This window comes from Notamacropus eugenii, chromosome 5, assembly GCF_028372415.1.
Source record: "Notamacropus eugenii isolate mMacEug1 chromosome 5, mMacEug1.pri_v2, whole genome shotgun sequence".
NCBI classification, from domain to species: domain Eukaryota; kingdom Metazoa; phylum Chordata; class Mammalia; order Diprotodontia; family Macropodidae; genus Notamacropus; species Notamacropus eugenii.
Window position 1 is genome coordinate 7370685 of NC_092876.1, and position 72089 is coordinate 7442773.

General features: G+C 36.7%; 3 protein-coding genes and 1 pseudogene across 3 annotated transcripts; all 4 read left to right on the forward strand.

Moving 5' to 3' along the window:
* Positions 1-4482: 4482 nt before the first annotated feature.
* On the forward strand, positions 4483-5460 carry LOC140507314 (vomeronasal type-1 receptor 4-like). The gene has a single exon (XM_072615428.1). It carries the CDS (start codon positions 4483-4485, stop codon positions 5458-5460), a length of 978 nt encoding a protein of 325 aa, XP_072471529.1.
* Positions 5461-19259: 13799 nt separating this feature from the next.
* On the forward strand, positions 19260-20237 carry LOC140507315 (vomeronasal type-1 receptor 4-like). The gene has a single exon (XM_072615429.1). The coding sequence runs from the start codon at positions 19260-19262 to the stop codon at positions 20235-20237; it is 978 nt and encodes a 325-aa protein (XP_072471530.1).
* Positions 20238-23697: 3460 nt separating this feature from the next.
* On the forward strand, positions 23698-41906 carry LOC140507316 (vomeronasal type-1 receptor 4-like; annotated as a pseudogene).
* Positions 41907-54056: 12150 nt separating this feature from the next.
* On the forward strand, positions 54057-55028 carry LOC140507317 (vomeronasal type-1 receptor 4-like). Its single transcript, XM_072615431.1, has one exon. The coding sequence runs from the start codon at positions 54057-54059 to the stop codon at positions 55026-55028; it is 972 nt and encodes a 323-aa protein (XP_072471532.1).
* Positions 55029-72089: the final 17061 nt, after the last annotated feature.

Here is a 72089-nt window from a genome sequence, read left to right on the forward strand (position 1 = left end):
AATTCTTCTAGTAATCATTTTGCCTTGGGGGTGCCATTTTTGATATATGAAAATATTTAGCTTGGAAAGAATAAGTATAAGATCGTTCTAGCACTTGGCACCACACATCACCTTCATCACTCTCACATCTTGTCTGTCTTCTTACAATCACAGTCTATTAGATGATAATGTTTGCTGCAAGGGTGCATCCATGAAGTCTTATAGCATTTAGGTAGCTGGAATAAAATTTGAATTGTCTCAGGAAGATTCTGAAGATCACTTGGCATGATAAGGTACCAGACAATGAGGTCCTTAATGGAACTAGACTGCCAAACATTCAAACTATGCTTCAGAGAATGCAATTCAATTAGGCTGGCCACGTTGTTCAAACGCAAAACGTACCCTTGGCAAAAAGACTATCCTGTAGAGAACTCACATGGGGCAGATCACATGGTTGTCAGAAGAAGTGATTCAAAGACACATTCAAGGTCTCTCTCAAGAACTTTGGAATTGATTGTGTGACATGAGAGACACTGGCATAGGACCACTCAGCATGGCCTACTCACATCAGAAAAGGTGCTGTGCTCTATGAGCAAAGTAGAATTGAAGCATCTCAAAGGAAACACAGGATGCACAAATTTAGAGTATCCAACCCACATGTTCACGTGGACAATTTGTGTCTAGTCTGTGGTAGAGTATTCCGAGCTCATATTGGTCTGATCAGTCACATTCAGACACACTGAAACTTGATTTTATCAGAGTGGTGTCATTTTGGTCCTCTTGGGAAACAGAGGGGAACAATCAACCAGTTAATATGGCAATAAATTATCCTCTTACAGAATGTGGTTTGCTGTTAGTTTCTTAACAGAATCTCATCTTCTCAATGGGGGAATGAATAATGCCGAATATGAAAACTGTGTTTTAATTTTTGGAGTGTATCAGTTTCTTGGATATATCAACATCACAACTGGCCAACCTAAAATTGTACATTTCACAGTCTAAAATGTTTCAAATTTTGTTTTCTCGTAATAGAGACATCAGTTCTGACAGAACTTACATTAATTGAGCTGCTTATTGGAAAAATACATTTAAAAATGTATTATGATCAATTTTGTAGAAGATTTTTAGCAGAGAAGAGAAGATCTAAGTGATGTGAACCAGAGAAGCGAGTCAACTGGAAACTGTTTTGAGATCCACTCAAACCAAAGGACTATATCAGATTATGTTCCAGCAAACAAACAGGTATATGAGATGAGGCTTCTGAACCTTAAATGGATAATTTATTTTTTTACCCTTTGCTTAGGCCCTATGTACCTTTTATCTGTAAGGTCTATTTAACATAAAGGAATGCTCCTTTCAATTTTGTCAATGCAATTGTTTCATTTTCACTTTCCCCTCACATTGTTTCCCCTTATAAGCCCCATTGTTAAGAACCCTTGATGAAGTATTTGGAACGCCTTTGAGGAGGCTTTGATTCTTGATTAGTATAAATGGGGGAAAGAGAAAAATAATTATTTCTTTCTTGTATTTAATAATTAATTATTGAATCAGGATCAAAGTCTGTCCCCTTTTCTACTTTCTCATCCAGAAATCAATTATGATAGGAAAATATTCTCAAATACAATAAAAGAAATTTTTAGTTTAGGTTAATAGATGGATTCCTGATCATTGTGTTTATTAAGACAGTTCTGGGAAAATGTATATGCTTCTTTTTGTCAGAAAGGTGATATGGAAATTGATGTCTCTTTGACTCAGATATGGGTGATGCAAGTCATATATCTTCAAGATCTTCATTGAAATTTAATCTACACCTCATTACAATATTCATTTTTTCATTTAATTGTTAGCCAATCAGAGCTGATAGCCATTCTTAGGAATACCTGCTTTTCCAAGGACATGTAAACTCTGAACCTAGCACCAGGAGGTGTCTTTGATATCTGTAATTTCACCTGACCTATTTTTTCTTAATAAACTTGGTAGTCTTGTTAATAAAATGATTAAATTATGCAGAAACTATGTCTCTGAAACTTCTCAAATGCCAGAACCTCCTAACTCTTTCTCAAGCGAGACATTCAATCTTCTGACTCTGTTCATTTTCACTACCAATCTCCCCATACCTAGAGATATTTTACTTCTCATGTCTGCCTCCCATTCACTCCAAATAAAATTGCACCATCAGATGGGAATGTACAGGAATTACTTAATGCTTTTACTGATTCCCCCTACTTCTGGTGCTTTCCCTTTGCTAATTATCTCTCATTTATCCAATATGTAGCTTTTTGTACTACTTTTGTATTTCAACTCTCTCATCAGACTGTGAACTCCTTGAGTATAAAGACTGTCTTTTAACTTCCTTTGCATCCCCAATTCTTAGCACAGTGTCTGACATATATTAAGTGTTTATTGAATGACTACTCCCTAAATAGCCTCCAAGGACCATTCCACCTCTAAATCTATTACTTAAGTTTATCCTTGGTAAGTGGTGCAAAAGTTCCAACTATATTTCATCATGATATTATTGTTAACACATACAACGCAAGATTAGAACATGTGCATAACGTGATGTTTCTTCTCCCTAGATACATTTTGTCACCTACTTCATTTTTATCTTCATGGACAACTGAAGATCCAGTCTTTTATTTAGCTCCAATTTCATTTTTCTTTTCTGGTTAAATTTATGCTAAGAATGTCAAGATTGATTCAATACATTTTTATTATTCTGAATGCCTTTTCTGGTCACTGCATAAGCATCTCACGTTTACAGTAACTATATAATTCAGTGATTCCAATTTGTCTAAAACCTCTGTAACTGGTAACACATTTACTCTCACTGTTCCTTCCTTTCTTGTCACCATAGAAACAGAATTTACTAGTCTGATTAGGATCACTTGTAATATTCTTTATTTTATGGCTTGCCATGACTAAAGAAAAGATTTATTCTCTTTCTAGGAACCTACTCAAAGTTTTCTCCACTTGGCAAAATACAATAGAAGATGTGTTCCACTCACAAAGTCAAGGAAAACCCATAGTTACTTCGACATCAGAATGAAAAGGAACTATTTTAAGGTAATTATATGAAGAAAATAATAGAATGTGATATATGGTATACATGTAAGCTATGCATATACTCAGTGCTATCTAAAGTAGTATTTGGGAAGCACTTAAGACGGTGACTGGCAAAAGATAGGCACTGTTGTAATACTAGCTCATAATATCGTTGTTGATTCCTGTTGTTTTTGTTCCATTTCTATTTTTATTATTACTTTTCCATATCTTATTCCTTCCTATTTCTGTCTTTTAAAAAATAGAGGCAAATTGAATACTGCTGTACTTCTCACTGATATCACTTCTGATATATTCTTATACTCTTAATGGACCATAAGCTAATTGATGGATGAAATCGTCTCTTTTATTTGCATCCCAAACACCTTCAACATCAAGTGGAATATAATCTTCATTTAACAAATGTTTCTTTATTAACAACTTGGCTACTTATATTTGTATTTTCTTATAGAATTACGATATTATTTTACACTAATATACCAAAATTTACAAGTCATTATAAAATTAATGAACTATTTGCTTCCTCATTTATTCAAAATGAATCATCTGATAGTATTTGGAGGGCAGATAAAAACATTGCCTTTTTTTTAAAAAAAAGATCTTTTATTTGGTTAAATGGTTAGAGGAGTTCTGTGATCCCGAAAGTACATTCAACTTTAGGTTGCAAACATTTAAGGCAGTCTTTATTGCAACAAGAATGACATGAAAAGAATTTACCCCCAAATTCCAATTGTTCAAGTTCAGTATTTTCTCTAAGCTTAAATTGCTAGAATACTATTAATAAATATAACAATACTTATTAATAAATAATAAATTAATATATCTTAGAGTGTCTTAAAGCTAGCAAATGACTTTTCATACTATCTCATTTGATCCCTATAAACATCTTATAAATGAGCTACTGTTATGCTATTAATAAGAGAAACAACTGAAGGTTAAAAAAAAAGTAATAGTTTTGCCCAGGGTAACTTGATTTTCTGTTATACTTTCTCACTTCAATTGCTATTTTTGTTGTCATATCTTTATCATATTTTAATAAATACCTTATGAAAATATTCTTACATATCTAGCCATTTGGAATTGAACTTGTGGATCCATTTTTCCAACATCAAAGTCAAAACCTTAAAAGAAGAAAAGACTTAGGATGGTAAGATGGACTTCTGGTGTCATATCTATGTTACTTCTTAATGTTATGTTAATTTTCACATCCTGGCTACAAAGGAAAAACATAAAAAATACAAAAAGGGCTCAGTGGTCACCATGCTCCCTCCAGCTGAGTTATATCAAAATTAAATCCAACACATGAGCTATCCAAGCATTTCCCAAATGGAGCCCCATTCTCTTCGATCACATCCTTAAGAAATTTCACAGATCTGTCTTTCTCTCCTAGGATTTGTCAGTTCTGAGCACAGTTCTTCTTCCCAAGACTTGGAGGAAATCATGCTTAGTTACCTGTTGTTGGGCATTTCCTTCCTTCTTCAGATTGGAGTTGGGATTCTTGGGAATTTCTTCCTCCTGGGCCTATATACCTCCTCTTTACTCACTGGTCACAAGCTGAGGCCCATAGAGTGCATTTTTTCCCACTTAGCCTTGGCCAACTCTAAAATGCTACTCTCCAAGGGAATCCCTCAGATGATTGTCTGTTTGGGCTTCAAAAATTTCTTGGATCCCATTTTGTGTAAATTTGTTCTTTACCTTTATGCTGTGGCCCGGGGTGTTTCTCTTAATATGACCTGCCTCTTAAGTTGTTTTCAGGTCATTACCATCAGTCCCAGTAAATCCAGGTGGGCAGAACTCAGAATGCAAGCCCAAAAGTGTATTGTCCCTTCCTGCTTCCTCTGCTGGTGTTTCTACCTGTTGATAAATTTCACTTTGCTTGGGACTATGCATAACTCAAGGTACTTCACTAACAATACAAAGATATGGCATCTGGGATACTGTTCAATTTTAACTCCTGCCTCTTTTAATGCTGAACTTTTTGCAATTGTCTTTTCTATGCCTGAGGTCATGTGTATGGGATGTATGATCTGTTCCAGTGCCTACTTAATGTTTCGCCTGCACAGACACCATGAGCAAGTCAAACATATTCATAGTCCTTATGTCTCTCCCAGAACTTCTCCTGAAAAAAGAGCCACCCGTGCTGTCCTTCTACTCGTGAGCACATATGTCTCCATTTATTCCATTAATTCTAGTTTGTCATTTTACCACTTTAAAATTGATAAACATGAGCCCTGGTTTGTGGCCACCTCAGAACTCCTAGCAGCATGGTTCCCAGCCATTAGTCCTTTTGTCCTGATCTCCTCTGACTCTCAAGTCCTCCAATATTGGTATACTCTGTGGCATAGGATAAATTCTTGTCTACTTTGCCACAATGTCCTCAACCATACTCATTCTCATCATTCTGACCTAACACTATGACAAACAAGTGTCTTTCAGAAGCTGATGGGAGAGGAGCAAGAACAGTGGAATCTAAGGATTTTAGAACCTAATTCTAAAAAGGGCCCCTGGGATCATGTATTGAAACTCTTTCACATTGTCTTCTATTTTTTCATTCTTTTGGGTTTGTTTTGTAATTTCTTGGTTTCTCATAGAGTCATTAGCTTCCATCTACTTCATTCTAATTTTTAAAGAGCTATTTTCTTTAGTGAGCTTTTGAACCTCCTCTTCCATTTGGCTAATTCTGCTTTTTAAAGCATTCTTCTCCTCATTGGCTTTTGGGGTCTCTTTTGTCATTTGAGTTAGTCTATTTTTAAAGGTATTATTTTCTTCAGCATTTTGGGGGGCCTCCTTTAGCAAGATGTTGATTTGCTTTTGGTGATTTTCTAGCATTGCTCTCATTTCTCTTCCCAATTTTTCCTCCACCTCTCTTACTGGATTTTCAAAATCCTTTCTGAGCTCTTCCATGGCCCGACACCACTGCATATTTATTTTGGAAGTTTTGGATGCAGAAGCCTTGACTTTTATGTCTTCCTCTGATGGTATGCGTTGTTCTTCCTCACCCAGAAGGATGGAAGAAAATACCTGTTCACCAAGAAAGCAACCTTCTATAGTCTTATTTTTCCCTTTTTTTGAACATTTTCCCAACCTGTTACTTGACTTTTGAGTCCTTTGTCAAGAGGAGGGTATACTCTGGGGACCTGTAAGTTCTCTGTTCCTCCAAGGTGGCACAATCAAGGGAGAGGAGTTACTCCTCTCCTGGCCTGCATGCTCATCTGGGAGATACAAAAGCTTTTCTGCCCCAGATCTGTAAGTAGAATTTTCTTTCCAGAGCTTCCACCAGCTCCACCACACCAGCACTCTTCCTCACTCTAGGACCACCACTCAGGGGTTAGACTCAGATCAGCAGCTCAGTTCCCCCAGGGTCTATAGGCAGAAGGCTCTAAAAATGGATGCTGCCGCTGCTGCTATCACCTGGGGTCTGGAATATGGGAGGGCCTTGCTCCTTCTCGCCCAGGTGAAAAAGCTTTCTCACTGACCTTTGAAGTTGTCTCCGTCATCTTAGTTGAGAGATCTGAGAACCATAGCTGCTGCCAAGGATTCTGCCCCCTCGAGGCCTGCTCCAGTCCTGTTCCTGCTGGTGCTGCATGGCCAAGGCTGTGCTAGGCTCCATGGGCTGTGCTCCACTCCATGCCTCATGTGATAGACCCTTCTTTTTGGCCGTCCAGGCTTCCTTGGACTGGAAATCTCTTTCACTCTGTCATTTTGTGGCTTCTGCTGCTCTAGAATTTGTTTAGAGTCATTTTTACAGGTATTTTATGGACTCTGGGGGAACAGCTAGAGTAGGTATGTCTTTCTACTCCACCATCTTGACTCTACCCCCCAAAAATTCTTTCATCTCTTAAAATGGAGTATCCCTCTTCAGACATCACCCGTCCTACTTTTGATGAACCTAATACAAGTGATATAGTTATTTCTTAAACTCATGTCTCCTGATTTCAAATCTACTTTTCCTTTCATTGAACCAATGATGTAAAAACACAAAGAGAAACAGAATTCAATAATGACTTTGTAGTAAGATATAATATTATCTGCATTTTAGAAGTACCTCACGGATCAGTGGAAGTGTTTGAGGCTAATACATCACTGAGCCTGGGGTCAGGAAGACATGAGTTCAAATCCAGCCTCAAATACTTCCTAGCTGTGTGAGCCTGGGCAAGTCTCTTAACCTCTAATTGCTTGATAAAATGGATCTACTGGAAAAGCAAATGCAAACCACTCCAGTATCTTTGTCATAAAAGCCAGAAGCGGAGTCATGAAGGGACAGACACCCTCCTGAAATGACTGATAAAAAAAAAAACATTATGTTCTGTTATATTTTATTAATTTTATAATTTTTTTTTCAAATTACATTTTAATCCAGTACAAGTCACAACCAGGAGTGTCATGGGTCACAATGCAGTCCCCTGGTAGCGTGTTTGACACCTCTGCATTAGATCATACTCGTGCTTGTGTTGAATGAACAGCATTTGTCATGGCTTCCTCTTTATCTTTAGTTTTCTAAACTGAAAATTTTCCAATTATTTTTTCAGAAAATATGATGTAGAAATAAGGAGCTGAACATGAAAATAGTAATTCTTGGAATCTAATCCTGTCTATCATTTATGACTACCATAAAATTTTTAAGGTCCTCAAATTACCTGAGTCTCACTTTTCTCCCTTTAATAATTGTGATATTAATACCCTTTGTAATGTCTTTCCAAGGTTCTTTGGAGGCCAAAAACTCCTTATGACAAAAAAAACTTTGAAAAATTAAAAATACTAAGTTGACATTTATACCATTATTATAAAAAATTATTATTAATATTATTATTTTACTTCTCCTCTATCTTCAATTTCTCTTGGACTCACCCTTCAGTCTCTTATAATTTTAGCCTTATGCCATGGGTTAGCAAGAATCATTCTCTCCAGCGTCTGACAGAGAAGAGATAGATTCTAAATGCAAGATTATATAAAATGGAGAGATAGATAGATAGATGTATATAAAGAGATTCAGATAGATAAGTAGGTCATGATATATGCTCATATATGTATGTATTAAATATACATATACATAAAGGTATAAATACTATTATGTACTATATACATACTGTGAGCATGAAGATTAAGATATTTATCTATATTTATCTATTTTGAACAAATTGAAATTAATATTACCTCTGATTTCTTCTCTATTGATATGCAATATATTAATTCTACAATATAATTGATTTTATTCCATAATAATTTTACGGTTGGATCTATATCCACATGAATAGATTTAAGCTCAGGAATCTAACTGAGCTAATTCAAAGAAAGCTTAATATTAAAAAAATATATTATCTCTCATGCAAGTATCCTCTGTGATATATCAAAATTTCTGTTTGTTTAGCCTCACAAAATTATCATCCCCAAAAGATGTAGCATTTGTCCTTTCCTGTTTTTGTGTTTTCAAGGGAGTCTTTATCTCTTCAATAAAGACAGCAAATCTGTTCAATGTAATCCCCTAGTAAAGACTACAAGGTACAGATGGGCCCCATAATACAATTAATATTCCTCAATTGGCAGAGAGGGGCATGATTAGCCTTACATGACTACCTCAGCTGAATGCCAGCCATCTTTCTCATTATAAGCAATTATGACATTGCCATCCCATCCTCAAAACTTATAAATGGTTTTTTTCACCCCTACCAAGAGCCCTTCTTTGTCATGTGTTAAAGAATAGAGTTCCCTCTTTCTCAGAGAGTCACTAGCTTTGTTGAGGTTGCCAGAGGGACTGGGTTGGTTGTTGTCCTTCATTCTCAAAGAGGAACAAAATGACATCATTATGATAAACTGAAGTTTCAGTGTGTCGGACTGTGTCTGATCAGACCAATATGAGCTCGGAATACTCTACTACAGATTGGACACAGATAGTTCGTGTAAATATTTGGGGTGGATATACCAAATTTGTGCATCCTAGATTTCCTTTGTATTGTCTCAATTATGCTTTGCTCATACAGGACAGCACCCTTTCTGATGTGGGCATGCCATGCTGAGTAGTCCTGTGGCAGTGTCTCCCATGTCACACAATCAAATCCGATGTTCTTGAAAAAGACTTTGAGAGTGTCCTTGCATCGTTTCTTCTGACCACCATGTGATCGCCTGCCCCATGTGAGTTCTCCATAAAATAGTCTTTTTGGCAAGCATATATTTTGCATTCGAAAAACTTGGCCAGCCCATCAAAGTTGCGTTCTATGAAACATAGTTTGAATGCTTGGCAGTTCAGCTTGAGCAAGGACTTCAGTGTCTGGTACCTAACCCCAGCCAGATGATCTTCAGAATTATCCTAAGACAGTTCGAATGGAAGTGATTTGGTTTCCTGGTATGGCGCTGGTAGACTGTCCATGATTCACAGGCACACAACAATGAGGTCAGCACAATGGCTCTGTAGACCTTCAGTTTGGTACTCACTCTAATACCTATTGTCTCCCAAATTTTTCTTCAGAGTCACTCAAGAACTAAGCTAGCTCTGGCAATGTGTGTGTCAACCTCATTGTCAATGTGTACATCCCTGGAAAGTACACTACCAAAGTAAGTGAACTTGTCCACAGCATTCTAGACTTCTCCATTTATTGTAACAGATGGTTCCATGTATGAATGGTGTGGTGGTGGCTGATGGAGCACCTGTGTTTACTTGGTGTTAATTATTAGGACCAAATTAGCACAAGTAGCAGAGAATTGATTTACAGTCATCTGCAAATAGAAAATCATGCACCAATACTCCCTCCACTTTGGTCCTGGCTTGTAGGTTTTTCAAATTGAAGAACCTGTCATCAGTACAGTAGTTGACCTTGATGCCATGTTCATTCTCATTGAAAACATTTGTCAACATGGCTGAAAACATCATGCTAAAAAGCATGGGAGCAAGCACACAGCCCTGTTTCACTCCATTGGTGACTGGGAAGGCACGAGAGCATTGTCCATTATCCAGAACCCAGGCAAACAAGCCATCGTGAAATTGACGTCCAATGCTCATGAACTTCTCCAGGCAACCAAATTTTGACACAATTTTCCATAAGCCTTCACTACTAACAGTGTCAAAGGCCTTGGTCAGATCTACAAATGTTGTGTACTGACCTCTGTTTTGCTCCTGGAATTTCTCCTGGAGTTGTCGGACACTAAACACCTTATCAATTCTTCCTTAGTCCTTTCTGAAGCCACACAATCTCTCAGATATAGGATCATCTTCCAGGTGAAGGATCAACCTATTAAGGAGAACTCTAGCAAGAATTTTGCCAGCAATGGCTAAGAGAGACACCTAGGGGACTGCGGAGTCCCAGTGCTGCTTCCAGCTAGAAATGACCCTATGCTCTGGGTCACCTGTGTGCAGGGTTGTGACTACAGCTCCCAGTGTGTCCACACCTGCTGCTTCACCACTTGCCACAGGACTTTGAGGTATAATAGTATTTGTCCTGTTGTTAATTAATATTAACTATATAATTAACTAATATTATTAGTCCTGTTGTTGTTGCATTGCTATTTTTATTACTTTTCCATATCTTCTGCCTATTTCTGAATTTAAAACAATAGAGATAATATGTATACTGTTATAATTCTCATTTACATCACTTGTCATATATATTTGAAAGACTTTAAGCTAATTGCATCCCTAGCACCTTGGACATTGCCTGCTTTATAATTTGCATTTATCAAATGCTTGTTTTTTAATTACTTGATTCCTCACACTTCTTTTTTTTAAAGAATTATGTTCCTTTCCTTTAATATAGCAAAATTTGTAGAACATTACTAAATTGAGGAACTTCTTGGGTGCTTTGGAATTAATTTTAAATGAGTCAATTATTAATATTTAGGGAGCATATAAGAACTTTCCAGTTTTTAAAGATATTTTATTTTGTTAAATGAGTTTTGTGATTCCTATATTATTTTCAACTTAAAGTTCAAAAGTTCTCTCACAATCTTTATTGAAACAAAAATGCAATAAAATATCTTTTCCCCCACATCTTAGCAGTTAAATTTCATCATTTTTCTAAGCTTAAATTGCTAGGTGATTATTAATAGGGATAACAATACTCATAAATATAAGTAAATTAATATATTGCATAGCGACATAAAGCTGGCAAACAACTTGTATTACCTTATTTGATTCCCACAAACACCTTATAAAGTAGCTAATGTTATTCTGTTTACTAGGAGAGCCAACTGAGGATGAGAAAAGTTGATTATTTTGTCCAGGGTAACATGATTTTCTGTGATAATTTCTCATTTTAAGCTGCCATTTTAAATTATATCATTTTTATTTATCATTTTAATAATGCATTTTGAAAACTTTCCTATCCACCTAGCCTTCTGGAATCAAACTTGTGAACTCATTCTTCCAACATCCAGGTCAAAGGCACCAAAAAGGAAAAAGGCTCTGGATTGCTAGATAGAGATCTGGTGTTATATCTACATTATTTCTGAATATTTTGCTAATTTTCACACCCTGACTTATCAAGGGAAAATATAGGAAATACAAGTGGTATATATAGGAAATGCTGAATGGCTCACTCCTCCCTCCCCAGCTCAATTATATTAGAATTCAGCCCAACAGTTAAGTTATCCCAATTTTTCCCAAATGAAACCCAATTCCCTTCAGTAACTCCCTTTAAAAATTTAACAAATCTTTCATTTTTTCCTAAGATTTGCCAGCACTTACCATAGTTCTTCTTTTTAAGAATTGGAGAAAATAAAGTTTAGTGAACTGGTGTTGGGAATTCTTTTTCTTATTCAGATGGGAGTCGGGATTCTTGAAAATGTCTTTCTCTTGGGCCTATATAGCTTACCTTTATTCAATGGGCACAGGCTAAAGCCCATAGAATACATACTTGTCCACTTAGCCTTGGCCAGGTCAGAAGTGTTTCTCTCCAATTGAGTCCCTCTAACCATTGTCTATTTGGGCATCAAAAATTTCTTGAATACTCTTGGGTGTAAACTTATTATGTTCATAATGTGGCCCAAAATGTTTCCCTCAGCATCACCTGCCTCTTGAGTTATTTTTAGGTCATCATCATCACTCCCAGTCACTCCAGGGGATCAGAACTCAAAATCCAAGCCCAAAAGTGTATTGTCCTTTCCTGCTTCTTCTATTTGCTTCTGTGCTGATGAATTTCACTTTGATTGAAACTATTTATAATTCAAGATAAATGACTAACAATACACAATGTGGCATCTGAGAAAGCATTCAATTCCTGCCTCTTTTAATGATGTACTTTTTGCAATTGTCTATTCTATTCTTGATGTTATGTGTGTGATTTTCATGATCTGGTCCAGTGTTTACTTAGGGTTTCTCCTGCACAGACACCATCAGCAAGTCCAACATATTCACAGTCCTCATCTCTCTCCTATAACTTTCCCTAAGAAAAGAGACACTCATGCTGTCCTCCTACTATTGAGGACATATGTCTTCTTTTATTCCATTAATTTAGCTTGTTATTTTAGCTATTTATTATATATAAATATATATTATTGTGATATAGTATTTATAGTATAGACTTAATGTGTATCTTTTTATATCTATTCATAATTTCTTTGTGCCCAAGATTGAAATGAAAATAAATTTTCTCAGAACTTTTTCTTGTACATATTTTTCTTTTTTCCTTTTTCATTCTGTGCTGTTCACTTAACATTCGTGCAATTTATTTTTAAAAATTGTAAACAAATTATAGGTGTCATTTTAGAGAGAAGAAAACTGATGTATCACATAACTTTCTAATATAAATGTAATCTATGGCCCAAAGGGCCATTTTTAAGAAGAATTTCCTCATTGGTGGAGACTGATTGCTCAATGCACCATGCCTGTGTGAAGGGAGGAGCTGATGAGAACTAGAAAGAAGAGACATCCTGGGTTTTTAGCTTTTACTTTGGAGAGAAAAGTCAAGTTGTTTGAAACTCTCTTCAGACACTTCAAGGGAGAAAGTGACTGGGAGGAAACCAATATGTATAAGAATTAACACTTTAATCATATTTCTGTGCCCTTTGGCAAAGATCTAAGACTCCCTCTCCTTATCTCGGTTGTGCTAAGTTAATTTGCTTTCAAGGAGACAAGTCATTCCCTTTGTATCATTTGATACATAGTCTCCTATTTCTCTGTTTTTTTGTTTGTCTCTTGATTTGAATAAATAGGTTTATTTGTTCTTTGTTATGCATATCCATCATGGAATTGGCATCTGGTGGGATGGTAATTCAGTTTTGGATAAATAACTTGGGACAGTCCTTTCTTGTTAAGGGAAAACAATCAGAATAAAATTTGAACCTAAAAAATTACTTCCCTGAGATTAATCATCTTTAAAGGAGAAGATAGATGTAATTCTAGCCCAGTACTCCCTCTCTCTGAGGAGAGCAGAATGGCCAACCTCTGGCCTCAACCAACTGCTTCCTTTAGCAAGCAGATAAGATTCTTTAAAGGAGGATGGAGAAAACTGATTGCAGAGATATGTGTTCTTGTTTCCCTGTAAGCCATATTTTGATTCATGCGGACACAGATAATCCACGTGGTGAAATAATTTAACACAACAAACACGCACACACACCCACACTCACATGCACAAACACACACACCACATTACATAAGAGATAAGATAGTAACAAAAGGTCCACAACTTCATTACTTTTTTGACTAAATTATGTCTTCAAGAAATAAAAACTTTATCAAAGGCTGAAGAAGTTGGGCTTTTATTGAGATGTGTAAAACCTTCTGTACTAGCAATAAGGTCCATTTTTTGGTATTTATCATTGTAAGGGAAGGAAAGAGACACCATCAGAAAAAGACATAAAGGCACAAGCAAAGAGAGTCACCACTAAAGTGCTTAGGAATATTAGCTTTATGCAGGACACTATTCAGAGACTGCATTGGGAGGCTGGAAACTTAAATGAAAAAAGAGTGTGGATACAAGATCTAGGATCCTTCAGGACAACCCCAAAGCCTAAGCCAGGCCAGGGTTGCTAATAGAAGTACCCCGTAATAAGGTAATAGTTTTCCTTCCTCTGTATACGACAACCTCTTAAACAGCTGCACCTCTGATCTCCTGGAGCTCAGGAAAGTTTCTCTCCTTTTTGCGTTTAATTGGTGACTTGGCCATTGTCATTATTCATTAGTAATGGCAGTTGGAGAATTATTAATCAGTAGGAATCCTTGAAGACATTTTCATCTGGGACAAAAATTCAATCTTTTAGACAAATCCCTTTTTCCCTTGGCAGATTAATGTCATTGGTCCTGTCCATGATATGATAATCACAGCTCCAAAGGCAGATGAGCCCAGATAATCCAGTTGTTATAACTAGGACCTGTCTATGCCATCACACATGGACACACACAAACACACAGATACACAGACACACATACAAAGAGACATTTTTTGTTTGGTGCAGCCATTTCCTCCACCCTAGAAGCAGAAAACAACTAGGTGAGTAACTCTTATATCTCAGTTTTAGATGTAGTAACTTGGAAGCAGAAAATCTCTTCCAGGAGACAATAAGAGTATTGCCCAGGCCCTATCGGCCTAGGGACAGGAAAAGGACCTTGAAAAGACTGTGGAACAAGTCTTGGAATTTTTCCTTGGTATCTTAATGCGTTCCTGTTGCAAATTTTTCTACTACTCCCTGACCTCATCACCCCTCATAGGTGACATTTCAACTTTACCTGTTATTCCTGATTTGAGAGCTCTTGATGTTTATTTGGGGCATGTTGTCAGAGGCATTTTCCCTATATCTGGTCACCAGACTCAGATGGCTGTGGAGGGGAAAGTGAGTCTGGTTGCTTTGCACAGTCCTGCCTCACTTCAATTCAAATCACTTGCTTGCAGTGACATCACCTCCCTGACGTAACGGTCCTCTTAGATAACAAAGGACAAACATCAACAACAACCTCCACTCTCCTGACATAACTCCTCTGGTCTTTTTGGGTTTTACCCTCTCTGTTCCTCACTGCACTTCCCTTTAACTACTATGTCAACCTTTTTTTCCTGACAATCAAATTAAAGCTTTTGTTTTTCTCCTCCCCTCCTTACCTTCCCTCTGACTTTCTGTCTTCCTGTCGTGGCAATTTATTCAGAACCAAAAAACTGTGTACTACAATTGTCATAAATAGGGTCAGTTTTCATTCTATCCATTTCCATTTTTTCATCATTAAGTAAAACTCTGGCAGCTAGGTGGCACAGTGAAGAAAATATTGGCTGTGAAATCAAGAAGATTTGAGTTAAAATCCAACCAGAGACACTTTCTAGCTATGTAACTGTGAGCAAGTCATTTAATCTTTTTGCCTCAGTTACTTCATCTGTAAAATAACAATAAAAATAGCACCATCACCCAGGGTTGTTGTGAGATCAAAGGAAACAACAGTTGTAAAGTGTTTAAAAGATGGTAAGTACTATATTAAGGCTAGCTATAATAACTATCATTATTGAAGTTCATTAGGATTATTTTAATTGTTCATTTTCCTCTCAAAAATAGATTTATTTCTCATTTTCATTCTTTCTTCTTGTTTTGTGTGAATTTTCAGTTTTGCCAATTGATAAATTTATTACTTATTGCCTGTGTGTTCTTAGACAAGTCACTTATCCTTTGTCAGCCTCATTTTCCATTCTTATAAAATGAAAAGATTGAATCAAATGAAGAAATATTATTGAGTTTTAGTTACTGCCTCAACTGGGTCCTCACTGTAGCAAATCAATCTTTTCATACTTCTCTGTTAACTTACTATCCCACTTACTGCAGTGGTACTGCCAAAACTCATCATTGCACCTCAACCCTTCTATCCCTCCCCTACCCTCCTTTTACATGAGAACTTTGCCTCATATTTGATTGGAAAAGATACCATTATCCAAGAACTTTTTTCTTATCCTATCTCCATCTCAAAGAACTCAAATACTTTTATTTCTATCTCCTCTTTATTCATCTCACATTAAGGCGTAGTCTCTCTCCTTTTTAAGGCAAAAATCTCTACATGCACAAGAAGCCCCATTACATCTTGTATATCAGATCCTCTATCATCCATATTTGATCATTTATTTTTAATATCTCATTATATTCTGGTCGCTTTTATTGTGCCCATAAACATATCCTCAACAAGCATATGATCAGCAATACAACGACCAAACTCACTTGATCTATCAGTTCTGGCTGGGGATCATTTCTTTTCTTGTCTCCTGTTCTTGTTAACATCTATGATAAGGCTATCTATAGAAGATTCCCTTCTCTTCTCTTCTTCCTCACATCTTGACTCTTCATGGTTTGGCTTCTAATCTTATCATTCAGCTGAATCTGCTCTCTCTAAAGTTACTAACAATCTCTTAATTACCATTTTGAATGGACTTTTTCAAATCCCTGTAGATATCTCTGCAAATTTTGACACTGTAGATGACCTTTTTCTTCTTGATATTCCTTATGTTTTCATGACTCTATTTTCTCCTGGTAATCCTCTTACATACCTAACTTCTCCTTCTTAGTCTCTTTTGCTGAATCTTCATTCAAGCCATGCCTGTTAAATAGTGGTGTACTGCAGGCCATACCACAGGGGATCTTATCAGGTCCCACAGATTATACCATAATCTCTATGCTGATGATCCTCAAAAACTATTTATCTTGTCCTAACTTCTCTGCTAACCTCTCATTACACATCTCCACTTGCCTATAAGACATTCTGAATTGGATGTCCTGATGACATCTTAAATTTAACATGTCCAAAACTATCTATCCCCCTTTCCTAGAGGTATTTCTGTTCTCATTTCTGTCTCCTTCCCTTGCCATATTCCTTCAAATTCCCAGCAAAATCTACCCATCAAGTGGGAATTTATAGGAATTGCCTAATACCTTTACTGATCCCCCTTGACTCTGGTGCCTTATCTTTATTGACTGTCTCTTATTTATCCAATATATAGCTTTTTTGCACGTAGTTGTTGCACATCATCTTTCCCATTAGACTGTAAACTTCTTCAGAGCAAGGACTGGTTTTTTACCTTTCTTTGCATCCCCAGCAAAGAGGGGTGAAGTGTCTGGTACATAAAGAGTTTATTGAATAAATGTTTATTGAATGACTGACTGACTAAATGGCTTCACAGGTGCATCACACCTCTAAATCTGTGATGTAAGATGATCCTTGGTAACTGATGTACAAGCTCCAGTTACTTTTTAGAATGGTCTTGTTGCCTACATATTTTGTGAGTACGGACATGATGATTACACGTACTATGATGTGGTATTTCCTGCGCCTGGATACAATTTGTCACCTAGTTCATTGATATTTCATGGAGAACCTTTGAACCAGTTTTACATTTAGCTCCAAGTTCCTTTACTTTTCTGGCTTAATTTGTAGCAAGAATGTTAAGATTGATACAATCCATTTCTATAAATACTGAACCCCTTTTCTGATTGCTGCCATTAACATTTAACATTTAGAGGAGCAAGATGTAAATAAATGGCTCCAGATTGTCTAAAGTATTTGTTATTTTTTAATACATTCAGTCCCATTTTGTCCCATTTTCTTGTTGTCACCATAGAAAAAGAAGTTATTGGACTGTGATGAGGGACATTTTGTACTTTTTTAATTTTTATTTTATTTATTAAATTTATTTATTTATTAATTAAATAGTATGTATTTATTTTATGGGTTTTGTCATAACCAAACAAAAGATTAATTCTATTTCTAGGACCCTACTTGAAAGTTGGTCAGATTGGTAGAGTCAGCTAGCAGATGTGTTCCACTCTCAAAGACAAAGAGAACTCAACAATACTCCTTCATCAGAATAAAAATGAGCAATTTAAAAGTAACCATATGTAGAAAATAATAAAATGCTATATGTTACATATGTCACATATACACAATAAGCTTAGCATTTGCTCAATGCTAAGATATTATTTATGAAACACAGCACAGTGACTGACATATAGTAGGCACTGTTTAAATGCTAACTCATTATTGTTGCTAATTATAATTTGTATTGTTGTTCTTGCACTATTATATTTGTTATTACTTTTCCATATTTTCTGTCCTTTTTCTGTCTTTTAAAAATGTGGACAATTTATATAATGTTATGATTCTCATTTATATCACTTTCATATGTTCTTGTATTCTTGACAGATCTAAAACTAATTGAGAGGAGGAATTATCTCTTTTTAAATTTATATCTATAGCACCTTGGACATTATCTAGAATGTAGTTTATATTTGGTAAATGTTTATTTATCAATTACTGGGTTCTTCATGTTGGTCTCTTTTATAGAATTATGATATTCTTTTATATTAATGCACCAAAATTTACATTAATGTACAAAAATTGAGAAATTTAGATTTGTTCCTTTGGGATTTAATTAAAATTAATCAACTATTAAAATTTTGGTAGCAGAAGATCTTGTTTGTAAAGATATTTTATTTGATTAAGTGGTTGCAGGAGTTTTGTGATTCCCAAAACATTCTCAATTTAAGTTTCAAAACAGTTCTCATGATCTTTATTGCAACAAAAATATAACATTTTTTGCATTACATCCAAGCTGTTAAATTTCATCATTTTCCTAAGCTTGAATGAATTGTAATTGTTAATTTCTGAATTATAATTAATCATTAATAATGAAAATAATAAATTAATATATTTTATAGTGCCTTGAACTTTGCAGTTCACGTCTTATACTATCTCATTTGATCCCCACAAAAGTCTTGTAAAGTACTTACTATTATTCCATTTAATGGGACAAGAAACTGAGAATGAGAGAAGTTGTTCGTCTTCCCCAGGGTCAACTGATTTTCTATGATAATTCCTCACTTTAAGTGTCATTTTTATTATTCATTTATTTTTATTTATCATATTTTAATAATGTATTGTAACAACATTCCTACCTAGGTTTTCAGGACTGAACTTGTGAATTCATTCTTCTAGAAGTTGGGTCAAAACTACCAAAAGAAAAAAAGGCTCCAGATTGCAAGATGAATATCTGGTGTCATAACTATGTTCTTTCCTAATGTTTTACTAACTTTCATGGTATGGGTACTAAGAAAAAATACAGGAAGTACAAACCAGTTTCAGTGGATCATCGCACTCACCTCCGCCTCAATTATATCAGAATCCAGCCCAACACACAAGTTATTCCAGTGTTCCCCAAATGAAACCCCAGTCTCTTCAATAATACTCTTTAGAAATCTAACAAACCTCTCTTTTTCCCCTAGGATTTGTCAGCACTGGCCACAGTTTTTTCAAAGTCTTGGAGGAAATAATGTTTGGTGACCTGGTGTTGGGCATTCTCTTCCTTATTCAGATGGGAGTTGGGATTCTTGGGAATTTCTTCCTTCTGGGCCTATATGGTTCCACTTTACTCATTGGTCACAGGCTGAGGCCCATAGAAAGCATTTTTGCCCACTTAGCCTTGGCCAACTCGAAAGTACTTCTTTCCAAGGGAATCCCTCAGATGATTGCCTGCTTAGGCATCAAAAATTTCTTGAATCATGTTGGGTGTAAACTTATCCTTTACCTTCATAGTATGGCCCGGAGTGTTTCTCTCAGCATCACCTGCCTCTTGAGTGGTTTTCAGCTCATCACCATCAGTCCCAGTAATTCCAGGTGGACAAATCTCAACATCCAAGCCCCAAAGTATGTTGTCCCTTTCTGCTTTCTCTGCTGGTGCTTTTACCTCCTGATAAATTTCACTTTGCTTGGGTCTATGCATAACTCAAGGTATATAACTAATAACACAAAAATGTGGCATCTGGGATATTGTTCAGTTTTAGCTCCTTCCTCTTTTAATGCCACACTTTTTGCAATTGTCTATTCTCTTCCGGATGTCATGTGTGTGGTTTTCATGATATGGTCCAGTAGCTACTTAGTGCTTCTCCTGCACAGACACCATCAGCAAGTGAAGCATATTCATAGTCCTCACCTCTCTCCCAAAACTTTTCCTGAGAAAAAAGCCACCCAGGCTATCCTCCTGATAGTGAGTACATATGTCTATTTTTATTCCATTAATTCTGGATTGTCATTTTACATCTTTAAAATTGACAAGTATCAGCCTTGGCTCGTGGCTGCTTCAGACCTCCTAGCTGCATGGTTCCCAACCATCAGTCCTTTTCTGTTGATCTTCTGTGATTCCCAAGTCCTCAGAGGTTGGTATTCTCTGTGGCATAGGAAACATTCTGGTCTCCTATGCCACATTATCCTTAACCATACCATCTGTCAGCATCCTGTCCTAACACGATGATGAATAGATATCTTCCAGAAGCAGATGGAAGAGGGGCAAAAACACTTCCCTCCAAGTATTGTAAGACCTAATGCTGGGAAGGACCTCTGTGATCATATATTCAAATTCTTTCATCTTTTACAACAGAATGTTATATTCCAGAAGTTGTGTGCCTTGCTTTTGGTGACACAGATTACAAGGGATATAATGAGATCTTAAATTCATGTTTCATGATTTCAAATCCACTTTCCTTCCAACAAGCCACTGATATCAAACACAAATAGAAGCAGAGGCCCTTGAACTATCTATAAGGGTCCCTGTTCAATGATCTATTATTCATTCATAATTTTGTTAAATATTTCAAATTACATTTGAATCCAGTTTAAGTCACACTCAGAAGTGTCATGGGCCTCAACGTGTCTTGACACCTTTTCATTAGACCACACTAGTTCACATATTGTGTGAACAAAAGTTTTAATTACTTAATCTTTATCTTGAGTTCTTTAAGTAGAAAAGGTCTCCAAATATTTCTTGAGGATATATGGTAGAGGAAATAAGGTGCAGAACTTAGAATAGGAATGTTTGGGACCTAATTCTGTATTTGTCATTTTTAAAGTTTTGAACATGCCTGAATCTTAATTTTCTGTAGAATTGTGATAGTAATATTTGTTGTAATGTTTCTGAAAGGCTATTGTTGAGGCCAAAAAGGCTTTATATAAAAAAATTGAAAAATTGAAAATACAAAGGGTGGAGCCAAGATGGCAAAGAAAAGCCAGGAAGATTCCTGAGCTCTCCCTAGTTTCCCTTGGGAACAACGTTAAAGAATTCTGGCGTGATAGAATCTAAAAAAGGTGAAACAGTTTTCCCCTCCAAATTCTGCATGCTAGTTAAATTGGAGTATTCCAAATATCACAAAATGACTTCTTTCTGAGCTCCATAATTTATTCATGAAAGATTCTAGATTAAGTGTTCTAAGAAAAAATCACTTTAATTCTGTTTCTGACATATGATCTACGTGACCTTCAGGAAATCACTCTACACTTCTGGGACTTGATTTTCTTCTCTGTAAGTAGAAGACGTTTTACTAGATGATCTTTTAAGTCTCTTCCAGTATGTTATTCTGATTGCCTTTTTCTTGCCTTTTCCTCAAACGTCAATCTACTCAAATTTTGTCCATTTTTTATGTCTCAACCCATGCATCCCCTTGTGCATGAAGATGTCCCTGTCTTTTAGAGTTGACAATGGTCTCTCCCTCCCCTGAAGTTTTATTACTTTCTGAGGATCGTAGAATGCAATCACAAATTTTGAGGGGAGCTCAAGAGATCACCCTGAATTGCCTTAATCTTTCACAGCATGAAAATCTTCCATTCATTCTTCCCAAAATGTGATCCAATTCTAGTTTTTCAACTTTGCTTCAAGAACTCCAGTGAAGTGGAGTTCACTAGCCCCAGGACTTTTCTATTATTCCTTTGGAAAACTCCAATTTTTACTCATCTTGACCAAAAATCTTTCTTCATTTCACAGACTGTTTTATGCTATTCTGATATTTTGCGTTTCTTGAAATATTTTGTTTGTGAAGTAAAGCTTATTTGCTCCACAAAAGAGTATTTTTAATTGCAGAAAATAATACACATTGGATTTCATAAGAAATCAATTATACTGATATACATTTATGAACATTAACTAATTCACAGGCTCTAGGAAACTATTTCAGGTCTTTGTACAACTCCCCTATTTTACATAGGGAGGGAAAAACCTGAAACTCAGCAGTGAAGTATTTTGTTCAATATTACATAAATAGTAGAAGCCCTGTTAGACGTCAAGTTTTATGACCCCCAGGACTTTGCTCTTGTCATTAAACCACTCCTAATTCTGCTCATTAAGGCGGTATTGCGAGGTCTGTCTCTTAATGGCAAGCAGAATAGTGCAATGCCACTTATCTTTGACAACTTTTTATTACCATGATTACAGTTGTCATTCTCTTTATAAGTGGCCTCTTTTTTTATGAGGCTAAATTGCCTCTTTTAAAGGCGTATGCTTTTTATGACATTATTTTGAATCCCTTCACAGTATGGCTGTCCTCCTCTAGATAGCTTCTAGCTAATCCATCTCATTTTAGCATGTATATCCTCTGGATGTGGTATAGCCACGGCACTGAAAAATGGGAAATTATTCAGTCAGATTTTGGCTGCCATGCTAAATTCTGAATCACATTTCCTTGAAGTACAAGTAAAGCCATATTGAATCATTTCCTTACAAATCTTTATTCCCTAGTCACCCACACTTAATCATGTCGTTGTTTAGTTAATATTTGGGTTCCAGAGTCATTGTTGTTGTAAAATCAGAACAATGCCAACTTCTAACAATGATTTGGAGTATCTTATCATTTGTAGGGTTTGGGATACCTGAGTCCAGATGTGGTCTCAAACACTAGCTGTATGACCCTGGGCAAGTCACTAAACCTTACTTTGATTTAGCTTTGTCATCTATAAAATGGAGATAATAGCATTCCTAGGTTTATTGTCATAACCAAACAAGATTATGAATGTAAAGCTCTCAGCACAGTGCCTGGGACATAAGTGCTATATAAATGTCAGCTATTTTTATTATTAATTATAAAAGTCTATCATTTAAACAAAATTCACTGGATTTCTTCAATGAAAGTGACAAACATTGGTAAGCTATGTTTTTCTGTTTTATACCATATGAAATTAATGATCAGAGACCATCAAAGAAGATAATTTATGAGTTTCAACAACAATTTTGAAATGTGTATAGGAAACAGTTTTGGCAGTGTTTGGCTCCATGGAATAAATACTTTCTATCTAGTGAATAAGTAATCAGAATTAAATCTGGCAGATGAAATTCAGTTTTATGCTGATAATAACAATCCAAAACACTTTTGTGATTCCCTAAAAGCTATTTATGGACCAAAAACCTATAGTGCATCACAACTACTCAGTGTTGATAGAACCACATTAATTAGTGATGAGGACATGATCCTAGACAGATGGGATCAACACTTCCGTACTGTTCTCAACAGACCATCATCAATCAATGCTGAGGCCATTGACCATTTGTCTCAAGTTGAAGACATTCCCTCCTTAGCTGAACTACCAACTGAAAAAGAGGCTTTGAGGGCCATTAGGCTCCTTTCATGTGGCAAAGCACCTGGTACTGATTCTACTCCAGATGAGATTTACATGGTAGGGGGATCATCGCTCATACAAAACTGACTGAAATTTTCCAGGTTATACGGCAAGAGGAAGTTATCCTGCAGGAGTTCAAGGATGCCTCCATTGTCCATCTCTATAAAAGTAAAGGGAACAGATTGTCCTGCTACAATCACAGGGGGAATCTCTCAGTCAATGCTGGCAAAATTGTTGTTAAAGTCCTCCCTAATAGGCTGATCCTTCATATGGAAGAGGGTCATCTATCTGAGAGCCAGTGTGGCTTCAGAAAGGGCAAAGGAACAGACGATATGGTGTTTGCTGCCGAACGACTCCAGGACAAATGCCAGGAGCAGAACAGAGGTCTGCACACAATGTTTGTAGTTCTGTCCAAGGCGTTTGACATTGTTAGTCGTGAGGGCTTATGGAAAACTATGTCAAAATTTGGTTGCCCAGAGAAGTTCATCAGCATTATATATCAGTTTCGTGATGGCATGTTTGCCCAAATTCTGGGTAATGGACAATGCTCTCATCCCTTCTCAGTCACCAATGGAGTGAAACAGGGTTGTGTGCTTGCTCTCATGCTTTTTAGCATGGTATTTTCAGCCATGTTGTCAAATGCTTTCAGGGAAGATGAACAAGGCATCAAGGTCAACTATCACACTGATGGTAAGTTCTTCAATTTGAAAAGGCTACAAGCCAAGACCAAAGTGGAGGGAGTGTTGGAGCCATCGATTACAACAAATGGAGAAGTTTTGAATCCTGTGGACAAGCTCACTTACCTTGGTGGTGTGCTTTCCAGGGATGTACACACTGACAATGAGGCTGATGCACACATTATCAGAGTTAGTTCAATGTTTGGGAGGCTCTGAAGAAAAGTTTGGGAGAGAAGAGGCATTAGACTGACTACGAAAGTGAAGGTCTACAGAGTCATTAAGGTGACCTCATTGTTGTATGCCTGTGAAACATGCCAGGAAACTGAATCGCTTGTATTTGAACTGTCTTAGGAAGATTCTGAAGATCACCTGGCAGGATAAGATACCAGACACCGAGGACGTTGCTTGAACTAAACTGCCAGGCATTTGAACTATGCTTCACAGAGCACAACTCCAATGGGCTGGCCATGGTGTTCGAATGCAAAATGTATGCTTGCCAAAAAGACTGTTTTATAGATAACTTGCACAGGGCAGTTGGTCACATGGTCGTCAGAAGAAGCAATACAAGGACACTTGCAAGGTCTCTCTCAGTTGGATTTGATTGTGCGACATGGGAGACACTGGCACAGGACTGCTCAGCATGGCGTGCCCACATCAGAAAAAGTGATGTGCTCTATGAACAAAGCAGAATTGAAACAGCATAAAGGAAATATAGAATGCACAGATCTGAAGTAACCACTCCAAATGTTCACATGAGCCATCTGTGCCCAATCTGTGATAGAACATTCTGAGCTCATATTGTCTGATCAGGTGATGTCAATTTTGGTCCTCTTTGAGAACAAAGGACAACAACCAAGTAAAGACTAAACACAGGTCTTTAACCAAGGGCTCCCAACTTTCATTTTCTTGGGCATCACAATATGTCTCCCAGCAATGTGACCCTGGTTACTAATGGAGCAGGCCACACACAGGGCAGAAAATTACCTTTTTCTTCTGACTGTGATATATTTACAAACTCAGCATCTGTCCCTGGAAGCTAAAGAAAGTTTCTGTCCCCTCTGCTCTCAGCAATTTATTTGATCATTATAATTAGTTATTAGTCATTTCAGATGAAGAAATTCCCTTAGCATTAGAAATTACTAAAAGTTATATGCATTGAGTTAAATTTTCTTTTTTGCGTGCATCACAGATTTCATGTTGTTTGCCTAACCATAACAAAATAATCAGTGCTCTGGGAGCAGATAGGCTGAGACAATTCAGTCTTCATAGGTAGGACCTGCCTCACATACTCACATACACACATCCAGACCTATGCATAGGTGCAGATTCTCCTTATCAGAGCCCTGTACTTCATCACAGCAGCAGAGACCAATCTAGTGAGTGTCTTCATTAGAACTAAGTAAGAATTCTGTCTATTTCTTAGATTTAAGTGCTTAGAAACAGAGAACCTCTTCCAGGAGCTGTTTAGGGAGACAGAACTTTACATGAGTCCTTGACTTTCAAGGAACAGGAAAAGAGCCCTGAACCAGTCTGGAATAGGTATTTTTTCTTCTGCAGCCTAGTATAGCTCTATCTCTATGCTGAAAATATCTGCTAATCAAGGCCTTATTGTTTCTCATATCAAGATACAATGGCCCCTAACTTTTCTTCCTGTCTCCAGCAACACTTGGAACTCATTCAGTATTTGCAGCAGGGGCATTGTCTCTACTGCCATTCTCATCGTCTGTTACCTCTTACCATTGCCTTTATACTCTCATGGCTCTTCTCTTTTCTGCAATTTAAACTATTATTTTACTAATGCTTCTCTCTTCTGACTGGTCTAGAGAGTCTGAAGTCATTGTCACTCTCTGCTGTGCTTCATCCATGGTATTTATCTCTCCTTTCTTATTTGTTTTTCATTCCTCTGATGTCTCTTGCCAGTCTCCTCTTCCTTTCCAATTGAGCTCCCCTGTGACATTTCTCTCTCTCATTGTTGCTCTGCTTTCCTCTATACTCTACCTTTCTCTGTCTCTGCTCTCATGCCTCTTCATTTCTACTTTACTTCTTTCTATTCTTAATATCTAAGAAAGAATGACTTCCCTTCCCTCTTACTTGTTACAAAACCATTTCTATATTATCATCTTTCTGATCAAACTATTCAAAGGCTTCCGTTGCCTGCATTTTGGGATTATAGGATAGAGAGCTCAGAGGGAACTTAGAGATAAAAATACACTTAATCCATCATTTCCAAAATCCTTACCTTTAAGATCATTCAAAGATATCCATAATTTGACCTTATTCTGCCTTGCCTGACTCCTATCTCGTTCCCTCCAACTTCTTCATGCCAGTTAAATTATAGTGCTCTTAATACCTTAATTTAACTTCTTTCTAAGATACACAATGTTTCCAGAGGAGTCATAAATGGTATTGGATTTAGTGTCCCAAGAACCAATTTAAAATTCTGTCTGTCCTTTAAATATATTTTATTACATATTTGCAATAAATATTAACACATTAAATATAATATATATTATATATGTATTATATTATATAATATATATATTATAAACATATAATAAAATTATATGTTTAATATACATAATAATGTATAATAAAAAATATTTTTGAAGAATACCAAGTTGTACATAATCAGTTTGCAGTTTCATGTGCAAATAAAATGAAAGTGCTTTTTGATTGAAAACAATTCTCTCCCTCTAATATATGATCAATGTGACCTTCAGGAAATTCTTCTACATCTCTGAGCTTTAGTTTTCTCCTTTGCAAATGGAAGATGGTGATATCTTATATCCTTTCCAGTACTAGATGTGTAATTTTTCTTTTGGACACTCGTCTTTTTCTCCAGTATTGACCAATTTTATTTATCATTTTTCCCCCATTTCACGTTCCCCCTTGTCAATGAAGTTTTCTCTGACCTTTGGAATTGAAAGTGATCTCTCCTTCCCCTGGAGCCTTATTACTTTGTGGGAATAATAGAGTACAATCAAAAACTTTAAGGAGATTTCAAAAAATCTCCTTGTTCCTTTAAAATGGAAACCTATTCACTCTTCCTAAAATGTGGTCTTAATTCTGACCTTTTCATAGATTGCTTGAAGACCTCCAATAGTTGATGATTTCCTAGTCCTTGAGTTATGACCTTGTTCCCTTGGACAATTGTAGGTTTTAGCAAGGTTTTACCCCTCTTGACCAGAAAACTTTCTGCAATATATAAATTGTGTTGTCTATTAGGTTATGCTGATCTTATTGGGTCATGAACTTATTTGGTGGTGTAATAAAATCTATGTACTCCACGCAACGTTGTTATGAAGCATAAATCAATTATATTGATATACATTTGTAAATATTAAATAAAATAATTTTCAGGCTCTAAACTAAGAACTTGTTTTATGCCTTAGTTCAACTCCTTCATTTTACAATTGGGAAAAATAAAGCCTGAGACTCAGCAGTGAATTATGCTGTTCAATATCACAAGAAGTCATAGAACCAATATTTACTCAAGTTTTATGACAATCAAGACTTTGATTTTTCTATTAAACCACTACTGACTCTGCTCATTAAGGCAATGTTCCTAGTTCTGCATACTACTGGCAAATAGAGCAATATAATATCACACCTCTTTGACAATCTCCTAATGATGTATTTTTTTGAGATGAAATACAAATGTAAATCATTTAGCACAATATCTTCAACACACTAAACACTATCCAAATGTGATTTATTACTGTTATTACATTTGATCTTAAACTCTTCCTTCCCTAGATATGCTCAATGAAAGCTACAAGAAACATCAGAAAACATGATGTTCTGTTTTATATCATGCTTCATATTAATAATCACAGAAGACTATGTATTTCTAAATTTCAATGAATCACGTGCAATTTGAACATGTGTATGGGAAGTAACAATAGTATTTGGTTCTTTGCAATCAAAAGATTTTATTTAATTAATAAATAATCAGAGTGCAATTTTTTATTGTGTGTAGCATATTGTCAACTGCATCATATTAATTATGTTGTCTAATGGGAAATATTGCTTGCAAAACTCTATGTGCATCTTTCAGTGCTGTCATCAAAGATTTCCTCAACATATATAGAGATTATTCTTAAAAATCATTTCACTTACAAAACTAGAGATCAATTAATTAATAAAGATTGCTGTTTTCTGTATTATTGCTTTTATATTATCAAGGCCCAAGATTCTTAAAATATATTTTTAACTTCCCATTTCTTCATACACTTTGAAAACTGACCTCACAACACCCTTAAAACTGTTTTAGGGGGCAGAGACAAGATGGTGGAGTAGAAAGACACACATACGCTACCTCCGAACTCACTGCCCATAAAATATCTGTAAAAAAAGAACCACCAGCGAATTCTGAAGCAGCAGAAGCCACAGAAAAAACGGAGCGGAGAAGATTTCTGCTCCAGAGGGCCTGAAAACCTCTCGCAAAAGGTCCCTCGTGCCCTGGACCTGGAGCAGAGCCCAACCCTGCCTCGGTGGCATGGCGCGGAAAGGAGCGGATCCGAGCAGCCTTCAGGGACAGAATCTCCAGCGGCCACGTGGGTCCCTCTACCCACAGGTGACAAGGGTCGGTGAGAGGGTCTCTTTGGCGGGTTGAGAGGAGTGTGGGGTGCCCCCATAACTCAGACCCCCTTGGGAGGCAGCAGTGGAGGCGGGAGCAGACCAGGGCTCTCCAAGCAGGCAGGAGCCTGGATCCATTGTTGAAGGTCTCTGCATAAACCCCCTGAGGGAACTGAGCCCATGAGGCGGCCCTGCCCTGACCTGAGTACCTAAACTTAATCTCACACTGAATAGCAGCCCTGCCCCCTTCAAAAGCCCTGAGGCTGGGAAGCAACATTTGAATCTCAGACCCCAAGTGCTGGCTGGGAGGACCAGGAGGAGAGGTGGGGGTGGAGAGGACACTCAAAAGTCAAGTCACTGGCTGGGAAAATGCCTAGAAAAGGGAAAAAAATAAGACTATAGAAGGTTACTTTCTTAGTGAACAGGCATTTCCTCCCTTCCTTTCTGATGAGGAAGAACAATGCTTACCATCAGGGAAAGATGCAGAAGTTAAGGCTTCTGTATCCCAGCCCACTCAATGGGCTCAGGCCATGGAAGAGCTCAAAAAGGATTTTGAAAATCAAGTTAGAGAGGTGAAGGAAAAACTGGGAAGAGAAATGAGTGACATGCAAGCAAAGCATGAAAAACAAGTAAACACCCTGCTAAAGGAGACCCAAAAAAATGCTGAAGAAAATAACAACTTGAAAAATAGGCTAACTCAATTGGCAAAAGAGGTTCAAAAAGCCAATGAGGAGAAGAATGCTTTCAAAAGCAGAATTAGCCAAATGTAAAAGGAGATTCAAAAGCTCACTGAAGAAAATAGTTCTTTCAAAATCAGAATGGAACAGATGGAGGCTAATGACTTTATGAGAAATCAAGAAATCACAAAACAAAAACAAAAGAATGAAAAAATGGAAGATAATGTGAAATATCTCATTGGAAAAACAACTGACCTGGAAAATAGATCCAGGAGAGACAATTTAAAAATTATGGACCTACCTGAAAGTCATGATCAAAAAAAGAGCCTAGACATCATCTTACATGAAATTATCAAGGAAAACTGCCCTGAGATTCTAGAACCAGAGGGCAAAATAAATATTCAAGGAATCCACAGAACACCGCCTGAAAGAGATCCAAAAAGAGACTAGGAACATTGTGGCCAAATTCCAGAGTTCCCAGGTCAAGGAGAAAATATTGCAAGCAGCTAGAAAGAAACAATTCAAATACTGTGGAAATACAATCAGGATAACACAAGATCTAACAGCTTCTACATTAAGGGATCGAAGGGCGTGGAATAGGATATTCCAGAAGTCAAAGGAACTAGGACTAAAACCAAGAATCACCTACCCAGCAAAACTGAGTATAATACTTCAGGGGAAAAATTGGCCTTTCAATGAAATAGAGGACTTTCAAGCATTCTTGATGAAAAGATCAGAGCTGAAAAGAAAATTTGACTTTCAAACACAAGAATGAAGAGAAGCATGAAAAAGTAAATAGCCAAGAGAAGTCATAAGGGACTTTACTAAAGTTGAACTGTTTACCTTCCTACATGCAAAGACAATATTTGTAACTCTTGAAACTATTTAGTATATGGGTACTGGGTGGGATTACACACACACACACATGCACACGCACATGCACATACACATAGAGACAGAGTGCACAGAGTGAATTGAAGAGGATGGGAATCATATCTTAAAAAAATGAAATCAAGCAGTGAGAGAGAAATATATTGGGAGGAGAAAGGGAGAAATGGAATGGGGCAAATTATCTCTCATAAAAGAGGCAAGCAATATACTTATTAGTGGAAGGATAAAGAGGGGAGGTGAGAGAAAAACATGAAGTTTCCTCTCATCACATTCCACTAAAGGAAGGAATAAATACACACTCATTTTGGTATGAAAACCTATCTTACAATACAGGAAAGTGGGGAATAAGGGGATAAGAAGGGTGGGGGGGGATGATGGAAGGGAGGGCATGGGGAGAAGGGAGTAATTTGAGGTCAACACTCATGGGGAGGGACAGGATCAAAAGAGAGAACAGAAGTAATGGGGGACAGGATAGGATGGAGGGAAATATAATTAGTTCTTACACAAGACTACTATTATGGAAGCCATTTGCAAAACTACACAGATTTGGCCTATATTGAATTGCTTGCCTTCCAAAGGGAAGGGGTGGGGGGGGAGGGAGGAAGAGAAGTTGGAACTCAAAGTTTTAGGAACAACTGTCGAGTACTGTTCTTGCCACTAGGAAATAAGAAATACAGGTAAAGGGGTATAGGATGGAGACAAGGGCAGAGAGGGATGATAGAAGAGAGGGCAGATTGCAGACAGGGGCAATTAGAACGCTCGGTGTTTTGGGGTGGAGGGAGGGGACAAAAGGGGAGAAAATTTGGAACCCAAAATTTTGTGAAAATGAATGCTCAAAGTTAAAGAAAGAAAGAAAGGAAGGAAGAAAGAAAGAAAGAAAGAAAGAAAGAAAGAAAGAAAGAAAGAAAGAAAGAAAGAAAGAAAGAAAGAAAGAAAGAAAGAAAGAAAGAAAGAAAGAAAGAAAGAAAGAGGGAAAAATAAAAAGCAAAAAAAAAAACTGTTTTAGACATATCACTGACATTTATATATGCAGAATTATATGTGCAGAATTAAAGAATCACATATGTCAAGAACTGAAAAGATACTAGTAGATATATGGTTAGAGCCATACCCAAAAGGAATTTTCACTGTGATAAGTCACTGCTTGAAGAATTCCAACAGGTGGAATGTCACCTCATAAATTAGGACACCCTTCTAAATAGTCTTCTAACTTTTGAACAGATCTGATTCTTAGGAATTATTACTAGATCTTATTATCCTCATTATTAAAATGAGACTAAATTTTTTTCATGATAACTTCTATTTATCAGTTCTTTTTCTGGAGGTGGATAGAATCTTCAAAAGTCTTTTGTAAGTGATTTGAGTATTTATAATACCCAAAATGACTTAGTCATTCAAAGTTGTTTTCTCAATAATTTTGCTATTACTGTGCACAGCATTCTTTTGGTCTTATTCATTTCAGTCTACATTTTTTCATGAAAGTCTTTCCATGCTGCAAAAAAGAATTCTAACCCTAAAGGATGTTTAGACCTCACTGAAAGAAAAGAAGGATAGAATGACTAATATATCCATAAAATGATGAGTGATATTTGGAGAAATCGTAGTTTTACTCCTCTGGAAGTTAACAGTACTCAAGATTTGTCATGATTTCCAAACCTGATTCCAGAGTTTTTATATTCTCAAGGAGGTGGAAAAGCAGCTGAAATCATGGAATAAATTTAATAATTAAGCAATATTTTATATATAATGTTTTTGATTAATTCTGTAAGGAAATTATTTCTTGTGGCATTGTTTATCTGTACGTTGGCAACTGATGGTGCTCAACTTTTTACTACTCTATACTGGTTTCTGAATGTGACTAGTTTACAATATCAAATTTGGTAGACAAATGAAATTATGCCCATGTAAGATATTACAGAGATGAATTCAACCAAGTTAATGTGGTTAGGAGAAAAAAATATTGTTTTAAATCCAAGATGCTTTATATTATTATGTTTATATTTTCTCATTGTAATTTTGAGAAACTATGGTATAGAAATGTTGCTAATTTGTGAAATTTTACCTATATTGTAATACATTTGTATCATTTTGATCTAAATGTCATGAAATCATCAATTTGAGCTATCATACATGCAAGACTTATCTCTATAGGATAGTATCCTTGTGGCTAAAAGCTGTCAGGTATTCAAATGGGTTTATTTTGGTCTGAAAAGATAATGATAATTCTTTTGCGTTTGGGAAAAGTGCAACAGAACTTGGAAAGTCTCCCCTAAATTTTGTTGAGAATTTGTTTGGTCCGCTGATCTTCAAACTTGGCGAATGCATAAAATCTTATTATCTTTGTGAAGGAAGAAACTTCACAAATGCATGAGACTTGTGAGAGTCTTGTCAATTCTAAAATAATTGATCGTTGAGTTGCTTTTCAGCCGTATCCTATTTGGAGTTTTCTTGGCAAATATATTTTAATGGCTTGCCATTTCCTTCTTTAATTCATTTTATAGATGAGAAACTAAGGCAAACAGGATTAAGTGACTTGGTTGAATTACATAGCTAGCAAATGTCTGAGGACAGATTTGAACTCAGGAAGATGAGTCTTTCTGGTCCTAAACTTAGTGCTCTATCCACTAGGTCACCTAGCTGCCCTAAATTAAAAAATAAACTGTATTAAGTTGGAACTAAGATCACTTACTGAAACAAAGATACCCACATACAAAGAAGAAATGGCTTAAAAGTTTACTTATAGTTTATGAATGATTTATATAAAGAATTATCTGACTTAATTATAAAATTTATGAAAACTAGCTGAATAATTGTCACCTGAAGTTGTGCATATGAGTTATAGCATGGAACCCACTATATCAACAGACCTCAGGAGAAAAAGATTTTCCCTTTTTGTCCTTGGGATTGATATGCAATGTTTTATTGTATTCAAGTTAATAGTAGGAAGCGTCTTTCTGGATGTTGAGTGGACTGTTTTAAAAATCCCAGAATGTGATCATTTGCTCAATTTTAAATGATTGATTTTTGTATAAGAATGCATTCTACAAGGGGGAAGGTGAAAAATTGTTGAAAAGTGTTCCATATGCTTGAGAAATATAAAGGAAATTTTTATGAATTGCTGACTTACTTTTACTACTATTAATATGAAAAGCAACTGCATCCTGCTCTAAGTTCTAGAACTTGCTATGTGAAGTAGAACTTTTTGGGACTATGATTTAATTTTCCTTGACTTTGATTCCAGGCATAGGTGTTTGAATTATTGTTACACTGCAAATTCTCAGCCATTCAAGGGGAAATATCAAGATATGCTCATAAGGACTGACATCTCCAAATGGGAATTGTGAAAATGGACATATATGGCTGGGAAGGGTGAGAAGATATACTAGATGTAGTAGCAGGTTTACAGATACAGTAGCAGGATTTTTTTTACTCATATTCTTCATAGTGTTATTTCCTTTTTGAAAAAGAAAGGTTCTTACCTAGCAGATTTGAGTTTCACTGAGATCCTTTGAATAAAGAGGAAACTTCTGCTGCATGATTGGCTATCCCAAAAAATATATGACTTTTGCCTTGGAGTAAACAGAGCTAAATGATTTGTGTCATGTTGAATCAACAACAGGTCAATCCATGACTTCAAGATAAGTGCTGATAGGATAGTCTTGATATTGTTCCAATAACGTTCCTCCTCCTTTTAATAGCAGATTTCTCCAAATGAATCTTAATGTTATAATCACCTGGCATTACCATACTTTTGTCCTTTTTGGAATTTTTAGGCATTACTTGTTTCAATTTCCTAATCCAGGCAAACAGGACAAATCAATTCTTAAAGTTGCCTATTCTGTACTCAGTTTAAGACTACAGCCTTATAGTCTGACTTTTTCTGAATGGTATGAGGATAAAATATGTCCTCAAAGGGAAAAGTGATCAAGATATAAAAAGTTCTAACTACAATTAAGTAGTTATCTTTGTTTTAATTTTTAGGTCATTTTTGTTATATTGTAAATGTTTTCCAATTGTATGTAAAAAAATTTAATAGTCATTTTAAAAAAATTTTGAGTTCCAAATTCTCTCTCTCCCTCAGGTCTCTCCCTCAGTTTTGAAAAAGCAAACAATCACCTACTTTCTACTAACTGGTTTTCCAGTTTTCCCGGCAATTATTGTCAAATGTGAGTTCTTACCTTAAAAGCTTATAACTTAGAGTTTGTCAAATACTAAATTACTATGGTCATTTACTACTAAATCTTGTGTATCTAATCTATTCCACTGATCCACCACTCTATCTCTTAACCAGTGTCTGATTGTTTTGATAATTCTGCTTTGCTTGAAAATATAGTTTGAAATCTGGGAATGATAGGCTCCCTTCCTTAACCTTTACTTTTAAATTGATTCCCTTGATATCCTTGATCTGTTGTTTTTTGTTTTGTTCTGTTTTTCCAGGGGTAAATTTTGTTATTTTTTTCTAGTTCTATAAAATAATTTTTGATAGTTTGATTGGCATGGTACTGAATAAGTAAATTAATTTAGGTAGAATTGTTATTTTTATTATTTTGGCTCAATTTACCCATGAGGAATTAACATTTATCTAGTTATTTAGATCTACCTTTATTTGTGTCAAAAGTGGCTTGTAATTTCATCCATATAATCCCTGGATTTGTCTTGGCAGAAAAATTCCCAAGTATTTAATGTTGTGTATAGTTATGTTAAATGAAATTTCTCTTTTTATCTCTTCCTATCTCGACTTTGTTGGTAATATCAAAAATGCTAATGATTTATGTGGATCTATTTTAATCCTGAAACTGCTAAAATTGCTAATTATTTCAACTAGCTTTCTTAGTTGATTCTCTAAGTATACCATCATATCATCTGCAAAGAGTGATAATTTTGTTAGTTCATTGCCTATTTTTTTCTTATCTCATTACTATAGACGATATATTCTTTTTTTTTCTCATCTCATTACTATGGCTAGCAATTCTAAGACAATATACTTTCTGTTTCATCTGGTACTTCATTAGCTTTTCTTTGAAGAATTTGGGTGCTATACCATTTGGTGCATATGTTTAGCATTATATTACTTCGTTGTCTGTGGTTCCTTTTAGCAAGATGTCACTTGCTTATAGCTTTTAATTAGGTCTATTTTTGCTTTTCCTTTTTTCTTAGATCATGATTGCTCTCCTTGCCTTTTTAAATTTAGCTAAAGCATAGTAGACTCTGCTCCAGACCTTTACTTTACCTCTGCATATGTCTCTCTGTTTCCAGTGAGTTTCTTATAAGCAACTTAGTGGTGTATTATGGATTCTAATCCACTCTGCTATCTACTTCCATTTTATGGGTGATTTCATTCCATTCACACTTTATTTCTCTTCTCTGTTTCTCCTCTCTTTTTCTCCTGTCCTGCCTTTAAAGTCTGTTGTGCTTCTGATCACTGAATTATTTTGTCTGCTCTCCCTTAAATCTCATCTGCTTCCCCTCCTACTTCACTATTGGGTAAGATAGATTTCCATTAGAAATTTAACATCTAAATATATTTTTCCCTCTTTGAACCAATTTAGATGTGAGTAAGATTTGAGAATTATCTGTCCCCCCCAAAAATTTTTCCCCATCACTGTAAAAGCTCTTTTTTCTGCATGAGATTGCTCCTTCCTTCCTTTTACATGAGATAATTTTCTCCATTCTTTTTTTTTTCTTCCCCCTTCTTCTAGTGGGGCCCTCTTTCTCTACTATCCATCTTTTTACCTCATCCCAATTTAATTGACTCACTCCCACATCTTTTTTCTAAATAAAATCATTCTAACTACCACAATAATGAAAAAGATCTTAACAAGATACAGGAATCAACTTCCTATGTAGAAAGGTAAACAGTTTGTTGTTGAGTACATTATGATTTCTCTTTCATGTTTACATTTTTATCTTTCTCTGGAATCTTCTCAGAAAGCCAAAATTTCTATTCAGCTCTAATCTTTCCAATCAGGAATGCTTGCAATTTCTTTATTTCATTAAATATGCATTTTTCCTTTAAAGGATCATATTCAGTTTTGCTGAGTAGGTGGTTCTTTTGCCTTCTGGAATGTTATATTTCAAACCCTCCACTCCTTTAATGTGGTATCTGTTAAATCTTGCATAATCCTGACTGTGGCTCTATGGTATCTGTTTTTGTTTTCTTCCCTTCTCCACCCGACCCTAAAGATGACTAACATTAGATACAAATATAAATATATATATAAGTATGTATGTGTGTGTAAAATCATTCAATATATACTCTTATTAATCACTTCTTTTTCTGGTTGCAAATAGTGCCTTCCTTCATAGGTCCTTTGTAATTAATTTGGGTATTTATAACAGTCATAATGACTTAGTCACTCAAAATTGTTCTTGAAACAATTTTGTTGTTATTTTATACAATGTTCTCTTGGGTTTGCTCCTTTTGCTCTTCCTTATTTTGTGCAAATCTATCTATGTTTTTTCCCTAAATTCAACAAAGGCATCATTTTTTCTAACACAGTACTATTCCATCATGATCATATACCACAATTTTTTCACTCGTTCCCCAACTGACAGGCATCCCTGCGATTTCCCGTTCTTTGGTCACGAAGAAATCTGCTATAGATATTTTAAAACAATTAAGTTCTTTTCCCTTTTCCCTTATCATCTTTGGAAATATATCTTGTAGTACTATTTCTGGGTCAAAGGGTATAGACAGTTTAATAACTCTTTAGATATAATTCCAGATTTCTCTCCAAAATGGTTGGATCAGTTCACAATTCCACCAACAATGAAATAGTTTCCCAGTTTTTTCACAGCTCTTCCACCATTTCTCCTTCAATCATTTTAGCCAGTCTGATAGGTGTAAAATGTTATCTCACAGTTGCTATAATTTGCCTTTCTCTGGTCAATCAAGATTTAAAGCACTTTTTCACATGACAATATACTGTTTTAATTTCCTTATTGGAAAATGGTCTATTCATATCCTTTGACTGTTTCTCAGTTGGGGGAAAACTCATATTTATGGATTTGACAAAGTTCTTTACATATTTTAGATATGAGACCTGTATCTGATGAATTATCTATAAAATTCTGTTTCCCAATTTTCTGCCTTCCTTCTGATCTTGACTACGTTCATTTTGGTGATACAAAACCTTTTTATTTTGATGTAATCAAAATTATCCATTTTATGCCTCACTCATCTCTCCTCCTCTCATTTATTCATCAATTGTTCACCGATTCATAAGTCTGATAAGCAATATGTTCCATGTTCTTCCAATTTTCTTGTGATATCTCTCTTTATATCTAGGTCATGTATCCATTTTGACCTTATTTTGGTAAATGGTGTAAGATATTGGTCTGTACACAGTTTCTGCCACACTGTTTTCTAGTTTTTCCAACAATTTTTGCCAAATAATTCTTATCCCAACACCTTAAGTCTTTACACTTGTCAAATACAAGGTTACTGTATTTATTTGTTACTGTAAATTACGTCTGCTCTGTTTCATTGATCTACCTTTTTAACTCTTATCCAGCAGCAGATAGTTTTGATAATTACTGCCTTATACTATAGTTTAAGACCTGGTACTGCTAGACTCCATGGTATTTGAATGGTTTCTTTCTGGTTGCTTGAGGTATTTTTTCTTTGACCTGAGAGTTTGGAATTTGGCTATGATATTTCTGAGCATTTTCATTTTGAGAACTCTTTCAGTCATGTCTGACTCTGTGAGTCCCAATATCACACTACGCCAAGTCCTCTCCTCCACAGTCTCCTCAAGTCTTTCTAAGCTCATGTTCTTTACTTCCTTGACACTATCCACCTCTTCCTATACCTTCACCTTTTTTTTACCTTCAATCTTTCCCAACATTAGTATACATTCCAATGATTCCCATCTTCTCATTATGTAGCCATAACATTTAAACTTCAGCTTCAGTATTTGACCTTCCAGGCATTAGTCTGGATTAAAATATTTGGGTATTGGCTCTGCTTTGGTCTCTTTGCTGTGAAAGCCATTTATGCATTTTAAAATTGATATATTACGTTGCACACAACATATTATAATGTTTATATTACAATATATTGTGTATAAAATCTTCAGCTACCTTTTAACACACACACACACACACATATACACACATCTCAATGAAAAAGAAATGTCTCTCTCATAGTTGGTCAGTTGGAAGTGATCAGTCAATGAACTCAACAAATGGAAAAATTATGTGACAATGAATGTTTCACACATGATAAGAACCTAAACTTGAAAAGTAATCATATAGAGAATATAATAAAATATTTACTTTAGAACTATGTATCTCAGCGACTTCTGATTCCATTCACTGATTTTTTTGATCTCTTATTCCATTTTCTCTGTCCTTTGAAATATATATATGTAATATGTATGCTAGTATAATTCTCATTTACTTCACTTTTGATATTTCATTTTTTAATAGAAATTAAACTCATGGAGTTCAGATATTCTTTCATTTACATATTTTTATCCCCATCACCTTGTATATTACTAGACATAATTGACATTTAATAAATGTCTGTTGACTTAGTTCTTCATATTCATGATTTTGTTTACAGCACTGACATTTTCATAAGTACATGAAAATTTACATGCATTGCTGAGTTTGTTAAGATATAGTTTTTTGCTGTATTGCATTAATATAAAGCTGTTCGGCCTAGAGGCCGATGAGCTACCCGAGTCTACTCACCTTTCGCAGGTCTTCGGAGGCTAACCAGATAAACGTATTGAGAGAAGAGACTTTCCAGAGTCGAACAAGGGTTAGACTTTATTCAGGGTCTTAGTTATGTATCCATATGCAGGGTGAATTCTTCCTCAGGTGAGAGGAATCCTCCTCCTCCCAAGGGGCAAGGATCATACAGCAAGAGCATGGGAGTGGAAGAGGGGAGGGACCCTCTTCCCTCTAAGGGCCCTGCAGCAAGAAGAGCAGGGAGGGACCCCCAAAGGGGACCCTGAAGCCAGAAGAGGACCTTCAGGCTTTCCTGTCCCTACTTAAGCTCTCCCGCCGCATAGTTTGCACGTGCATATGGTGCCTGCTCTCAGCCTCTAGCTAATTAACAACAGGTGTGCTCAGACCACGGGCCAATCTCAAGGGTGGGATGCTCTCCCCAGCAAGTTTCCCACTGAGAAGAGGTGGAAATGCACGAGATAGCCCGTGTTTCACGCCTTAATCCCCAGCTGTTCCCTGGGGGGCCTCGTGAGAACTCTGAGGTTTAGAAGTCCTCACTTTTACCTGCCCGAGACTGCCCACGTGAAAACTGAGCTTACACCCCCAACATAAAGCAATTAAAGAAAAGATGGTTTTTTTCTCATATTAATAACCAATTACTACTGGGGAAGTTCAGTCTTTTCCCCTTTCTATTTCCTCATTCTCTACTAGATCAAATCAGAATCTGAAGAATAGGGCTGATAATGAGATTGGATTTAATATTCTCCTTAATCTTGCTCAGATCTCACACAACTAGCAGATCTGATCAAAAGGTAACGAAATTTTAGTTGAAGTGAATTCTAGTCCACTGCATTCTAGTATGACAGATCTGAGTGGAGATGGACCTCCTTTGTCTAGATTGCATTAAGTGGAGGTAATCTGGGTAAAGATAAGTCTCTTTGTCCAAGACTGAGTGATCAGTCATAACCTCCAGCCCTACATTAGAATAAATTCACCTCTCATTATAATATTCATTCCCTCATTAATTGTTAACCTATCAAAATTGATTTCTATCTGTCACAAATACCTACCCTTTCAAGTGCATTCCAAGAGGCTGAAAGGACTCTGTGATTCATCTTTGGTTTTTAGGAGATGGCCAAATGACCATCCTTTTATTAATTGTTCATTAGCCATAATTTTTAAATTATTACTTACCCAGAAATTATTTCTCTTGAACTTTTCATACATCACAGCAACAAAGAATATGTGGTGACCATAGAGGAAACTTTTTGTCTTTGATGATAATTTTGGAGGTTTAAAATTTGGATAGAATTAGTTAAATCTAAACTATTTTCAACATATGGTCTAAAACATATCTGCCCATCTTTAGTCCCACCAACAGTGGAATCGAATGTTTTCCCCTCCCACAAACCAGTTGTTATTCAGTTTTATTATTTTAACCTAAATTTGTTTATCATTATAATTGTCCTCATCACTAAAAATCTTCTCATTCTTCAAGGCTTGCCAAGGACTAGTCTGATACCATGTGATCCTCTCAACCACCTTGTGAAGTAAGTCTTACCACACTTAGTCCTATTAGTCCTTCAGTTGTGGCTGAGAGAATCCAATCGTCTTTGAAGTGAGGTAAGACCTGAAATTGAACAATATCTCAAATGTCACCATCTTGTGTGTCAACTATCTGCTGGTGGATGCAGTATTTTAATTATCTTCTGACTAATAAGCAAGACTAATAATTAATTGACAATGCCAAAAGATCATTAACCTTCACTGTTTGAAAAGGGACATCGAGTCATAGACATACTTAAGGGCTTTGTTTAATATGTTAACAATATTTTACTTCTGCTATCACCCTTTAAATTCTTGGTTACATCAACTTTTAAGTTGTCATTTTAAAATAATTTAGGTCAATCATATTTTAAAAGCACATTAAGAAAAAATCTCCCTGCCCAAAAGTCTACTTAAGGTTGAACTTCTGAGTTCCTTCATGCAGCAAAAAATTATAAGATACACACACACACACACACACACACACACAAATGCCTCCTGAAGGAAAGTTGAACTTCTGCTGTCACACTTTCCTAATATTTAATTAACCTTCCCTTTCCAGTCAGATATCCAGGAAAATAAAACAAGGATCTGTGTTAATTTCAAAACAAGTGACATCAGAATTCTATCTATTACAAGGTTATTCACCATTTTTCCAAAATAGGCCCCTGTCCTCTACGATGACATCTTGGAGGAACTTAATCTCTTATTTTTCTATAGGCTCTTATGGACTTGACCACCATTTTTCTCCCCAAGATGTTGAGAAAATGAGTTAAATAACTTTTTGTTGGTCATTGCCTTCCTTGCCCAGATTGGAACTGGGCTTCTAGGTAATTTTTTCCTACTGTATCTTTACACCTTGATTTTCCTCACTGGTCACAGCCTAAAGTACATAGACTATATTTCTGTCAGTTTGGTCATGACAAATTTGAAAGTGCTTCTGTCTAAGGGTCTCCCTCAGACAATGTTCTGTTTGGGATTGGAAAATGTCCTGAATCCTGTTGGGTGTAAACTTATCCACTATCTTCACAATGTGTTCTGGAGTGCATCCCTCAGCACTACCTGCCTCCTGAGTGGTTTTTGGGTCATCATCATCAGTCTCAGTAGCTCCAGATGATCAAAACTCAAAGTCCAACCTCCAAAGTACATTATCCTTTCTTGCCTCTTCTGCTGGTGCTTCTACCTGTTGATAAATTTCACTTTGCTTGGGACCATGCGTAACTCTAGGTCCATGACTAACAACACAAGATGGTGGCATCTGGGATATTGTTCAATTTCAGGTCCAACTTCATTTAATGCCTCAGTCTATTTAATTATCTTTGCACTTCCTGATGTCATTTGTGTGGGATTCATGATGCTTCTTTTGCATAACCACCATCAATAAGTCCAACAAATTCACAGTGTCCATCTTTCTCCCAGAATTTACCTGAAATAAAAGTCACCCATGAAATGATTTTGCTAGTGTGTACATATGTCTCTATTTCATTGATTCCATAGTCATTTTGTGTCTTTCAATTTGACAAATATGACTACTTTCTCATGCCCATGGGACAGTTCATGGATGCATGTTTCCCAGCTATCAGTCCCTTTGTCCTGATATTTTATGATTCACAGATTCACAGATACTATTATGATCTATGGAGCAAGAGGAGTTCTCAATAATTTCCTGTTCTAAGGGCAGAGTAAACATGGCAAAGGAAAGACAGGGACTCACCTAAGCTCTCCCAAATTCCCCTTGAGACTTTAAATGACATCTCAGAATAAATTCTAGAGTAGTAGAAGCCACAAAAGGATGGGGTTAAAAAATTTTCCAGCACATGACAACTTAGAAGGTCAGCAGGAAAGGTCTGTTTTACCTGGCTGAGAGTGGGCACAGTCCAACACAGACTGCACCAGGGCAGAAAAGGTCCCAGAAAATCAGCAGTGAGTCCCGGGGGTGACTGAGTCATCTTTAGCAATGAATGCTTCTGGACTTCTCAGTCCATAGACAATAAGTGGGTTCTGACAATTAGTGAGAAGGAGATCACAGAGGTCCCTTTGCTGGCATTGGGGGCAGGACTCTATTGTATTACTCATACTCAGACTGAGGTAGCAATCCTGGGTCTCAGTCACAGAGTGAGAAAAAGCACTGGCCATGGGAGAACAGGGACCCAACTTACAGTTCCAGACCAAAAGAGAGTGCTTGTGGTTCCTCACAGAGCAGAGCACAGGTCAGGAGAGTAGTAAACACACCTCTCACTACAACATACCATCTTGAAAGAACCAAAAACTTGCAGGTCACTGAAATTATCTCTGAAAATAGCTACACAAAAAATCTGAAGAATGAGAAATTGCCCCCCACCCACCCTGGAAGCAGAACCATGATTCAGCATAGAGTTAAAAATCAAGAAATAAGCTTGAAAAATGAGCAAACAACTGAAGGTCCTGACTATAACAAGTTACCATGGGAAAAGGGAAGATCAAAATACAAACTCAAAAGACAACAAAGTCAAAAATTCTATATCCAAAGGCTCAGAAAAAATATAAATTTGTCTCAGACCATGAAAGAGCTCACAAAACATTTTAAAAATCAAGTAAGAAAGGTGGAAGAAAAATTATGAAGAGAAATGAGAGCTATAGAAAGTCATGAAAAAAGAATGAATAGCTTGGTAAAGGAAACACACAAAAAAATACTGAAGAAAACAGCATCTTAAAGAAACAGAATAAATCAAATTGTAAAAGAGGACCAGAAAATCCAGTGAAGAAAATAATGCCTTGAAAGGCAGAATTGGCCAAAAATTCACTGAAGAGAACTCCTTAAAAAGTACAATTGGCCTATTCAATTGTAAAAGGAGGTACAAAAGCTTTCTGAAGAAAACAATTCCTTAAAAATTAGAATTGGGCAAATGGAAGTTAATGACTAAATGAGACATCAAGAAACAATTCAAAAGAATGAAATAAATAGAAAAAATGAACTCATTTCTTGTGATTCCAAAAGCTACTGAAAAGTTCATTATGGCATATCAAGTCTCAACCTTCCTTGATTCTTCCCTGTCAAATGAGATTTTCTACACTGTAAATATTTTCAAGTATATTGAGAGAAAATACAGCATAATGAATAAAATGTTTGACTCACAGGCAAAAGTACTTGGGATCAAACATTGTCTTATTTTAGGAGGACTGTAACTTCTGTTAGACTTTACCATGCATAAGGTTCCATTTGGACAGCTAAATGGTGCAGTGAACATGGTACTGAGTTTGGAATCAGGAATATTCATCTTCAGGAGTTCAAATCCAGCCTCAGATACTTATTAGGCTATGTGATCCTAGGCATGTCACTTAACCCTATTTGCCTCAGTTCCTCATTTGTAAAATGAGCTGGAGAAGGAAATGACAAACTATTCCAATATCTTTGCCAAGAAAACCCCAAAATAGGATCATAAAGAATCAAACACTGCCAAAACAACTAAACAACAATAACTAATAATAATAACCCTAACCTTAAATACCTCTGACTCTAACCTTAACCTTACCTTGCAGAGGTATTTCTGAGGCTAAAATGAAATTATAAAAAAAATTACAAACGTTAAAGGAACATAGAGATTTTTACCATTTTGCTATTATTATTGGAAATTAATTGAATTGACTCATCCAAAATCAACTATCAATTAGGAACTGTTAAAGGATGTATCTATACATACACATACATACATGTATGTGTATGTGTATCATATACATACATATGTGTTCATAAAAATGCATGTATATATTCATTTGTATGTCTGTACATCTACATAAATCTATCTATCTATAGTTGGAGGCAAATCTAATATCAAGCGAATACTAAGGAGGTCATTATCATTACTATTTAACATATTTCTAGAAATGCTATCTTTATCAATGGGAGAAGAGAAAGAAATTGAGAGAATAAGCATAGAAAAAAGGAAAAATATATTCTTGAAAACAATATGATTAATTACTTAGGAATTTTAAATAACCAAGAATAATGACAGCAATAAATTCAGCATAGTTAAAAATACTTTTATAAATACTTGATTTAAACAATAACTCCAAATAATAGCTTAGTTAATCTTAATTTTCATAAGTGATAGCCAAACAATTTTAGCTGAAACTTCCCTTTCAAATATAGACAAAACTTGGAAGTGTATGATGTCTTAAACTATAGTATTTCAAAATATTACAAGACAGGGTCAGATAGAATTATCCAACACCTTCCTAACCCATTCTTTTTCTCTGACAGTACAATTCTTAATCTAACAACATCTAGATTATAAGAGAAATCACTTTTCTAACAACACAGGTGGTACAATTGCTACCAAATTATACAATATAAGAAAATTTAAAAATATGATAATGTCATAAATAATTACCATGTATTTAAATTTGAAACAAAACCAATTAATTACCCATCAGTTGGCCTTAATTTAGTCAGAGGTGATTGTAAATTGCTTTACACAGGAAATTATTCATCTAAACCACTGGCATACTGATCATATCTAAGAAAACCTATATAAGTTACCTAGTGTGAAGCAATTACATTTAAACAGTTAACATTTGGATAGCATTTGTCCAACACCAAGCAGCATGTCAAGCACTTTATGATCATGTGGTCTTCACATCATCCCTGGGAAGTGAGTTCCACTATTATCCACTTACAGAACAGTAAACTGAGGTAAATAGAACTTTCTTGGTGCCATACCATTAACAAGTTTCTGAATACCAAATAACAATATCTTTTTGTGCTAAATCCTGATAGAAAGAGCATTCTCAGATACTGTTCCTATTCCTTCGGGATAGATTTTGACTTAAATAAAATCAAATCTGGATTTATAATTGCCAATGATAAATAATTTAAATTTTTTAAGTCCAATACTATTGGTCTTTTAAAAGAAAATATTATTTATAAATTCATGCATTCCCTTAAAAAGACATGTAGATATATATACCAGGAAATGCACATAAAGTTTTACAATTTGAAGTCACACCTTCCCCCACCAGCTCAAAATGTGCTAGGCCAACACTCCAAGACCAGACTATACTGCTGTTCCTAGCCCAGGCCAAAAAAAAGACCTAAGGAATTTGAATTAGTGCTGACAGGATGTGGTAAGTTTCCCCCAGACAGAAACCTCCAGAGCTTTAATTACTCATTTAACAGTAACATTTTAAGATTTTCTGTAATAATCACAGATGACAATAACCAATATATTGACCATAGCCAATATTTATGTAGTATTAGGAGCATATAATCAGGTCCCATTTTGCCCTTCTTCTCCTCCCTATGACATAATATTTAACATTCATGCCTCCTGTCCCTGGGGGAACAGGAACATTTCTCTCTTTTCTACTCTTGCTTGATTATTTGGACATGGTCATTTTTCCTGATGGGCAATTTCCCTTAATAATTAAGAATTGTTGAAGATGATTTGTACATGGTACAAAAGTAATTACTTCTCCAATTACACTCCTAACTCCCCTGGAAGTCACTTCCTCTTGTCTCTCACATGACAAAATAATCATAGCTCTGGGGACAGAAGCATTCAGATAACTCGGTCCCCAAAACTATGCCAGTACTCTCTCTCACACATGCACACGCACACAAACATACTCAAACCCATAAAAGGATAAAAAGTCAATTGAAATCTGGGCTTTCATCACAGCAGTAAACACCAGTCAGGTGAGTACCATTTATGTCTCCTTCTTCTCTTTACAGTCCTAGAAACAAAATACTTATTCCAGGAGGGGATTATGGAGAGAAAGTGTTGCTTGCTGCCTTGTCATACTTGCTTCAGAAAAGGGTTTCTGAATAAACTCTGAAACAGGTGCTAGGATTTGTCCTTGGGCTTCTAGGGCAGCTATACCTGTGCCGAGCTCTCTCAGCTTCTAGCATCTCATCATCCTTCATTGGTATTGTTGCAATGACACCTGACTGCTTTTCCTGTCTCCAGTATCCCCTGGATCTCATTTCTGTAGATGACACCAGAGGAATTTTCCCTAATATCCTTCTCACTACATCTCTGTTCTGGTTTCTCCACTTCTATACTCTTTAATTTTCTTCTATGTGATCGGATCTGCTATGATGTAAGCCCTACTGTCTCCTGACTGCCCCATGTAGTCTGAGATCTTGGAATCCCTTCTCCTTCTCCTTCAATGGTCTCTGCATCTTTCTTTTGATGTGAATATCTCTGATATCTCCTACACTTCTCTTTTTCCTTTGGGGCCCTTCTGATGCTTATGTTTCTCCTCTTTCTTCCCTGTTTTTTTTCTGTGCTTTATCTTTTCCTCTTGAGCATCTTAATTATATCTGTTTTTTCTTCCTCCTCATAACCTCTTTCAGATAATTTCTTCCATCTTTTGTACCTTTCCTGCTTATAAAAAGACTACTCCAATTCCATGTTTTAGAATATCTTGGGATCTCTTTTCTCACCACTTACGTTCTTATTCTCAACTACGGTCTTCTTTCTATAAAACGTCCTTAGTTTCCCCTTAATACTAATATGTTCTCTACAAATTTACCTCACTCTCTTGCATATAAATTGCACATTTTTAATTGTATGTTGGTTCCATTTTATTGTGAGCTCCCGGAGGGCAAGCATATTTTCAACTTTCTTCGTATCTTCTGTGACTAGCACAGTTCCATGCACATAATAATTGTTGAACACTGCTTGTTGACATTTTCTTGTCCTTTTCTAGCCACTCTTTGAGTTAGAATGGCTGATGGGACATCCTAGTATAAGGCATTTTATTAGCATTACTGTTCCTTTGTCCTCACCCTGTTATAGAACAAGTCTCAAACTTGTCAAGGGCTGTCATTTCTAAATCCAAGTTCCCTGCAATGAGTGGGAGATAGTCAGCTGAAAAAGTTTTCCATTTTCTACTGATTGAACATAGGAGACTCAGGATCCAGGATTCACAGTTTGGGGATGAAGTTGGGACTTTGGAATTGTAGGTAATGATTCCAATTTTTTGGTATACTCCAATATTATTCTTGTCCTATTCTGTCCATGTTCATTGATCTGGATTATCAGTTGGGTGAGGGGGAGGCTCATTATAATCTGACTTTTTTTCCATTCTCATCATCTACATATAGAGAGGTGGCGAGATTTTCTGCTTTCTATGGAAATAAAGTCAATAATGGCAAAAAATGCCAATGATAAATACATATCAGTCCCCTTCCCTCATTTACATTTGCTATGATTTTCTATACCTCTCTTTCTCTCATTAGGTTTACTTCTATATCTCCCTCCATATTTACTTTTATCCCTTCCATTCCATAATAAGCACCTTCCCAGTGGTGCCTTTCTAATTCAGGTCCTTCAACTCTGAGCAATTGCAAAGCCCCTCCACCCCTAATTGGCTTTCACCCTGACAGTTTCTTTTTCTGGAACCATCTTCTACATGTTGCCAGATCGATATTCTGGGAACATCACTTTCATATCCCCACTAGACTCCTCAAATGAGTTAAAAGGCTCCCCATTTACTATTGGAAAGCATCGTGAGTATAGGATGAAAAGCTTTCTCCTTCCTATCACTCAAAATATCCATAATTTCACCCCACTCTACATCTCCTGGTTTTGGATCTCCTCACTCCCTCAGAGCTCAGGATGTCAGCCCAACTGCACTATTCCTCAGATCCTAGATATGACTTCTGCTTCCTTCTCTCACTAGTTTTGTGAATGGGGTGGTGATTGAATGTTCTTCTTAGAGTCCTAGGACCCAATTTAAAATTTTGCTTCTCTCACGTATACCCTGTGGATGCTTAAGGGAATCACATCACCTTGACAGTCTTTAATATCCTCCTGTCTAAAAAATATTAGGGGATACTTTAAGTGCCCTCCAGTTCTATATCGGTGACTCCAGATGATTTCTGACACTTCTGTTTTCCTGACATATTCATCTACTGAAATCCTACTTATTTATTAGCAGCCTAATTCAGTCACACTTCTCACTCCAGCTACATGAATGTGACCTCTCTCATCTTAAGTCATAACTTTAAATGCATATTAAAACAATACAATCCCAATGTTAAGCTATATCAGGGATGCTCTCAGGATTCATTTAACTCTTAACGAACTGGAATCCCCCTCTCCCGAATGGGATCCTGATTCTGCTCTTGCTTGAATACCCGCAGTCATAGAAAAGTCTTCCAGAAAACTCCAGTTGTTCGGATGTTTTTCCTCACCTAAATCAGAAATCATTTTTTGGCATATGCATTTTTGCCCCTTTTTTCTTACCCAACTCATTCTTTATTCAACCATCACCAAATTATTTTCCTAAAACAGTTCCAATCATGTCACTCCTTACTTAACAAACTCCAGTGACTCTCTATGACCTACAGGATGAAAAAGCATAATGTTCTGCTTAGCATTCAAAGTTCTTAATAACCTGTCCTACTCCAAGCTTTCCAGTTTTCTTACACTTTACTCCTCGCCATGTGGCCTCCTGAGTGTTGCATGAACAAAACACTCCATCTCTCCACTCCAGATATTTCCCCTGCATTTCACCTATGCCTGGAATGACTCCCCTCTTCAACCACATCTACTGACTTTCTTGGTTTCCTTTAAATCCTAAATCAAATTCCATCTCTTACAGAAATCCTTTCCCAATACCTCTTAATTCTAGTGCTTTCCCCCTGTTAATTACTTCTTACATATCCTTTATAAAGCTCACTTTGTGTGTGTGTGTGTGTGTATGTATATATATTTGCATGATATATCTACCATTAAATTGTAAGCTGCTTGAGGACAGGGACTGCTTTTTGTGTCCCCAGTCCTTAGAATAATGTCTGGGATATAGTAGGCACTCAATGAATGTTTATTGATTTGTTGATTGATTTTTTTGCTCATGGAACCCTTTGAGAATTGAATGAAACTTATGAGAAAGTTATAATAATAACCTCAAACATATAAATAAAATAATAACCTCAAACACTTGAATAAAATGTGGAAAAGTTAGAATAATAACCTCCAACACACAAATTAGAGAAGTTTTAGCAATAACCTCAAACAAATAAATAAAATATAGAGGATTACAAAGGAAGTAAAATATATTGAAATATATCTTTCGGTTTACAAAATAAAAAGTTCATGGACTCCATAGGAAGAAGCTCTGTTTTAGAAACTTTCACATAGAGCAAAACTAGGAATCAGCAGCGAAATAAATTACCCAACATCATTAGAGATGATAGAACCAATATTTGAGCTCATGTTTTGTAACATCCAGGACTCAAGTTTTTTTTTTTCCAGTAATGAGATCCCAGTTTCTTCCTCTGCCTGCCGTTTAAAAACAAGTAAATCAGTCAAAACCACTTGGCACTGGCAACATTTCAGAGACCTGATGACAGCAATTGTGCCAGTTCTAAAGTTCTTCTATCTTAGGTTGATTTTTTTCCAGTGTTTTTTAAGCAGTCCTTTCATGGCATGTTCTTCAGCGCCGTAATGACACTGGCTGCCTCTTTCTCAATATACTTGTCTGCGACATTCTTTATACCTGATGCCCACAACATGTATTTTTTTGTCAGGTCAGTGGACCTGACGACCAGTCACATAATGTGACTGATAATTCAGTCAAAGGACACGCTACATTTTTGCTGCCATGTCATACTTTGGATTCACATTGGGATTGAAGAAAAAATAAAATCATGTTGGAAATTTTTCTTATTTTTTCCTAGTCATTGCTACTTCATTCTCTTCTTGTTCAATTGACTTTTGCATTTAAGTAGGATATCTGGAAGATTTTATACTCTATAGGGAATGTGGCCTTGGATTCTTCACTGGATTACCTACATAGCAGTGTGACAGAAGGGTAGTAAGCATGCTTTCCTGTTTTACATCTCATTTGATATATGTCATTATATTTTTCATTGAACCTTGCATAATTTTTACATATGTATAGAAAACAGCCTATAGATAATGGGAGAGATTTTTAAGGTATATTTTATTGCACCAAATCAAATGTTTTTGGTCTAGTCAACAAAGAATTGGCACAGTGGCACCTTCTACTCTTCATATATTTCATTCATTCAATTGTATTAGTTAGTCAAAGAATAGTTAAGTGCCTGCTCTGTGCCAGTCTTAAGTTCCAAATATTCAAAGAAAAGTCCATGTTCCCAAGAAACTCATACTCTAATGAGTGAGACAATATTCAAACACACATACACATATATGTATAAACACATATACAGCAGCTAAGTGATACAGTATATGAAACACTGGGCTTAGAACAGGAAGTCTCATCCTCATGAGTTCGAATCTGGCTTCAAATACCTACCAGCTGTGTGACCCTGAGTAAGTCATTTAACCCTGTTTGCCTCAGTTTCCTCATCTATAAAATGAACTGAAGAAAGAAATGGCAAACTACTCCGGTATCCTTAACTAGAAAACCCCAAAATGGTGTCATGAAGAGTCAGACATGACTGAAACAACCAGGCAACAACAAATAATAAATTGTCACTATTATTACATACCCATATATAAGTATATGTTTGAAAAATGATAAAGCCATTTTCTCCAGGATCTTATTTTTTTTTCTTCATGGAGGACCCTTGAACAAATTTTTTTCAATTCATTATAATTTACATTTACTTTCCTATTTAATTTATGGTAAGAATGTTGACATTGATACAGTCCATTTGCACCAGTCATATCTAACTCTTTCTAGAAAATTATCCTTTTCAGATGTTCCCCAGAAATTGAAGTCAACTTTCCTAGTCTATACTTTTTTTTACAGTTTATTATGATCTTTTGTTGATGAGGACAACCATTTCCCTTTTTCAGTTTTTGCTCCCTCTCCTATAATTCATGGCATTTTCATTATCATTGAAAGTGGCTTTACAAAGATCATCAGTTTTTTTCAATACCTAATTTGTGATTCATTTGTACCAGATGATGAATTCATGAGGACAACTATCACATCTCTTAGTATATCCTTCCTTTTCTTAAGTATCAGCTCCATGTCAGCCAATTTTCTTCTGCTGGCTTTGGCAACCGTAAAACCTTGCCTTTTGTGCATAAACAACAGACAGAAAATATTAATTGACTAGCTCTGTCTTCTTTCTGTCGTCTGTTATTGTCACTCCACGTACCTCAAGCAGAGTTTCCATCCGAATGACTCTACATATTTGTCCTAATACATATGCAGAAAACGTTTTTGCTGTCCTTGACTTCTCGTACCAACCTAAATATCTTTAAATATCATATAATTATCATATAATTAATTAAATCTCATGTGTTTAAGCTTTCTTAGTATTTTATAACTTTCTGCCATACCTTTACATTCATCATTTCTTATTTTGCGTCATGTTCATCTGATATACATTTCACTTTTAAGTGTATATTTGTTACAGAATTCACTTCAAACCTGCATTAGTTTCATTACATAAATTTCATTGTTCCTAATTATTGAAAATCTTAATCTCTTCGAGTCTCACCTTCCATACTTACAAAATAAGGAGTTTGGACCACACAACCTCTAACTTTTTTTCCAAATCTAAATCTGTGATGCCATAATTATCCTTTGCAGTAGGTGTTAGCACACAATTACCAACTATTTTTAATGTTGAATTTATCACAAATGCATATTATGAATATTGCAGTGCAAGAGGATCATATATATCACATCCCATGATGTGATATTTCTACTTGACTTTGAAAAATGATAGTCAACTTTTTCCAGTACCTTATTTTTTTTCTTTCTGGAGGATCTTTGAACAATTCTTTTTCATTTCATTATAATTTGCATTTACTTTCCTGTTTAATTTATAGTAAGAATGTTGACATTGATACAGTTCATTTTCACAAGAAATGTGTTCCTTAATGTCTCACACCATCTATACGGAGGTAATGAGTGTAGATGCTTTAAAAATTCTGTAATTTTCATTACACTTTGCCTCTCTTTTCTTTACTTTGCTTTTGGTGCTATAGAAACAATAGGTGATGGACAACCCTGAGTAGTGTATTTTCTTTATTTTGGAGGTTGCGTGGCCAAAAATCTTAAATTACCAAATCTGAACCTATTGGTGATGAACAGCCTGTTTACTGCTCACTAAATAGGTGGGGCTTTACAAAGGAGACTCAGTTTGTTTCCAGGTCTCTCCCTGAAGGTTTTCTAGAGTAGTAGGGTCTACCATAACCTGTATTCTGGCATGGTCTCAGAGAACCCAGGGGTCCCTGTATTTCAAGATGAAACTCTGAACTTTGAAAGTAATCATGCAAAGAAAATTAATTCAATTTTGAAATAAAATACATTTCCTCTGCCTTCTGATTCTACAAGCTCATTGTTCAATATCTTTTGCCCTCCTATTTGTGTCTTTTCTTTTAAACACAGACAAACTTTTTGCAGCTATGATTCTTAAAGACATCACTTTTGTTATTTCCTCTTACACTTGATAAGATTTAATCTCCTGTTGGGCACAGACTTTTTTTTATTTTGCGTTCCTATCTACAGCACCTTGTACGTTACTGGACAATAATTGGCACTTAAACCCTTCTTGATCTGCTCATTGGTTCTTCACACTTGTTCTGTTTCCTTCACCATGATAGTCTTTGACCTTCATATGCCAAAATTTACACAGAATTACTGAACTGATGGAAATTTAGGGGATTTTTTGCTGTTTCTTTATAATAAAGCAACAATGAATAGCTTAACAGCACATAGGTAAGGGTTTTGTTTGTTTTTAACGATAACTTTGTTAGGTTAAATTATTGGATGAGTTTTGCTCTAAATAAAGATTTTCAACCAGTGATACAAAATATTTCAACCAATCTCTAGCCCCATTAGCAATGGAATAAAATATCATTTTTCCACAGTCTGGCTATTATTCAATTTTATCATTTTCCTAAATTAATTTGGTCAGTTATTGTGGTTATTACTATTATCTTCATTGTTACAAAATTCTATCATGATTTCAGATTTTCAAAGCACTTATATTATCATAGTTAATCCTCATAAAATATTGGTGTAGTAGCTACTATTATCCACATTTTCTCAGAGAGGGAACTGAGGCTGAGAGATAACAATTATCTTGCTAAGGTTCATAGAAGTAGTAAGTGTCTGAGGCAGAATATAAAATTAAGTCTTCTGACCTTAGGACTAACAATCAATTTACTGTACAAAAAGATCATTAACCATTTACAAAAGATAACATGTCACAGACACGTTTTGCACCGTAACATATTAACAATACCTTATCCCTATTATTGCCCCTGAATTTCTGTACCAACATAAACTTTCAAGCTGTATTATTTTTTGGCTATATCATAATTACATTGATCATATTTTAAAAGTACAATGTAGAAAGGCCACATGACCAAATGATTATTTGGGATTGAACTTGGTGGGGTCTTTTCTCCCTGCATCATGGTTCTAACCACTCAAACATAGACATAATTCTGGTGCCACAACCATATTACTTCCTGATATTTAGCCAAGTTTCCCACCTGACTACCAATAAAATGTCCGGGAAGAACAAACCACATTCAGTCTTTTCTTTAGCTCAATGCTACCAATTCTTCCAAAGAGGTTATCCCTAGCGTTTCCCAAATGGACACCCATTTTCTATAGTATCACCCTTCAAGAATTTAACAGCATTATCATTTTTCTCTAGGTCCTTCTGATACTGATCATAATTCTTCTCAAGATCATAAGAAAATTATGGTTAGTGACGTGCTTATTGCAATTATCTTATTAATTCAGATGGGAGTTGGAGTTCTTGGGAATTCCTTCCTCCTTTGCCTTTACACCTTCGCTTTCCTTACTGGCCACATGCTGAGGCCAATAGACTCTATTTTGGTTCACTTATTCTTGGCCAACTGCATAGTGCTTCTATTGAAGGGAATGCTTCAGCTACTTGTCAGTTTTGGTTTGAAAAATTTCCTGGATATTTTTGAGTGTAAATCGATCCTTCACATTCACAGAGTGGCCCGGAGTGTTTCCCTCAGCACTACATGTCTCACCAGTGCCTTTCAGCTCATCATCATTAGTCCCAGTCACTCTAAATGGGCAGAATTCAAAGCAAAAGTCCCAAAGTTCATTGTCCCCTCCTGTCTCTTCTGCTGGTGCTTTTACCTGTTGATAAATTTCATTTTTCTGGCCACTATAAATATGTCAACATATGTGAGTAACAACACAAGGATGTGGTATCTGGGATATTGTTCAGTTCCATCTCCTACCTCATTTGAAGCAACACTATATGCAATATTTTTTTCTATTCCTGATTTTGTGTGCATTGTATTTATGATCTGTGCTAGTACCTATCTAATGATTCTCCTGCACAGACACCATCAGCAAATACAACACATTCACAATCCTCATCTCTCTCCGAGAAGTTTCCCTGAAATAAGAGCCACCCATACCATTCTCTTACTAGTGTGCACGTATGTCTCCTTTTACTCAGTTAATTCCATTTTGTCACTTTCTATCTTTCAGCATGATAATTATCACCCTTATCTCATAGCTATCACCTATTTCATGACTTCATGTTTCCCAGCCATCAGTCCTTTCATGATGATTGCCTGTGACTCCCAAATCATCAGATTTTGGTGTGCTCTATGGTATAGGAAAAGCTCCAAACACTATCCTGTCCCCAAATATATCCATGTCCAACATCTTGTTCTCAAATTCTGAAAGAAAAAAAACAGATTCATGTCAGAAGGAGCTAAAGGAGAACAAAAACATTTACATCAGAAGATATTGGAACTTAAGACTAGAAAAGACTTCAATGATCATGTATCCAAACACATTTCTCTTTTAACATGTGTCACCTTAGTCTACACTTTGAGTGCCCTCCTCACACAGGTAGTTAGTCATGTCTTCAACACATACATTTTGATTCCAAATACACTTTTCTTTCCATCAGACCACAATAAGGCTTATATTGTTGGGAGCAACATGTCTCACTTCCTTATCATCATTTTGAGATACATCAACCAGTCCTTCAAGGACTTTGAGAGGAAACTTGGTATGGTGAAAAAAGTACTGGACTCAAGGATGGAAATGCTTCTGATCAAATATCTTCTCTGTCATACAAGAGATAACTTCTTTAAATGCACCATTGTCAATAATATGGAAGTGTCCACCCATTCTGGAAAGCAATTTTGAAGTACGTGCTAAAAATCAGTAAACTACCAAAACCCTTTGATTTCGTATTGCCATTAATAAGACCATACTCAAAAGACATCAAAGAAAGAGGAAAGACAGCTATGATTTACATCACCTCTTTTTGTAATAGTGTGTAACTGGAAATTAAGGGAGCACTTCGCTATCTGGGAATTGGTAAACCAATGATGGTATATGAATGCAATTGTATGTTAATGTAATTTAATAATTTATGAAATGGAAAGATTCAGAGGAAGTCAGAAAGACTTCCACTACTGTAAGGGGCCCAGAGGGTCCCAGGGGGGTGCTGGTCAGAGGCAAAGCCTGTTCCCGTAGGAAAGGTGCTGATGCACACCCCAGCAGAAGCTCTCTGTGACCCTGGAACCTGATGTTCCTGCAGATACTGATGTCCCGTACAGTAAAGTTACAAGTGAGCCTGGGAACCCAGGAACTAGCTTCAGGAACAAGATAAGCTTCCTTACTTACTGCAGGCGTAAGGATGTGGAATAGTCATGAGATGGTGAAGTAATGGGATGAGCTCAGCCTGTATGTGATTGGTGGTTACAGCCTTTATAACCCCTATTACAGCTGAATAAAGAGATGTTGCTTGGAGTTGCTTATCATCTTGTCTCCAGTCTCCTTCCTTCAAAGCTCACAGATCGCTCAACCCACACTGACAGGCATGTAGAGACCTGTTGGTCAGGGGCACCCCAGGGGGCTCGGGCCCTGACCCCGAGCACACTACCATATCTGTTTCCAGCCTAGCCCCTACAGCCATCACCAAGGGAAACAATTTACCAGGAGAAGGGGCCAGGCTTCCAAACCAACTGTTAACCAACTGCCACACAGAGGACAGCCAAGCCAACCACCAGAAACAAGTAGGCATCCCAACCTTGAAGGAAAGTCAGGACTCAGCATATGCCAGGCTCATCAAACCACCATCACCTCTTTGAATAGCATCTCTCCTCAGACCCTGATGGAGCTAGCCCATGACTTTGAACTCAAAAACTTAGGAATAGCAATGCTTTTAGTCCAGTACCTTCACTCATCAGTCTGCAAATTCCTCTGTGGAACTGATGTCAAAAATTGGCTACTGTAGATGTTCTAGACACAGCAACTGAGACCTAGAAAACAAAGTTCCTTGCACTCTCAAATGTTTCAGTGCCAGAAACTGGAATTATTTTATCCAAAGTTATATTTAAAATTATATCTAAAAAGAAGCATGAACATCTGCTTTGCTACTGCACTCTAAGAACCCTTTTTCCATTTGACTTGGAGCTGAAACTTTCAATAAATGTTGCTTCCCCTTCTTGAAAATACGATCTTCCTTTAATTGTATCCCTAGTGTTTTACAGAGTACTTCACAAAGAGTAAGCACTTAATCAATGATTCATTCATTTATTTATTCTTGTTCAGCCCTTGTCTAAGTGCCTGACACATGGTTATTGCTTAACAAATGCTTACTGTTTGCTGGACATCATATACCCGTTTTGAATTGGTTGTGCTATATAGCATAAGATGGTGTTCTAAGCTTAATTTCTGACAGAATACATTTTCATTTTCCTTGTAATAACTATTAAAGAGAGCTTTTTCCTAGATCATTTGTTTTTGCTGATTTATTGAACACTGTGAGTTCTAGATTTTTGTCCAGTTTATTCCATTTATCTGCTTTTCCATATTTCAACCAGCTCCAAATAATTTTGATGCCTGCTGCTTTGTTTTCTAGTTTGAGGTCTAGAACTACTATTACCCCTTCCTTCCTAAGTTTTATTTTCTTATTATTTATATTTGCATTCTGGATCTTTTGTTCATCTAAATTAATTGTTATAATGTATTTCTAGTTCCAAAAACTGTCTCTTTGGTCATTTGGCTAACGTAGCCTTAAATATGTAAATAATTTTTGTAATAGTGTCATTTTTTACTATATTGACATAATTTATTATAATTGAAACTATAGTGACATGGGTTTCTCCTGTCCATTAGCAATAAATATCCATCTGAGTGTTCAAACTGTTTTTTATTCCTTTAACAGTTATTTGTAATTGCATCTATAAAGATGTTCATTGTGTTTTGGTACACTGACTTGGATATCATTTGTGCATTTTGAGCTTGACTTAAATGAGACTCTTCTTTCTGCTATGGTCTCCCATGTTTTGTCATTCATAGCAGATTAGTAGATAAGTAGAGAGAGACAGATACAGAGGTAAGGAAGTCGGTAGGATGGAGAGATAGATTATGGATGGATAGGCAGACACATAGATAATTTGTTAAGCACTTAGTGATAGTTACTGTACTAAGCACTGGGGATAACAAAAAAACACAAGTAAGAAAGTCTTTTTGCTGAAGGAGCTTTCATTCCCATGGGGGAATGAAAAGCAGAGAGAGGGGTGGCAGTATAAGCCAGAAACATGGAACATGGCATGGAGTAGGCCAGGAATTGAAGCTTCTACAAAATTAAGCAAATACCGACTTATTGGAGCTGAATGTCACAAGGGCAGGTTGTGTGCGTGTGTGCATGTGTGTATGTGCATGAGTGTGTGTGCATGCATGTGTGCATGTGCATGACTTGAAGTAACAGCAAGGACCCTGACATATACAGAAGGGCCTGCTGTCCAGGTTCTCAGACCTACTTTTCTAAAAGGAAAGGCAGCTTTTGAGGGCGTCAACAATCACTTTAATCAAGCACATGTATCATTCACTTAGTTCAGGGGGAAAAGTCAGCACCCTGAACTTCAGAGAAAATACATGCAGAGGAAATAAAGACCAACAGACAGGGCTTCCAACTGTCTGAGAGCAAGCAATACATACATTGCAGATCAACAGACAGATCCAACTGTCTGACTATACATGCATACATAGTTACCAGAGAGAGAAGCATCAACACCTGGGTTTTCAAAGTGGGTAGTAGAGAAGGCTCCTTAGTGGCTGCCCATAGTCTAGTCTGGCTAAACGAACACTTCCAATGAACAATCCCCAAAGTAAAACCTCACTTCAGAGTATTTATACACTTTTCAGAGCCAGAGGGCATCACAACCCTTGAGAACCAGTGCCTCATTAGAAAATTAACAAAAGGCATGAGCTTCCCCTAGTCAAGCTTCCCTTAATGTACAAGACCATTAATGGGTGGGGAAGACCTTTAATTCTCTGATTAACATTACATTTGATTAGACCTACACATCCCTGGGTTACCAATGGAGATGAGGTATAGCTGGGTTGAGGCAGTATGGCAAATACAAAGATAAATATGCTTCAGACTTTTTGTGGGCATATTTTGTAGCCTGTAATTTATTATGTCTCAGAAAAAAGCTCATCAAAACAGTGATGCAAATTATGATCTAAGATAAATAAACAATTAAAAGAGATATGTCTAAAAAGTATAGTTAAGGGAAATATATTGTGCTTAAAGGTGCCATAGATAATGATGTAATAAATAATAAGTAAGAACTGAAAAACAACAGCTATAGTCTAAAAGAAGAAGCTAGTTAAATTACAGGGAGAAGTAGACAGCAAAAATATGATGCTTGGGGACATCAATGTATCTCCTTTATATTCATGAAAGAAATTAGAGTTTTAATGAACTGTTAAAGGGGTTCAATATCTGTTGCCAAGTCTGTAGATTTCAACTGCTTAACATCTTTCACATGTATTCCTTTATCTCCTCTAACACTATTGACACCTTGGTGTATCTTATCACACTTTGACTATTGTAGTAGCCTGCTGGTTTGGCTACCTGCCATAAGTCTCTCCCCACTGCAGTCTGTACTTTATTCAGGTATCAAGAGTGTTCTTCCTAAAGTACAGGTCTACCAATGTCACACACACACACGTGCACACACACACACACACACACACACACACACACCCCAAAATCCAATGAGTGCCTATTACTTCCAAAACTCAGATATAAAAATCTCCTGTTTAACACTCAAAGCCATAACCTGACCTTTTCCATACCCATAAGATTTTCTTAAACCTAACAGCCCACCAGGCACTCTGCAAATCAGTGACACTGACTTCCTTGCTGCTCCTCACACATCTAATTCCAGGCATTTTTACCAGCTGTACTCCATGTATGGAATGCCCTTCCTCCTTATCCCCACCTGCTGACTTCACTGACTTCCTTCAAGTCTCAGTTAAAATCCCACCTTCTACAGGAAGTCTTTCCTAATCTGTTAACCATGTTTTATTGTTCTTTTTTTATATAATAAAATCCAATTGAATAAACATTAACTAAACACCTACTATGTCCCATAAACTATGCCAAGTGCTCAGGATACAATTAATAAAAACAAAAATAGTCTCTGCCCTTAGGAAGCTTGCACTCTAAAAGAGAAGGCAACACACAAAGGGAGTCAGGAAAGTGGGCAGGAGGATTCTTAAGAAGTACTCTAGGTATTTAAACCAGGGAGAGCAGTAAGTGAAAAGTGGAGAGAGTTGAGCATCCAGTTTCTGGCCTCCATAAAGGAAGGCATTGGGAGGAGTTTGCAACTCCACCCTCCAGATCTCCAATAAGAGGTAAGAGGAGACCAAGGGAGATGATGTCAATCAAGGCTTGAATTAGCAACAGGGTGGTGAGTATAGAAGTTATGAGCTTATCCTGGAAGGGATCTATTATTCTGAGGAGTTGAAACCAGACAGATCAGCAGATGCATAGTGAAATGAGAATGAAATGATATGTTTTTCTTGTATGAGAATTATAAGACATACTCTTTATGTTAAAAGATTAGTTGCAATAAAGATTGGTTGCAATGTTGCAATACTCAAGTGTTAACAAAAATAGGCTGCCTTTTCATTCTTTTAAAGTAAGCCTCGCTATAATTTCTCTTGGATAGATGTGTGTATATAATATATATGTATATCATATATGTAATATATATATATGTAACAATACCAATTATAAAAAGCCCTTGATCAATGATTTAGAAATATATATTTGGTGAAGGGCTTTTTAAAATTGGCATTCTTATTTTTAATATTATGTAAGAACACAGTAGCATGCAGGAGAGTCAAGGAAAACAAACCTGAAGATGCTAAAGAAAGGTATATGATTTGTAATGGTAATTTAAATGGAAAATCTTTCATATTCATTAATAGGCCCATGTGACCTGCCTCGGTCACATGGAAACCTGAGTTACATGAGTCTGATTCCCATGGAGTCTGTGGTGGGAGGAGTTTGCTGCCTGGGTGGAACAGGAAGAGGCAAAGCTGGAGCAGAGCTGAGAGGAAGTTAATCTTGAGAGCAGCCAGAGCTAGGAAGGATGCAGGCTGCCGGCTAGTGTGAGTGAAAGAGCTTGTTTGTGATTTTGTTTAAGGAAGCTGGTTTGTGGGCAGCTTAGAGGAGGAAGGCTTGGGGCTGGTGTTGTCCTCTACATTGTTATTGTGTATAGATTTTTGTTACTGTGATAGATTTTGGCTTTCTGGTGTCTAAATAAATGTTTATCTTCTGCCTTCCATGAGGAGAGTCTGTGGTATTTCCCAATTCAGAATTGCGCTGGGATATTCATGACCACAGTAGGCAGTGTGAATATCACATTGGAGCTACATGATTCCAGCTACTTTATCTGTTCTCTGGGTACAGATTTCAAACCATGTCTAACTCACTTTGCTACACATTAGAAAAACAAGTGGGTATAGTAGTTTAAGTGATTTGATTGCTCCACCATTACAACCTAGGTTGACCAATAATATTCCAATCCTGAATCTGTAAGTGGAAAGAGGAAAAAATGTATTTAATAGACAAATGTACTGTTTTAACACAAAAAGACATTTATCTCCTTGTCTTGGTGACCTTGACCAAGACATTGACCTATTTCCTGAGATAAAAATATGGATGGTAGAAATATAATATAACCATCTATCTACTCCTAAAATTCTATAATTATTTAAATTTCATTTAATTCCTATACATGAGCAATGTTAATTCATAAATGAAAAATAATAATGTGATAGAGAAACTATTGATCCCAATTCCATAGACCTAGTCTAACTATAAATCCTTCTATCCACAGTTGCCCAAGCTGAGGCCAGTAACTCATTCCTCTGAAATGATTATTTCCCCACTCACCTGCCCTGCTTGTTTTGCTTGTCACTCCTGAAGGACAGATACTCTATCCCTAATATCTGAGTGTATGGTAAAGACTCACTATCCCTACCCATATGGGGGGATACACACCTCTCAAGAAAATCTGCTTCCTTGAATGGCATCAGGTTCCCCCTTATCAATTCTTGTACTGCAATGCTTTTTCTCCATTCTTACAAAAACTCTCAAACAGAAAAAGGGGAAAAAAATAAAACCCATCCCATTGGCCTTTACTCGTCACTTTTATATCAATCTCTAGGCTGTTATTGAAAATGTCCACAGCATCTCTTCCACTCTCTCCACACTGAAAAAAACTTTATCTTGGATTCACGTTCCCAAAAATATTATCTGACTGTTGTGTGAATATGTATTTTCTATCCCCTGAAGTATTAATTCTTTTCTGCAGACTTCTTTCACCCAAATTATTTTTATCAGTCGTTTGATGTATAACCATAAATGTTTTCATTTTATTCGCTGTAAAAAGAATCTTTGTAAATTTAAATAATCCTCATCCTCTCTTATATCCATAAAAGTGTTGATTTCGTTGCTGAAACATGTCTTGCTAATTGCATCTGTTTATTTTTGTAATTTTTTGTTGGTTTAATTTGCTGGAAATATTTCCTGATCATCTCTGGTTTCTTTGGAAGGAATGCATGATTCTTTTTCTGTTAAAAAAAATCCATTTTTAATGAAGAATTAGGCTTTGAAGAAGAAATTATTATGGAGATAAAACTAATCTTTATGTTAGTGAATATCCTATTTGAATCTTTCTTTTTCTTTTTCATAACCTAGGAAGAGAACTGCAGGATTGGGGCTAATTTCCCTTTGAATTCAACTCAATTGATTCAGCAAGCCTTTCCTACCTACAGAATAATATGTAACTAAGCAACCCATTATGCCTTCTTTTTAATGGTCAGGCAAGCTAAACATGGAAATGCTGGCACTTAATGATGAATTCAATGACTTAGAAACCCATGAAACAAAGAAATGTGTAAACTGTTTCCAATCTTTGATGATTTCCTTCAGTTTTTGCGCTGAGTGGCAGAGAATTGGCCAGAGGATCCCAAGAATCCCATAAATTTTAGTCTCTAAACATTGATTCACTTGGTCATTGATGTTCAAAAAGTGAGATTGGCATCTGATAAGTAGCTATAGTGCTGGAAAAATTGAAGAATGTCTCACTTAACTTTTTCTTTAGCAGTGAAGTCACAAGTCAGAAGAAAGTTGCAACTTGTAGAAAGTGGGATTTTAGTTGGGACTTCAAAGAAGACAGAGAGGTCTATAATCAGACTTGAGGAGCAAGAGCATTTCAGGCATGGGGGCCAGTCAGAGAAAAGTGCCCAGAGCCAAGAGATGGCCTGCCTTGTTCTTGGGATGCAAGGAGCCCAGTGTCATTGGATGGAAGGCAAGGTGTTTAAGAGTAAGGTGCGAGAAGACTGGAAAGGTGGGGGGACTTTGAATGCCAGAGAGCTTTCCATTTGCTCTTAGAGGCAATAAGAAGTCACAGAAGCTGCAGGCTCCCCTTCACCCTGCAATTTCTACCCTGATTACTTCTCTTCAGGTTTCAGACTGAACTAGTATCTGGAACAAAAACATCATTCTACTCTTACTCTGGGTTAGTGTCTGCTCACAATAACTTTCTTTGGAGAGAATCTTTCTGTTTGTCTACTCTTTCAAACTATTTCCTGACTTTGGATTTGATGTTAGGGTTGCGCTCTGTTATACTTCTAAATGAAAAATCTCGGCTGTTCTTGTTGCTGCTTTCATGAGGTATTTTGTGTCTTGTGTTATTCTAGGCTTTTGGGGACAACTCAGCCTGGGGACCTGCAAGCTTTCATTGCTCTCAAAGAGGTCTGATTGCTGCCCCCAAATTTGTCTGATCTCTGCAAATTTGTAACCTTGGTTTGGAACTAAGAAATAGCATAATGTTGCTGGATTCAGTTCCTATCAGCCAGCTGGGAAGCTCTGATTAAGCATCTACTATGTGCCAGGTGCTATGCTAAGCACTAAGGATACAAAAAGAGCTAATCTATGTTTTCAAAAAAACTTACAGTCTGATAGGGGAGACAACATTCAAGCAAATACACACAAAGTGAGCTAGATACGGGATAAATAGAAAATAATTAAAAGAGGGAAGGCACACTTACACCTGAGCAACGCAACAGGAATAGATGCCGTCTGGAAGCTTTGATGCCTACCACACAATTCCCCAGATCACAGATCCAAGGCTGACTGAGAAAGGGATATGCACCAAGGGGTGGTATGGAGAGAGTGGGAACAAGATATAGGTGCTAGGCTAGCTCAGAAGTTCAGAAATGAGCATCAGTTTAGCCTAATACCCAGAAAAAGAGCAGGGTCTCAGTTCCAACTTGTAGCCCAGTCTAAAGTCTTGAAAAGACTGCACTGAGCAGTTAATGTTCATGTGTAAAGAGTGGAAACAAGATTTAGGAAGGAAGTTTAGAAGCAAGTAAATATCAGCTTGGCCTAGATATTACGCCAGAAGAGCATGGACTCATTTACGACTGTCGGCCCAGTCTAAATCCTGTATAAGAATAATGAGGAACTGATGCAAAGTGCAGTGAGCAGAACCAGAACATTGTACGCAATAACAGAAATTACGATATCATGATCAACTGAGAATGACTTAGCTATTCTCAGCAATATAATGATGCAAAATAATTCCAAAGCACTTATGATGAAAATGGTATCCACCTCCAGAAAAAGAACTGATGGAGTTTGAATGTGGATTCAAGCATCTTATTTTTCACTTTCTGTAATATTTTTCTTTTGTTTCCTTTGGGTCTATGTCTTCTTTCACAATACAGCTAACATGTTTTGCATAATTGAACATGTATAATCTGTATCAAATTGTTTTCTGCCTCAGGGAGGGAGATGGTGAGGGAGAGAGAGAGAAAATTTGGAACTCATTATTTTTACATAAATGTTAAAAATTGTCTTTACATGTAACTGGGAAAAAATGAAATATTAAAAAAAAGAATATATAGGGTCGGAATATAAGACCTAAGAGAATTTTGTAGTTCACAAAGTGAGTCTGAACCAGCAGAGCTTCCTAGCTGGATCATAGTGTCTGAATCTAGCAGCATTTTGCTACATTTTTACATCCAAATAAGTCAGTAATTTGCAAAGTTTAGTCAAAGGAAAGAAGTGAGACATTGCCCTGGATCAGACCACTTTAAGATCACTGAAAACTTTTAGATTCCCAGCCTGAATTGTCCCTGAAAAGCCTGAAGAAACACAACAGGCAACACCCCAAGAAAGTGACAAGACAAGCCCAGATTTTCCATCTTAGAAGTATGACAGAGCTCAGCCCTAACATCAAATATAAAGTAGGTTCAATGTTGGAAGAATGGACGAACAAACAACTCTATCATAGAACATACATGTTTAAAATTTTAAAAAAACTTCAAAGAATAGGCATAGATGAAACTTGGCAATGTCACCCAAAAGTTGATCCATCGAAAATCAAAAGCAGGTACCAGGTTCGTGCAGATATGGTAGAAGCTTTCCCAGCTTATACTCCTATATAAGTATACTCCTGTATACTCTGTGTTTACAGGAGTAAAATAAGAATTCCACTCTCCATGCTATTATTTTATATAAGTCTAGAAAAAACCAATAGCTATTAGACAAGAGAAAGAAAATAAGAGCATAAAAATAGACAAAAAATAAATAAAATTAATTCAGCTTCAATAAAGTTATATATCTACATAGCAAATCCACAAAAATAAACATTTCTGTAAAATAATAACAAAAGCTAAGCCATAATAAGCAAAAGAGTAGTCCCTTCCAAGTAGCTACAAAATGGATGAAACAGTTGAGGCTCAATTTGTTAAAACATATGAAATGTTTGATAGATTCAATTACAGGTTGCTCTTTGGTGATTGGTTGTTGTCCTTCATTCTCAAAGAGGATCAAAATGACATCACTACGCTAGAGTCAAGTTTCAGTGTGTCCAGCTGTGGCTGATCAGACCAATATGAGCTCGAGTGCTGAATTCTCTACCACAGATAGGGCACAAATAGTCCATATGAACATCTGCAGTGGATGCTCTAAATTTGTGCATCCTGTATTTCCTTTGAGCTTTTTCAATTCTACTTTACTCATAGAGCACAGTACTTTCTCTAATGTGGGCATGCCATGCTGAGTGGTCCTGTGCCAGTGTCTCCCATGTCACACAATCAATTCGAAAGTTCTTGAGAGAGAACTTGAGAGTCTTTGTATGACTTCTTCTGACCATCATGTGAACGTTTGTCCTGTGTGAATTTTCCATAAAACAGGTTTTTGGGGGGGAAGCAGTCATTTTGCATTCAAACAGCATGGTCAGTTCATTGGAGTTGTGCTCTATGAAGCAGTTAGAATGCTTGACAGTTTAGTTCAAGTAAGGACTTCAGTGTCTGGTACCTGCCAGGTGATTTTCAGGATCCTCCTAAGAAAATACAAATGGAAGTGATTCAGTTTCCTGGCATGGCACTGGTAGACTGCCAGGTTTCACAGGCATACAACAACGAGGTCAGCACGATGGCTCTGTAGACTTCAGTTTGATAGTCAGTCTAATACCTCTTCTCTCCCAGACCTTCCTTCAGAGCTTCCCAACACCGAGCTAGCTCTGGCAACCTGTGCATCAACTTCATTATCAATGTGTACATCCCTGAAAAGTACACTACCAAGGTAAGTAAAATTATCTACAGCATTCAAAACCACTCCATTTGCTATAACCAACGGTTCCATATATGGATGGTGTAATTGTAACTGACAGAACACCTGTGTTTTCTTGGTGTTAATTGGTAGGCCAAATTAGCACAAGTAGCAGAGAATTGATCCATACTTTCTTGCATCTCAGCTTCAGAGGCTGCATTGAGTGCACAATCATCCACAAACAGAAAATCATGCACCAACATCCCCTCCACTTTGGTCTTGGCTTGTGCCTTTTCAAGTTGAAGAATTTACCATCAGGGTGGTCCTTAAAGAAATAAAGAACAATTTCAATACCTAGGAACTGTTCAGTGCTCATGGTTGGGGCGTGCCAATAACATTAAAATTACATTATCAGAGTGACTGCAGTTTTAATGCTGTACCAATCCATTTATCAAAAGGGTATTTTACAAAACTTGATAAAATAATAGCAAAAGTCATTTGAAGAAGCAAAATACCTAAAATATCAATGGAAATAATGAAAAGATGTTAATGAAGTGAAAGGAGCACTCCCAAATTTCAAACTATATTATAATGAAGCAGTCCTCAAAACTATTTTTTCCTGGTTCAAAAAGAAAGATATAGACAATAGAACAGACTAGAAGACAAAATCAGAAAAAAATGGAATTCAGCCTAATGTTCAATAAACCAGGAACTGCACAATTTATAGAAAGGCACTCTATATTACTAGAAAGCAGCCTGGAAGAAACTGGCCTTAGATCAAAACCCTCCATCATATTCAATAATAAATGCGAAAATGAACTGTACAACATGCCAGGAACTGTGCTAAGCTCTGGGGGACACAAAAAGATGCAAAAGAAAGTCTCTGCCCTCTAGGAGCTTATAGTCTAATGGGGCAGACAACATGCAAACAAATATATACAAACAAGCTTTAAGCAGGATACAAAGGACATAATTAACAGAGGGGAAGTACTAGAATTAAGAGGGGTTAGAAAAGGTTTTAGTTGAGATTTAAAAGAAGTCAGGGAAGGCAGCTGGTGGAAATGAGGAATGAAAACATTCCATACATGACAACAGCCTTCTGATGAGATGTTTTTGAACAGTCCTTCCTCACTCAAAACAAAGTCAAGTGCAAGTCATGTCATTATTTCTCTGATGGCATGGTTTTCCTTGGCAACGAAGGACGAACACACACTTTTGGAACAGCCAGAAGGTCCGTATCACCGGGTCGAAGAGTATGTGTCAGGGAGTAAGGTATAAGAAGACTGGAAAGGGAGCATTCTGTATTTGATCTTGACAGCAATGGCAGCCACTGGAATTGAGTGAGGAGGAGAGTGAAGTGAGTTGATCTGCCCTTTAGGAAATCACTTTAGCGACTGAATGGCGAATGGATTGGAGTGGCCAGATACTAGAGGTAGGCTGTCACACCTATGGTAATAATCCATGTGATGCAATAATCCATGAGGTGATGAGAGTCTACACAAGAATGATGGGGGTATCAGAAGGGCAAAGTGAGTGTATTTGAGAGAGGCTGCAAAGATGTGATCAACAAGTCTTGGCAACAGATTGGATGGGGCCGGGGGGCAGGGGGGGGGGGGGCGCAAGGGGAGTGTCCAGTATTGTAATCTAGGGAGGGAGCAAGAGGATGGTATTACTCATGAAATACAGAGTGAGGGAGATTTAGGGAGAAAGATAGATCATTAAGAGTCAGCCTCTTTTTGTGGACACTTTATTTAGCAGTACTTATTTAAGGGAACCCTTTCTGATCTACAATTCTCAGCTAAAGTCTGTAACCGTCTCTTAAAGCTAATATTACGCAGCTTTCCAATTGGTAATTATTTTGTCCCACTCTCTCCAGCTCAGCCATTTCCCTGAGTTTCCAGAAGATGGCAATGTTACTTTCCCTAGGAAACCATCAACTCTAACAAATGACTTGAATGGAAAATATAGCCCCTATGTGCCAAGCCTGACGCATAGAAATACATTATATGACCCTGACAAGTATTGCCTCTCTGTTCCAAATTCCATGTAGGTTCAATGATTAATTATTGTTTCCCCTAAATGTCACCATTCAGAAAGCATCTCCTATTCACATCTAAGGGATGGGCAATGGTGGGGTTGCAATCATTTCCCATCCTTACTTTTCAAACTTTAGCCTGACAGGTAATTCTATATTTTTTATTGCTGTTTCCTGAAAATCTAGGAAAGGGAGTAATAAGGATCCCCTGATTGCTACTCAAGAGAGGAGCACTAGAGTTCCTAATGCCAAGAGGCAAATTGAAACTTGGAGGCATCAGTATATTTGGTAGAATGAAATTCAATATAGGAATATTTTCTTAAATATTTTACTTAAAAGAAAAAAAGGATAGGTCAAATTTGGGGTCAGAGAGGGGAGATGGAATACCATATTAAAAAGCACATTAATGTAAGAAAAGCAAGTATTCATAAAAGTGAAAAACTTTAGGATAAAGAACAATGTAATGAGAAACAGGAAATATTTTTATTGAATAATACTATAGAACTTCTAGACAGAAAGAGCAAAGACACAAGTTCAGGAAATAGATTATAACCCTAGCACTGAGGCACATGTAATAGTGATCAGGAGATTCAAATATCCAGGTATCTTCCAAAGCTTTTTCTCTGAAAAAAAAAATTTAAAGAATAGTCATTCTTTGACTCACCTTCATAACATTTTTGTCTTTACAAAGGTAGGTGATCTGATAAGGGATAATTGTACCCTCGAAATTTTTCTCAAAAGGATATAGAAGTGGGTGCTTGTGTGAAAATGATGAAGATCTTAGGAGAAAAAGAAGTATAGTATAGACTAAAATTTCTTCAGGGAAAGTCAGTCCAAGAGGGAGGGGAAACTCTCAGGGATGAGATTCTGAAGATACAAATGAATTAAAATGAGAAGGAAAAATTCACATTGTCTGCAGAGACCAAGTGGGATGCACAAAGAACTGTTTCTATTGTTTAACAATATATGCAGTAGATGATAACAAGTAAATAAGAGAACAGTAATACAAAAATATGTTATGATCACACACACACACAAAATAGTACCAGTAATTCTAAAAATCAGAATGAGTGAAGCTTGCCCAAATAAGGGAATGGCAAAAATGTTTCTTTCTAATTGCTATATTGAACAAAAGAAAGATGAAAGGTCTAAGACCAGTGCACAAAGTTGATGGTGAAATAACTGACAGCCTAGAAAAGTAATCGGTAAGAGGTGGAGCCAGAGGAATAAGTAATCAGCAAGTTCCCTTCCCACCACAAAAAAACCCTCCTCCCATCAGATCTAGAAAACACACCAGACCAAACCCTGAAATGGAAATCTAAGAAAAGTCACAGTGAATCTGTTCTTCCACCCTGGTCAGCAGAGGGAGACAAACAGAGAAGTCTATGTGCATTAGGTCTGACCAGGAGCCCTCCATGTGGAGCTGGGTATCTGGGCAAAAAGAGATCCAGACTCTTACTGGGGCACCACACGGGAAGAAGTTCCAGCTGGAAGATTTCTCACCCACAAGCAGCTAGATGGTTCGGTGGATAGAGTGCTGGGTCTGGAGTCAAGAAAACCAAAAATCAAATCCAGCCTCAAGCACTTACTAGCTCTGTGACCCTGGGTAAATGTGTCAGTAAGCACCTCAACATACACAGGGGGGCCTACTATCACAGGTTCTTGAGTCTGCAATTGTAAAAAGCAAGGCAGCTTTTGAGGGGTCAACAATCACTTTAATCAGTTCAAACAAATGCTTCCAGACACACCTTTTTGTCTTTTACATTCCCACAATTACCAAGCCTTTCATCTATTCAACAAACAACCTTTTTATCTTTATCAAAGCAACAGACAGACTCTACTGCCTGAATTAGAGCAATATTGCCATACAATTTACATATATCCCTGCATCAAGAGAGGCTTTCTGTTTGAACATACGGCCACTTGGAGTCCCAACCAAGTAATCACAACATCCTCCTCATAAGTGAACCCTACAAACTAAAATACTAACCTCCAGCACATATAATGAAGACTTGGCTTTTGAGTGTCTCAGAGTCAGCAGGCACGAAACCCACATGACTCAGCACACCTGTGAACCATCAGGGCTCAAAGGAGACTGAGCTCTCAGTGCTCACAATCTAGCCTGAGCCTGGAAAACAACTCCAAACAAACAAATCCCACCCTGCTTGCTGCTACAGCAAGTCACTTGATCTGTTTGCCTTAATGCACTGGAGGAGGAAGGGCAAACCACTCTAGTATTGTTACCAAGAAAACCTCATGGACAGTATCGGCATGCTAGGGTCCACAGGGTCATGAGGAGTGGGACATGACTGAACAACTGAAAAACACCACCTTCTTCGGGGTCACCGATCCAGGGTGGACTGAGATGACATGTATCCATGAGAGACATTCTGAAGTAGAGAGCCCCTGCTGGCAACGTCTCAGTATCACCTATGACATTCTGTCCTTCACAGCTGGTAGATGGCATTGAGGTCAAGCAACAGCTTGAAATAATCCATCAGTAATGTCCTGTACTGTTTGAAAAAGTTTGAAAGTATGGGAGTTTAGCAGAGGTGAGCTGAAGTTCCACAAACTTGCACATTTTGTACTCTTGGGGTTTTTTTTTTCCTGTATTGTACATAGCCATGAATATGCCCAGTGGCCAATGTTAAACAGAAAAGGAGGTTACTAATAAAACCATGCCAATGCTTGGAGATGTGAAAATTAAAGGCATGAATGATGAGCATTGGTTGTAGGTGACAAAAATGGAAGAAAAAGTTGGAAAGGGAATTAACAGGTTGGCACATAAAATATGAACCCTACAGGGTATAAGGGGTGTTCAGGGAGACATAGTACCTCTGGTGTAAGGGTTGCTTTCCACCTGTGGGGTTCATTTGATCCACCTAACTCTCATCTGCAGCTCCAAGAAGCTGTGGTATAGGAAGCAACTATACCCGGTAAACCATTTTGGTAAACAGGTTAAAACCAGGTTGAGAGTAACTGAGGGGTCTCAAACCCATTGGTGAGTTAGGGGCTGTCTACCATAAACATGTGAAGCCTTTCCCCGGTGGAATAGGAGGTTGAGAACAATTTGTTCCAACAGCCAGGAAGGCAACTGAAGCAGGCGATGTGGAGAGCTTAGAACTCTGAAGACACCAAGGTCGTTCATTGCATCTCAAGGCATCCCCAGTCATTTTAACTCTGTCTTGTCACTGGACAGTGATGACTCTGGAAGACAGAGTAAGGCTGATGACTGTTCAACTCTGCCTCATTTAAATCCAATTTACACATGAATCAAAAGACATCAGCCATACCATTTTACCATTTCTACCCATCTCAAAATCCTGTGGAAATAGGCAAGGGAAAAAGTAGTAGATGCAGATACAGAGTTGTAGTTACAAACCTGCACACAGGCAATTCAGGCCATAGAATTCTCTTCTCACTGGAAGCAGCAGTGAAATTTAGCAGCCACCTAGGTATCTGAGCAGCCTTTTAAGGACTGCACTGTTCATGTCCTGATGTGATGAAGGGCCTAGAAAAGGGGCTCTAAAAATTGTCAGTTTATCCAACCATGACCTGATTACCATAGCAGGTAGGAATCCCACCCTGTGGTCAAAACACAACAATATGCACAAAAACATCTTCAAAGATGATTCCACTTACCATCAGTACATGGAATGTGTGTACACTTATATACAATACAAAATCCAATAGCTCTTGTTGTAAGAGGACTCAACAAGTAGTGCATCCAAATAGCAGCTTTGAGTGAAACAAGTCTGGCAAATGAAGGCCAGCTTAATGAAATCAAGGCTGTATTTTTCTGGAGTGACCACAGTGAAGG

Coding starts and splice junctions, on each gene's coding strand:
- LOC140507314 (XM_072615428.1), top strand. CDS start 4,483: ATGCTTAGTTACCTGTTGTTGGGCATTTCCTTCCTTCTTCAGATTGGA.
- LOC140507315 (XM_072615429.1), top strand. CDS start 19,260: ATGTTTGGTGACCTGGTGTTGGGCATTCTCTTCCTTATTCAGATGGGA.
- LOC140507317 (XM_072615431.1), top strand. CDS start 54,057: ATGGTTAGTGACGTGCTTATTGCAATTATCTTATTAATTCAGATGGGA.